This window comes from Cricetulus griseus, unplaced genomic scaffold (assembly GCF_003668045.3).
Source record: "Cricetulus griseus strain 17A/GY unplaced genomic scaffold, alternate assembly CriGri-PICRH-1.0 unplaced_scaffold_20, whole genome shotgun sequence".
Taxonomy (NCBI): Eukaryota; Metazoa; Chordata; class Mammalia; order Rodentia; family Cricetidae; genus Cricetulus; species Cricetulus griseus.
The window spans coordinates 46,192-118,280 of record NW_023276920.1 but is presented as its reverse complement, the minus strand read 5'-3'; the positions used below and the strand labels follow the sequence as shown (position 1 = coordinate 118,280).

Genomic DNA, 72,089 nt, shown 5'->3' with positions numbered 1-72,089 from the left:
TGAGACTTCCTGTGTTACTGAGCTGAGCAAAGCCTGCAGCTGTCTATAGGCATGACAGACTTTTCTGATTTGCATAAGTCCAGAACATATCTCCCTTAACTGACAGAATATCAGCTGACTGTCTATAGTCCCTGCAGGAGTCAGTCCCAGTCAGGAAACAGCATGGCCCGGAAGTCTCCTACTCAGGCACTGACAATTTTGTTTCTGTGGCTGTCAGGTAAGTTGTACAGGACAGAAATTTTATTCATCCCAGAGTATCCTATACTTCCCTACTAATCAGGGAATTCCTACTAAACATTGTTAATTGTGTTATTTTTTTGTAATTTATTTTTTACTCTCAGGTGTCAGATGTGACATTCAAGTGACACAATCTCCAATCCACCTGTCAGCATCTCTAGGAGACAAAGTGACCATCAATTGCCTGGCAAGTCAGGACATTAGCAATGAGTTAAACTGGTACCAGCAGAAATCAGGACAATCTCCTACACTGTTGATTTACAATGGAAAAAATTTGCAATCTGGTGTCCCATCAAGATTCAGTGGCCAATATTCTGGGAGAAGTTTCACTCTAAGCCTCAGCAGCATGGAACCTGAAGATGCTGGAATTTATTATTGTCTACAGCATTACAGTGCTCCTCCCACAGTGATACAAGCCATGACATAAACCACTAAGACAAGCAGAAGTTTGAGGCTATACTGTCCCAGCTGTTGCTCCTTTTGTGTTTATGTGCTGAGACTGGTTGTATATCAAGAAATAGTTTTGCTTGAAAGTGTCTGGATATCTGCATATTGATCCTTCTCTCTCTGGTCCTCTGCCAGCACTCAGTGTGCATCTACCACAAAAGAGGGAATAAACTGTCTAACCATGTGCTCCCAGGATAAGTCTGGAAATTTCAAGGAGCCACTGCTGATGCTTTAAACTCTATTTGACATATCGCAGGAGAAGCTCAATGTACCACAGGAGAGGCTCAATCCTTGTTGCATATGTTTTACAACAGGTGCTAATGGATGGAGAAAATACTCTTTGATGCCCCATGGAAGGTCTCACCATGTGATGGGAGGTTGGGGGTGTCAGGGGAGGAGGGAAGGAGAGGTAACTATGATTGGCATGTAAAACAATCTTGTTTCTAATTTTTTAAAAAAAGAGGAAAGAAAAGAAATAGATGGGAAGGAAAAATGCAAACATAAGCGACTTTCCTAGTGACTGAATCTCATGAAATGTGTAGAGAACCAAACATCTGAATGAAATCTAAACAAAGTTTTGGAAATTCATTTAAAGACTGAAAACAAAAAAGAAAATCCTCTTCGACCTCATATTTTAGGGAGGATCTCTATTGAGCAACTCTAGAGAAAACAAAAAAAAATGTAAATAATATATTTACAGAAAATAAATCTATTTTCAGAGATTATCAGATCATGAGATCTGACATAATTAAGGGTGTAATCCCTTAAGTATTTTGTTACATGAAGGCATCATGGAGAGCTGGTAAAATGTGCAAAAGTGGGCTTTAATGGAACCTCATTTTTCTACATTGGCCATTTAGTTTGGGAGATGTGCCTTATCTGACTAAGTCCTTCACTCCCTGCATCCTGTGTGTCAAGTGCTTAATAGCTTCTAACTTGTAGTTGCACCATCATAATACTCTACCTCACAGACTCCAAATTAACAGCACCCATGTGGACTGAGATATCTAAAGTGGCATTTTTGTCCATCTGGAGGATATACTTGTATAAAGTATACCTTTTTGCCCTTCTTTCCATTTTGTTCTGAAAAATGAACATCAAAACTTGGTTGTTTTTGCTCATTTGAATCATTAAGGGTGTAATTGTTCATAAAGTGGGTCATTTACAATTCTGCTACTATGTTTTGATTTCTTGTTCATTATTTGTCAGTAATTTATTAAATGTTCCTCACAGGAGGAAAGTAATATTTCTATTAACACGTCAAAAATTCAGAAGATATTCACAATGCACTGAAGGCATGTTAAGGAATGTAAGCAGAAACTTCATTTTGGTCCAAGAACTTATCAGACTTATCAAGGAAAGGGTATAATTCTGTCTCCTGGAGCCTTTAAAAGTTGATGTATAGCACTTTAAGAAAACAGAACACACTTCCTTCCCTTTCGGCTGACCGATCGCAAACTAGATGAGTGAGCCCCTGCTCTTACCCAACTCCTACCCAAAGTGTAATTCACCCAGATCTCCCCAGGCTTGTACCTGTTTTGAGTAGACAGGCCCAGGCAGGGAGGCGCTCCATGTATCTGGGTAAGGGCTACTCTTCCTTCCCTTTCCGCCGACCGATCTGCATCTAGGTGAGTGAGCCCCTGCTCTTACCCAACTCCCATCCAAAGCATAATTCACCCAGATCTCCCTGGGTGATCTTGGCATAAACACGCCCAGGAAGGGAGGAGCTCTCTGAACCTGGGAACAGGCAAATCTACCTTCCCTTTCCACCAAGTGATCCGAAACAAGGTGAGTGATCCTCTGCTCTTACCCAACCCCTTCCAAAGCCCCATCCACCCTGATCTCCCCGGGCCTGCTCGTGCTTGTGGTAGACCTGGCCAGGCAGTAAGGAACTCCCTGACTCTGGAAACACACCACTCCTCCATCCCGTCACTCCACCACACACCTGACCCGTACTGCGGTCAAACTCCTTCAAAGTGAGGAGACTACCAGGAAAGGCAAGACCAGCCAGAGCTGCACACATTGAATTCCTTGCCCATGCACACCACTAGGTAACAAGAGGAGATAGAGAGACCCCTCCTGCACTCACTGGAAGAAGACATGGGAAGAAGACAGAATAAGAACTCACTCAAAAACAGAAAGACCAATATGACACCACGAGAATCTAGGTACTCCACTCCAGCAAGATCTGAAAAGCCCTACACAGTGTATGAAGAAGAGATGGACCTCAAAAATTATCTCAGCAAGATTATAGAGACCTTAAAAGAGGAAACAAGAAAATCCCTTAAATAAAAAGAAGAAAAAGCAAACAAAAATTACACAAAATGGAGGAAAAGACAAACTAAAAAATATAAGAAATAAACAAATCTCTTAACGAATCTAAAGAAACACAAGTAAAAACAACCAAACAAGTGAAGGAAGCCCTTGAAACAGTTCAAAGCATGAAAGCTGAAATAGACACAAAAAAGAAAATGCAGAATGAGGCAATGCTGGAAATGGAAAGGCTGCATAAACGATCAGGAAAATAAGATGTGAGTATAACCAATAGAATCCAAGAAATGGTAGAGAGAATCTCAGCTATTGAAGACTCGCTTGAGGATATATATTTATCAACCAAAGAAAACCTCAAGTCCAACAAATCCCTAACACAAAATATCCAGGAAATATGGGACACCATGAAAGGACCAAACCTAAGAATAATAGGTATAGAAGAAGGTGAAGAAACACTGCTCAAAGGTAGAGAAAACATATTCAAAAAAATCATAGAAGAAAACTTCACCAAACTACAGAAGGATATGCCTATGAAAGTACAAGAAGATTACAGGACACCAAACAGACTGGACCACAAAAAGAATTACCCCCCAACACATAATAATCAAACATCAAACATACAGAAAAAAAGAGAAAATATTAAGAGCAGCAAAGGAAAAAGGCCAAGTAACATATAAAGACAAACCAATTAGAATCACACCCGACTTCTCAATGGAAATTCTGAAAGCCAGAAAGTCGTGGATAGATACCATGCAAGCCCTAAGGGAACATGATGTCAACCCAGACTACTGTAGCCAGCAAAACTTTCAATCACTATAGATGGAAAAAGAAGATATTCCACAACAAAAACAGATTTCAACAATACATATCCACAAATCCAGCACTACAGAAGGTTCTGGAAGGAAAACTTCAACCCAACGAACATAAATACACTAACAAAAACAAGGAAAATAGATAATCTAATTTTACCAAACACAAAAAGAAGCAGGAGGGCAAAATCCACACACAATGACACCACCAACAATAAATCCAAAACTGTAGGGAACATTCTCCATTACAATGATGGTGCCTGCAGGCACCAAATGTAAATTATTTCACAGGCGCTTGGTAATTTCCATTCCTTTGATCTCTGCCTATCCCGAGGAGCTGAAGCCATTCATAGGGTATGTCCCTAGCCTTTAATGGGATTCAAGCTTATGCTCTCCCACTCTCAAGATGCATTAAAGCTTTCCTGCAGAAGGATCCGAGTGTCAGAACATAACAAACAAGAACCAACGAACAATGGACATTAATATCCCTAAAGGGTCTTAACTTACCCATAAAATGTTATTGGCTAATAGAATGGATACAAAGACAGAATCCATCCTTCTGCTGTTTACAAGAAACACACCTCTACTTCAAAGACAGGAGATACCTCAGAGTAAAAGGATGGGAAAAGATTTCCCAATCAAATGGGCCCAAGAAACAAGCTGGTGTAGCAATCCTAATATCTAAAAAATTAGACTTCAAACTAAAATCAATCAAAAGATATGAAGAAGGGCATTTCATACTCATAACAGGAAAAGTCCATCAAGATGAAATCTCAATCCTGAACATCTATGCCACAAATACGAAGGCACCCACATTTGTAAAAGAAACATTACTAAAGCTCAAACCACACATAAAACCAGGCTACACTCACTTTGATACCCAAGCCACAACAAGATAAGAAAGAGAAATACAGACCGATATCTCTCATGAACATCAATGCTAAAACACTCAACTAATAATTTTTTTTAAAAAGTGAAAAAAAAAAGAAAAATGGGAATCAGTCTACCTCTAGATCCAGCAATTCCTAAAAAAAAAGAAAAGAAAAATCATGCACCATGACCAAGTATGCTTCAACCTGGGATGCAGGGTTGGTTCAACAAATGAAAATCTATCAATGTAATCTACCATATGAACAAATAGAAAAGAAAACCAAATGATCATCTTACTTCATGCTGAAAAAGCCTTCGACAAAATCCAATACTGCTTCATGAAAATGGTCTTGGAGAGGCCAGGGATAACAAGAACATACCTGAACATAATGAATACAATGAACAATAAACCAACAGCCAACATCAAACTAAATGGAGACAAACTCAACACACTTGCTCTAAAATCAGGAACAAGATGAGGCTGTCCTCTTTAACCATATACCATCAATATTGTATTTGATGTTCTAGCTAGAATAATAAGACAAAATGTAGGCCAGTGGTATATAAATTGGAAAGGAAGAAATCAAACATTCACTGTTTGCAGATGATATGATAGTTTACTTAAGAGACTGGAAAAACTCTTCAAGGGAGCTCCTACATCTGAAAATCTCCTTCAGCAAAGTGGCCAGATACAAGATTAACTCAAAAAAAATCAGTTGCCCTAAATACGTACAATGAGAGGCCTGAGAAAAAATCAGATAAAGATCACCCTTTATAATAGCCACAAACAACATAAAATATTTTGGGTAACACTAACTGCACAAGTGAAAGACCTGTATTGCAAGAACTTTGAATCTTTACAGAAAGAAATTAAAGAAGACACCAGAAAATGGAAAGATCTCCCATACTCTTGGATAGGTAGGATCAACAGAATAAAAATGGCAATCTTCCAAAAACAATCTATAGATTCAGTGCAATCTCCATCAAAATACTGGCAGTTATTCACAGACCTGGAAAATTCATAACTCAACTTTATATGCAGAAACAAATTACCCAAGATAGCCAAAACAACCCTGTAAATAGGGGCATCGCCATTCCTTACTTCAAGCTTTATTATAGAGCTATATTCCTGAAAACATTTTGGTATTGCCACAAAAATAGACAGTTAGAGCTGTAGAATCGAATTGAAAACCGTGATAGTAACCCACATACCTATGAACACCTTATTTTTCACAAAGAATATAAAGGTATACAATAAAATAAATAAAGCATCAAATAAAGCAACAAATAATGATGGAATAATCGGATGCTAATAAGTAGAAGACTGCAGATAGATCCTTGTCTATTGCCAAAAACAAACCTTAAGACCAAATGGATCAAAGACCTCAACATAAATCCAGCTACACTGAACCTATTAGAAGAAAAAGTGGAAAGTACCCAAGATAGAAATGGTACAGGAGACATCTTCCTGAACATTACACCTGTAGCACAGACTCTGAGATCAACAATTTAGAAGTGGGACCTCCTAGAAACTGTAAAGCTTCTATAAGGCAAAGGACACAGTCAGTAAGATAAAATGACAGACCACAGAATGAGAAAAGGTATTCACCAACCCCAGTCCAAAAAGGGCTGGAATACAAAATTTACAAAGAACACAAGAAGCTAGTTTCCAAAACAACAAATAATCCAAGTAAAAAGTGGGGCACAGAACTAAATAGAGAATTCTCAGTAGAGGAATGTAAAATGGTTGAAAGATGCATAAGAATGTGCTCACCATCCTTAGCCATCAGGGAAAAACAAACCAAAACAACTCTGACATACCATCTTACTCCAGTCGGAATGGCTGAAATGAAAAACACTAATGATAACTTATGCTGGATAGGATGTAGAGAAAGGGGAACACTCCTCCCCTGCTTCTGGGAGTGCCAACTCTACAAGCCACTTTGGAAATCAGTATGGTGATTCCTCAAGAAAGTGGAAATCAGTCTAAGAGAAAGATCTAGCAATTCCACTCTTAGGCATATACCCCAAAAAAGCACATTCATACAAAAAAGACATCTGTTCAATTACATTCGTAACAGCATTATTTGTAATAGCCAGAACCTGGAAGCAACCTAGATGCCCCTCAACTGAAGAATGGATAGAGAAAATGTGGTACATATTTTTGGATCTGTGGAGGTTTGCTATGTACACAAGGGAATACTACTCAGCAGAAAAACAAACAAATAAAAAAACAATGGAATCTTTAAATTCCCAGGCAAATGGAACTAGAAAAACCCATTCTGAGAGAGGTAACCCAGGTTCAAAAAGACAAGCATCAGTCTAAGAGAAAGATCTAGCAATTCCACTCTTAGGCATATACCCCAAAAAAGCACATTCATACAATAAAGACATCTGTTCATGAAGGACTCTAAGGAATACATAGACCCCAGGAATGGGAAGTGGCATGAACTCCTGAGCTAATTGGGAGCATGAGGGTAGGGGAGAGGGAGCTGCCACTATAAGACCATGAGAAGAGGAGTAGAGGAGAGGAAATGGAGGAGCAGGGATATTGAGTGGGGGAAAGAATAGAGGAGAGAGAGCAGGAGGAGATACCATATTAGAGGGAGACACTATAGATAGGTCTGAGAAGAGATCTGGAACTATGGAGATCTCCAGCAACCTACAAGGATGACACGATCTGACAATCTAGGCAAGGGAGGAGAGGATAACCTAAAGCCCTTCCGCTAAAATGAGAATGATGATTTCTCTTCATGCCATCCTAGAGCCCTCATCCTTTGGCTGATGGAAGTGAGACGGACATCGACAGAAATACACTGAGCTGAAATCTGGAATTTAGTTGAAGAGAGGGAGGAATGAAGATTGAAGTGGTCTGTATCAGGTTGGAGAAACCCACAGAAGCAGTTGGCCTGAACAAGGGAGAGCACTTCTACCCCAGATGCTACCTGGGAGGCCACTGGTGTGATCCAGCCCCCTGAACATGGATGCCAATAAGGATGCCTCTGCACTCCAGGGAGCCTCTGGAAGTGGATTAGCATTTTTCCCTGGTGTACGAAGGGACTTTGAGAGCCCATCCCATGTGAAGGTTTACACTCTGGCCATGGACACATGGGGAAGTGCCCAGGCCCAGCACAGGAAGATATGGTGGACTTTGCAGAGCCCCTGTTGAGGGCCCTACCCTGCCTGGGGAGTGGTGGGTGGATGGGATGGCGGGTAGGTTGGAGGTGGGGGAGGAGGGATGGGGGTGAGGAGAGGGAGTGGGAGAAGAGTCTATTATGTGAAACAAGCTTGTTCCCTAACTTGAATTAATTTAAAGAAAAATAAAAAGAAAACAGAACACAGCAACCTCTCTTCTAACCATTTTGTAAGTGAGCCAGAAAATTCAGACATATTTTGTGGGGAGCCACAGCCCCAAGATGGCACCTGCCTGGATCCCAGGGAGATGGAGCTTACCTGTAAACAAGCCTTATTTGGAAGCGCTTAGTGGATCTGATGTGCCTCCTCCTTCTGTGACCTATTCAGGATCACCAAGTGGCATTAGCTAATTGGGTAATGAGCTTGCTTTTAAGGGCTTGCCAGGGGGCTGGGAGTGGTAGAAGCTGATGTACCTAGTTCCTTAATAAACTGCTTGAAGAAGAGTCATGGTCGTGTTTCTCTTGCTGGTCGAGATAGATGTGACAAGGGGTGGCCCATACAGGGAACCTCTCTGCTAATTGCACTTTATTTTTACATCCCTTTCGCTTGATAGAGCTCAACAATTTCATTCTCAATTTCATGTAAATTCAAAAACCTTACAACATCGCTTTGGGATAACGCGAGCTGCTGCTCAAGATATTGTTAAAGCCAGCAAAAATTGTGTAATATATTTGCATCCACCCACTTGGGGAGTGAATCCTAAAGGATTGGCTCCACTTAAAATATGGCAAATGGATATTACTCATAGTCCCAAATTTGGCGCATTAAAAAATGTACATGTATCTGTAGATACTTGTTCAGGAGTGATACATGCTACCCCCTTAAGTGATGAAAAGGCAAAAAATGTAATTGCCCATTGTCTAGAGGCTTGGGCTGCTTGGGGTATGCCACAACAATTGAAGACTGATAATGGACCTGTGTATACTGCTGCGTCCTTCTCTGCATTTTGTAGACAAATGCACGGAGATCTGAGACATGGCCTTCCTTATAATCCACAAGGTCAAGGCATCGTTGAGCATGCTCATTGAACTTTAAAAGAATGTTTGATAAAAAAGGGGGAATAGGCCAAGGCCGTACCCCTAAAGAGAGACTATCCTTAGCCCTGTTAACTCTTAATTTTTTTCAATTGGATGTGGATGGCCGTTCAGCCACTGATTGCCATCACTGTGTTCTCCCCGTTGACAAAGGAGTTGTCAACTGGAAGGATGTCATTTCTGGCCTATGGAAGGGTCCTGACCCTGTGTTATGGGCAAGAGGGTCTGTTTGTGTTTACCCACAGGATCATCAAGAACCTCTGTGGGTTCCTAAAAGATTGACCAGACGAGTCCCTGCTCCCGAAGATGACGAGGCCCAAAGGCAGGATGATTCACCTGATGCTGATGATGGTGATGCTGATCAGCGAGATGGCAGTGGATCAGCGGTGGGGAATCCTGTCAGTGTTCCCAAAGCCCATGCCGATTAGGCATTCGGCTCAAGATTTCCCTAGATTTTTTTAGTTTGGATTTAATTTAAGCTTGGATTTACCTTATTTGCCTTTAGATAAAGATATTAGTCCAATAGAAGGTAATGTTAGTTTTAGGCTAGGTGTGAATTTATCTATAATGAAACAGGTCCTGGATATAATTGGACTTATCAAAATCCCAATCAACGTGGAGCTTCTAATCCTTTTGATCTTTGGCTGCTTTGTGGTGTTAATGGTAGCTTCACTGATCTTTCCCCTTTAGCTATGATTAATGGAGGAGGCCGGAAACACCTCCTTTCAATGGAATACATCAAGTCTGTTTGAGAGCATGGTTGAGCTGGTTGCTCCAGGAAGGAATCTGTCTTTTGTCCCCACCCCAGTGTGTGTCTGACTTCCTTTTGTGTTTGTGATAAGTGATAGCACCTCTGCTGGCCTTAATGAAGAAGTTAAATTGCATGTCTCAAGTATGCTTTTATTCCCTATGCTGGGATGGAAGTAAATTTCCTTTAGCCCTGGTAACCAGGATGCCCTGGTATGTTCCTGTTCCAGAAGAAAGTCCGAGCACCATGACCATTTTTAGACAGAAGAGAGATTATATCTAAACAGCTTTCTCAGTATCTTTTAGGTAATTGGTCTGGCGACTTTGACAAATTGATGCAGAACCTGAGGCTCTCTATTGTGAATGTGAATTCCACCTGGGTAGGTGTCTCTGTTGCCGAAGGACTGTCTGCATGGATCACTCAAGCCATGAATCATCTGAAAGAGTGGATGGGAATGGTTGCCCTGGGAGGAATGCTTATCCTAGTTAGTTTCATAGCCTTATGGTGTATCTGCAGGATGAGGGTCATACAGCAGAGAAGTAATGCCATGATTGCACAAGCCTTCGCAGCCCTGGAGGCAGGGCAGTCACCTCAGGCTTGGCTAACAGTACTAAAGAGCTGAGCAGTTATCCAGCTCAGGCTGTGAGACAAAGTACTGAACTTTGAAGTCAGAATTCTGCAGTTTCATGAAGGGCATGTCTGATTGCATATAGGTTGGTATCGTACTCCCTTCTCTGAGAAAAGATACCGGACAGGTGTGGCACCAGCTCGGCTGATAACTGGGCATGGGGTCATTACAAAGTCCCTTGATTTCAGGGATCAGACCTCTACCCTTGCATGTTGTGTTATTTTTGAATAAAGAAGGGGGAACTGTGGGGAGCCACAGTCCCAAGATGGTGCCTGGCTGAATGCCAGGGAGACTGAGCTTAGCTGTAAACAAGCCTTATTTGGAAGTTCTTAGTGGATCTGGTGTGCCTTCTCCTTCTGTGACCTATCTGGGATCACCAGGTGGTATGAGCTAATTGGGTAATGAGCTTGCTTTTAAGGGCTTGCCAGGGGGCTGGGAGAGATAGAAGCTGATGTACAAGGTTCCTGAATAAACTGCTTGAAGAAGAGTCATGGTCTTGTTTCTCTTGCTGGTCGAGATAGACGCAACAATATTTCCCAATACAAAATCAATATGCAAAAATATGCAGAGCTGTAGGGAGAGACCCTGGATACCTGTACCACTGAGCATGCCCATTTGGGCATGGTCTCAGGTACATGGAGGGGTAGGATAAAGAGAGGGGACAGGAGGTGCTCCTCTCTCTTGGGGTTCAGGCGAGGTCTTGGAGCCATCTGGTATCTTGGAGACTCAGAATGCCTGTGTCAGTATACCTTCTTAATAAACTACCAGTTAATAACCAATCCGTGCTTGATCCTGTTCCTTATTAAAGAGAATTGACATATGACAACAGGTATGAACTGAAATTAAAAAATTAATAACTATAGAATTCAGAAAAAAAGGGGAGAGGTGAAGGTTAGAGTAATGAGACTTAGAAATATATACAAGCAAAGTTTAAAATGCCTTGTTCAAGTTAGGTTTCTGTCATGTAATAAAATACTGACCAAAACCATGTTGGAGAGGACAGAATTATTTTGTTTATCTGTCTTGCTTACAATCACTTATTGAGGGACATTAGGGCTGTAAATCAAGCAGGAAACTGGAGAGAGAAACTGATGTAGAGACCATGGAGCAATGCTACTTGATGGCTGCTCCTTATAGCTCTCTGCTAACAGCTTGCTCAGTTGTATTTCCTTATATAGTCCAGGGACATCTGGCCTGTTATTCTTCTCTCTCTCTCTCTCTCTCTCTCTCTCTCTCTCTCTCTCTCTTGAGAATTTTTCTGCTTGGTGGATGCATTTGCTTTGGATCATGCAAACACAAAAATTAGCTTAGCCAACAAGTACTCCACTGTGGGATATGTCACTCACCTAATGCGTGTTTCCTGAATGAACTATGGGCAGGTACTAAGCACAGAAAAGTGCAAATAACTACCTGCTAGAAACTTCAAGGAGCTGACTGCAGAACTGAACAGTAGGATACATTTCACCTCCCCTTCAAGACCTCCAATCTTGGACATATTCTATGAAGTTTTACTCTGACTAATTTCAGATAAGTCTTGGGGAGCCTGAGTAGACTTGCAGGTAAAGCATAATGAAGGAATCTTGTCCAGGAATCAAAAAATATTAACTTTTCTCTCTGAAAATTTGGCCACTGAGAAAAGAAAACAAATAATAAACCTGTGTTTTGAAAAGTTGTCTGCCCTTTAATCAATAGCAGGTTAGGAACTAAATATTTAGTAACTAAAAAGTGGGACAGTATTGCCTAAAGAGTAAAAATAATTCTATTTTTCTATTATTATTTTGCTTCTGCATTAGCTTGAATGGAGAGCAAAAATCTGGAGTAAATGTTTGTCTGATGAAGTTCCAACAAAAAATGTATTAAATTTTTAATTTTCCAAGTAAAACCTTGGCTTCACTAATTCTAGAATTGTGATATGTGTATACAAAGACCACTCAGACAGTTCTGTCTTGGGCTTGAGGCTAAAACCCTAGAGTGAATGAAGAAGACACATAGTGTGAATGTTTAGGCTAAGAATATGCTTTGCATATATAGAAAACAAAAGGGAGCTGGATGTATACTTCTATATTTGCTAAAATGAGATGCAAATACCTAAAAAGAAACAATATGGACTATTTTATAATAGTAACAGAATGAATTTGACCAAATCATATTTCTCAGTAACTTGTCTGTGATATTGAATGACTTTCAGGAAGAGAGACAAGCTTAATTGGGATAAACTTTGATTCAGATTAACCTAGACTGGTCCTGTTTTCTTAGAGGCCCTCACAAATCATCATCCTGTTATAGAAGCAATGCCAGGGGTGTGGCAATTGACTTGGCTGGAAGTAAATGACACTTGAAAGAACACTGGTGGTACAGATTCCTCCAATGAAAGTAAATATCCTGAATTATCCAGCATCTCACAGATGAGGAATGTCTTGTGTCCCTCATCAAACAAATACAAATTTGTCAGCTAGGTCATCCCAAGTAAAGAGATTTTTGCTAGTATCTGTGTCAATGAGGAAGCATAATGTGGATCTTGAAAATGCAATAAACTCCAACATACTCAGGCCCCACTCTACTAATTTTCAATTTAAAATGAGTTCTGATCTACTGCCACTGAATGTATCTGGGACACCCTGAAGCACAATTGGAAAACTCTTGTTAGGAACAGTGGAGACTGGCCTGTGCTCTGCAATTGCCATATAATATAGGCCTTTCTATTAGTATTTAATTGCCTCTGACTAATCTTACAGGAGATGGAGACGGGCTCTCAGAAGGTGACATGCAGAGAGAGTGAAGTCTTTCATCACACTGTCACCACCAGAAGTAAAATGTGAGTGCAAAGTCATATACAATTTTATGAAAAATGTATAATTTCTTCCTTTTGAGGGAGAACTTTTATTTTGAGTTTTTCATATTTATTTATGCAACAAATATATTTTCACAAAAGCAGTAAATTAGAAGCATTTACATTAGAACAATAATGTAGATGCCACCATATGACCTATGCCATCCCATGCAATTGTGTCAGCTAAGTTATTGATCAGTAGAATGAGAAGTTAATTGAAAAAGCCTTGACTATTACATGTTCCAGAGAAAGTATCAATACTAAGATATATCTCTCAAATAAAAGTGGTAATGTTATAAAATATGATGTTGTCAGCTAAAGAAAATATTTGTCAACAAAGTTGGACTCATAGAAATGCTAAAATAAATTAGACAAGAGTTGGTCATTAGTTGGGACACCAGTACAAAATATTAGTCCTCCAAAATCTAAGTCAGAGCATCTATATCATTACTGATTGATTATTTACTTATTCTCTTTATGAATTGGTTTTATGTTACAGAGACTTTAATCTACAAGAAACAATTAAAATACATTAAACTATCTGAATTAGAAACATAAAATATAACATATATCCATACTTGAAATATTTTATATTAACTGAGGAGACATTTTGAATTGTGGGGTTTATTTGCCATCTACAAGTTTTTCTATAAAGTTTCATCTAATGTAAATGATCCAGAGCTCTTCTGTTTTAAATACAGCATCAGGAGAGGAGATCAAATTCCTGAGGGCAAAACAAACAGAGGTCTAATCTTCTAAACCTCCTGGAAAGTCTCATAATGTACTAATATTTCTTTTTAGCTTCTGTAGTTCCACTTCTGGATAACTAATCCTTCTAAACCTCCTGGAAAGTCTCATAATGTACTAGTTCTGTACTTCTGGATAACAACTGGGTTGTACTTAAAAGCTCATCCTGGAAAGGATAGTTACTACACTGGGATCACAAACACCCAGGGTAGTCACTGGCCAGCTAATAAAGGTTTTCTATGAGCTTAAACCCATGTCCCAGCAATCATCTCTGGTGGCTAACATGGTAGGTGGCTTACAACCACCTGCAACTCCAGTGCATGATATCCAGTGCCCTCTTCTGGCACCTGTGGATACTTGCACACATTTGTTCATAAACAGACAGACATGTAGGCAAGTAAATTAAAAGATAATAAATGCTTAAAATGAATTCACTTTTAAAAGATGGTCCACTCTCCAATTGGGGGTTCTTAACTTTTTAATAATAAAAATCAATTGACAGCTTACATCTAGCCTGTCTAATCCACTGCATTGTTCTAGGTGCTTGTTTGATGTCAGTACAAAACTGTTTTACTTACTACACAGGACTATTGGAATGTTATTTATGATCAAATATTCTTTTGGCAAGCAGAGTATTTTGTGATTGCAAATGACTTTAGATTGACTTAACATTCTTGTGAATAGTGTCATTGTCATTTTATAGAAAATGTATTGAATTTTAAATCCCAAAATATAGTATATACATTTTTGACAATATTGATTCCTCCACTCCATGAATACAAGATGTCTTTGCTCTATCTTTATGCTTTAGGATTTTTCATGAGGATTTTGTACCTCAGAGTTTAGGCACTTGTTGATTGATTTATCAACTTAACACAAGCTGGGCTCATCCAGGAAAGAATAGCCTAAGCTAAAGATGTGCTTCCATTACATTGGTCTAAGAGCAAGTGTGTGAGACATTTTCTTGACTGATGATTGATGTGGGTGCCATCCCTGGGCAGAAGACCCTGGAATATATAAGGAAATATAACTAAGCAAGCTATTAGCAAAGAGCTATAAGGAGCAGCCATCAAGTGGCATTGCTCCATGGTCACTACATCAGTTCCTGTCACCGGTTTCCTGCATGATTTACAGCCCTAATGTCCCTTAATAAGATTGTAAGCAAGACATGTAAACAAAATAAATCTTCCCTCTCCAAAATGGTTTAGGTCAGTATTTTATTACATGAACAGAAACCTAACTTGAACAAGGCATTTGAACCCTTTGCTTATATATATTTCTAAGTCTCATTCCTCTACACTTCACCTCTCCCTTTTTTCTGAATTCTATAGTTATTATTTTTTAATTTCTTTTTCAGTTCATACCTGTTGTCACATGACAATGCTCTGCATTAAGGAACAGAATTGAATACAGGATAGATTATTAACTTGTAGTTTATTAAGAAGGTATACTCACTAGGCACTCTGAGTCACCAGGATCTCAGATGGCTCCAAGACCTGCACTGAAGCCCAAGAGAGAGGAGCACCTTCTGTCCTCTCTCTTTATCCTACCCCTCCATGTACCTGTGACCATGCCCAAATGGGACATGATCAGTGGTACATGTATCCAGCATCTCTCCCTACAGCTCTGCATATTTTTGCATATTGATTTTGTATTGTGAAATGTGTCTGAATTCCCTGGCACACTTACAAAAATGGTCAGAGGAGAGGTTGTTCGATTCTGTTTTCTTAAAGTGCTATACGTCAACATTTACTGGCTCCAAGAGAGAAAATGATACCTTTTCCTTGATAAATCTGATAAGTTCTTGGACTAAAGATGGAGTTTCTTTTTCATTCCTTAATGTGCCATCAGTGCATTGTGAATACCTTCTGAAATTTTAATGTGTTAGTAGAAATATTATGTGTCCCCTGCCTGGAACATTTTATAAATTACTGACAAATAATGAGCAAGAAATCAAAGCACAGTAGTAGAATTGTAAACGACCCACTTTATGAACAATTATACCCTTAATGATTCAAATGAGCAAAAACAACAAAGTTTTGATGTTCATTTTCCAGAACAAAATGGAGAGAAGGGAACAACGTATATTTTATACAAGTATGTCGTCTATATGGACAAAAATGCCACTTTAAATATTTCAGTCCACATGGGTGCTGTTAAATTAGACTCCGTAAGGTAGAACATTATGATGCTGAAACCACATGGTAGAAGCTCTTAAGCACTTGACACACAGGATGGGGGAGCATACTACTTTGTCAATAAGATACATCTCCCAAACTAAATGGCTAATGTAGAAAACTGAGGTTTCCCCCATGCTCTCTCTTTTACATTTTACCAGCGCTCCATGTTGCCTTCATGTACCAAAATACTTAAGGGATTATACCCTTAATTATGTCAGATTTCTCATGATCTGATAATCTCTGAAAATAGACCTGGAGTAATTCTGAAAATGTATTGTCCATTGATGTTTATCTTTCTCTTGTCTTCTGTAGAGTTGCTCAATAGAGATCCTTCCTAAAACTGGAGGTCAAAGAGGATTTTCTATTTGTTTTCAGTCTTTAAATGAATGTCCAAAACTTTGTTTACATTTCATTCAGATATTTGTTTCAGTACACATTTCATGAGATTCAGTCACTAGGTAAATCTCTTAAGTTTGCATATTTCCTTTCCATCTCGTTCTTTTCTTTCCTCTTTTTTTGTCAGTCTCAGTTACCTCTCCCTTCCCTCCTCCCCTGCCCCATCCCTCCACCCAATGGTGAGGCATTCCATAGGGGATCAAATAGGATTTTCATCATCCATTAGCACCTATGGTAAACCATTGGCAACAAGGATTGAGCCTCTCCTGTGGTATATTGAGCCTCTCCTGTGGTATGTCACATACAGATTAAAGCACCAGCAGTGTCTGCTTGAAATTTCCAGACATCTCCAAGGAACACATGGTTAGACAGTTTATTCCCTTTGTTGTGGTAGATGCACACTGAATGCTGGCAGAGGACCAGAGAGCGAAGGATTAATATGCAGATATCCGGACACTTTCAAGCAAACTATTTCTTGATTATACAAGCAGTCTGAGCACATAAACACAAAAGGAGCATCAGCTGGGACAGCATAGCCTCCAACTTCTGCCTTCCTAATTGGTTAATGTCATGGCTTGTATCACTATGGGAGGAGTACTGTAATGCTGTAGACAAATAAGTTGCAACATCTTCAGGTTCCACACTGCTGAGGCTGAGAATGAAACTTCTCCCAGAATATTGGCCACTGAATCTTGATGGGACACCAGATTGCAAATTTTTCCATTATAAATTAAGTGTGTATGGGATTGTTCTGATTTCTGCTGGTGCCAGTTTAACTCATTGCTAATGTGCTGACTTGCCAGGCAATTGATGGTCCCATTGTCTTCTAGAGATGCTGAAAGGAGGCTTGGAGATTGTGTCACTTGAATGTCACATCTGGCAACTGACAGTAGAAAATAAAAAAAAAAAACTAATGCAATTAACAATATTTAGTAGGAATTCCCTGATTAGTAGGGAAGTATAGGATACTCTGGGATGAATAAAATTTCTGTCCTGTACAACTTACCTGACAGCAGCCACAGTAGCAAAATTGCCAGTGCCTGAGCAGGAGACTTCATGGTCATGCTGTATCCTGACTTGGACTGACTCCTGCAGGGACAATGAACAGTCAGCTGTGATTCTGTCAGTTAAGGGAGATATGCTCTGGGCGTATGCAAATCAGCAAAGACTGTCATGTCTATAGACAACTGCAGGCTTTGCTCAGCTCAGTAACACAGGAAGTCTCAGTTTATAGGAACCCTATACCGAACTGAGAGATACACCCTTGCTGCTGAGAAAGCATTCACTCCTGGGGACTGCAGGTTATAAGTAGTGTGGTGGGACTTAAGAATTTGGCCATCCTTTTTAGTGGAAGAATCCTTCTTGCTTGGTTGCTGGCTAAGGAGGAATTTGGACAGTTCCTTCTCTGCATTCCATAGCTAGCAAGTTTTCACACCAACATCTGACTCCCTGGTCTTTATTGGTAAACTAGAACAATAAAGATTTACTTAAGAACTAAGTTTGGCTGAAGAGGCAGAAGCAATTCTGGCAGGTTATAGAAGTCCCTCAAACCCTTCACCTGAGCAGTGTGCCAATGATTGTCAGCTCAAATAGCAGTAGATTGAAGTGCAACCACTGTGATTACAAACAATACTCCATTAATCTTACAGAAAATCTTTGGCCTGAATTGTCACTTCTCCTTTTATAGAAGCATAAGTTCACTCTGAAAAATAACTAATGTGCATTTAAAAATCACTGATCTTAAATATTTTAATCATTCAAAAAGATTTTCAGAGACTGTTTCTGTGTCAGTGTCTTCTGTCGCTCTCAGTCTCTCTGTCTTTGTTTCCCTCACTCTCTTGCTTTCATCTCTCTCTCTCTCTCTCTCTCTCTCTCTCTCTCTCTCTCTCTCTCTTTCACTCTCTCTGTATTGAAGAGAGCATCTCCCAGCACCCTTAGAGCTGTCTTGGTCTTATGGATCTTACAAACTTTTCTCTTTTCTTCCTTGATCTTACAGTTAGATAGGACTATTGATTGATTGGTCCACTGAGAGCTTCTCAATGAATTTAAACAAAAATATATTTTACTTGGTGCAATATTGGAGAGGATGTAGCAAGAAGCAACCAACTGTTCAGGAATCATAAGAATATTCCATCATCTGCAACAAACTGATCAGAGGCCACAAAACACATCTGACCATCTTTCATAAAATTTAAAATCTCTCATGATTTTCAAAATTATTTTATACTTTAAAGAATAAATACAGTGTTAAAAGTTGTAGGACATATTTCTTTGATGGGGGATGATGTGTGTATAAGGATAAACATTAAAAATATGGTTAGGTGATGGGCATTGTTGGCACACACCTCAGGAGGCAGAGGCAGGCAGAACTCTATGAATTCTAGGCCAGCCTGGTCTCCAGAGCAAGTGTCAGGATATGCTCCAAAGCTACACAGAGAAACCCAGTCTCAAAAAAACCAAAAATAATGGTTTAGTTAATTGCAAATCTTTATGGTCACCAATATCCATGACTACACACTAGTTCCAGGTCTTTTACTAGGTATTTATTGCCAGACATGATTTCCCTCTTGTAGATTAGGCCTTATATCCAATTAAAAAGCTTCTGGTTACCTCCAAGGTATGTGTTCCACTCTTTTACTGCACAGTTAGACACTCTGTCCTGGTCTTGTTTTAGATAATAACCATCAAATCTGAGTATGAGTATTGGTGGCTTGCCTTTCTTGACAGCTTCTATAGGACATTCAGGAACCAGTAAATCTAATATCCTAGGTGAGCCTTGCTATAATTTTATTTCAATTTCAAAACAAGTGTTTAAGCAGAAAAACTATAAATTTATGCAATGTCTATCATAAAATGTATGAATTGTGATGTATAGGAGCTAGGAATACTGTATTTCAGTTAATATAAAATTATACTATAAAAAGGAATTGATATGTGGCATAAAGTGGTTACATAATTTGAATACATAGGCAAAATCAGAATGCTTATGAGGTCTTCACACTATGGGTGGAGGGACACCATAAAGCAAGAGAATGACAGTGAAAAGGCATTTTATACTGAGAAGAAGGGACCTTAGAACACATTTTGTGGCATCCTGGAGACAAGAAGGCAGACTGGCTTCTCTTATTAGGGCACTAGATGAAGCACATACATCCTGAGTCTGATTTTAGGTCAGAAAGTTTCCTGTACACTAGTACTATGAGATCATCACTTTATGATTCTGGAAGGTATGAGGTTGTAGTCATTTATCACAGGAGACACATAAAACTGATATATGAAGTGTCCATTTCCTTTTTTGGAGGAAGGTTGTCTTACGATTTTGGAAATCTTTCCACATTATTATCATTTTAAGTCCACTGTTACAAGAGTCATATAACATTTTGTGGTGAAAAGAGTAATCTGTCCTGCACTGGAGAGATGTTTCAGTGGTTAAGAAGGATTTTTTCCTCAAGTTGACACATTAAATACTAAGTGCAAATATGATAGTGACTCACAACTGTCAATAGCTCTGGTACAAGGGGATCTAACACTCTTCTGGCTTCTGAATACACAAATCAGTCATGTGGTGCACTGATATACATACAGAAAAATGCATATAAGATAATAAGATAATTTGAAAAGTAAGGTAGTGTTTAGGACTATGTAGGAGATTGGACAAATGGACTTAGATTACCACATTTCTCAGACAGGAAACATATTTATGTAAGCTCATATAGTTTACTAACAAGGTTTTCATCTCCATGAAAGTTGGTTTACTTATGTAGAAAATGAAACTAAATTCAAGGGACTATGTCTTTGAACAGCCTGGAACTGCTACTCAAACATATAACATGAAGAAATCCATTGTATAAATTAATCCATAATATGAAACAATCCACAGTTAAAACTAATCCATAGTATGAAGTAGCCTATAGTATGAACCGATCAATTATATGTGCATCTTTTTTTAACCAGCTATAAAAGCTTTTCTAATATCCCAGTCAATCAGTGCCATAAATCTCAAGATGGAATAAAAGGACTAGAACTCAATTAGAGCAAGAGGCTATGACTAGTGTTTATCTCCACTACTCTCTTTGTATATGACGTGCTCCTTCATCCTTAGCATCACTCCAAGGGTCTGTAATATATAACATACTTTAGTCACTCAGATCCCATTAGATGATCCAATATAGAAAACTTCAATTCATATGGATACAAAAAGAAAGAAGAAGCAAGAAGATTGAAGAGGAAAGATTAGTAATATTTTAGTTACATCAAATAATTTCATGTAAACTAGTGTCATATAAAAATGCTTGACCAAAAATAAAAATAAAACACCAAAAATTATTCATTCACATCTCCATCTATATTTTTATAATTGGCTAGCATGAGCTATCTTACATCTCATCAATGTGGGTATGCTCATGAGCAACTTTTGTCATTGTATTTATACAAGGTAGAGAGGATTTGAACAGACTTAAAGCCAGATTTTCATAAAGAAAGAAGAGCCAAAAGTATTAGAATAGCCACCATCTCTTTTTGACTGAACATCTGGAAAAAAAGTGTGATAACTGGTTTGCAGGATGGATAACATACTACCATGACCTCTGAGTGGAGTATGCTTGACTGAAACAAGATCATAACACACTTTTGAATGGGCCCGAGCTAAGAGGCTTGTTCCACATCCCTATCTCTGGCCTGTATACATTGCTCATACAACAAGCATGTCTATAAGCTCTTCTGAAAGACTTTGAAGTAATGGTTTTCCAAGATTATCCCTAGCACATGAACTGACTTCTTGGAACCCATTCCCTATATGGAGGATTGGGGATTGGTCTTGCCTCAACTTAAACACCAAAATTTGTCGATTCCTCTGGGGAGGCCTTACCCTTATTGAGGATTGGACAAGAGCTGGTATGGGGAAAGTAGTGGTCAAGAGAAGGGTGGGGGGACTGGGGTTGGTATGTAAAATTAAAAATATTTTAGATAAATAAAAATTTAAAATGATTCAGCTTTTCTGTCTTCATGCTCAGCTGACCTAAAGATCGTGCATCCTCTGATGTAACACAGAATAAAAGAAGAATTTTGGGACTGTTTTTGTCTTTTCTTGGATCTTTCTTTCAATGTGTGTACATTCTCATAATTGTTATGCTCCCATGGTTGCCTTTCCCAGTATGTGTACATCACAAGCAAATATTTCTCTGCTGTTTATCTTTGAGTCCCACAGAGCCAATGAAGACCTGCCTGACAGCAATCCCTGCACACCCTGGAAAGAAAATGGGCCATACCTCCTCATCTGCACTGGATCTAACTTGTTCCATTTCAACTGACACTTCGGACAAAGCTTTGGGTACTGACTTCAATCAAGTTGAGGATTTCAAGCGAGATCTTCAATAAAGCGAATCCCATCTAACATGGACTGGATACAATCCATTCAAGACTTTCACCATACAAACATTTTCTTCCTACAGGACCCCACAAGGCTATCATCATCCCACTTCAGCAGGAAGTAACGTGGAGGATGCTACACCCCCTTTCCCCATTGTTGTCATTTAGGATAGTGTATACACCTAGTTAGGGATAGCTTCCTATTGTTTATGGTTGGGATTGTTCAGGCTTGGACACCTCTTTCAGATGACTTTATGGTTTAGTTAAAATAGATAGTTAGGTTATGACATAAGCAGATTGTTGTATCTTCTTATATTTCACCTTTATGATTGTTAATTTTGGATACTTTAGTTTAAAGGAACAACGCCCAAATTCCCAAATATTGTTTATAAATGTTTGTTTTCATTTAAATGGGCTAGGTCATAAATGATAATGACCATAGTCAATTTTTAAAGAAAAAAAAAGGGGGAATAGGATATAGGAATGAATACTTTGCATTGGTATAGATTTTCATTTATTGATACAACTTTAAGGTCAATTTTGTGATATGTATATGTCTCCTCTTGTTTAGATATTGTGTTTATACAGCTGTTTTAAAATGATATGCATAATAAAATCAGGTTATATAGATACCTATAATAGTCAGAACTTATAATTAGGTTAGTTAGGATTTCTAGATATACAGAGATATATCTGAAAGGGATAAGTATTCTTCAAATCTTTCAAAGACCTACAGAAATATGGCATTTAAACAGGTTTAGGATTTTTCTTGGCAGTGAGACACAACTGCTCCTGGCACCAATTACATCAGAAAAGAGGATGAGCATCGAAGAAACTCGTGATAGAGTTTGTTTTCAACATGGCAAGATTAGCCATTTGGGCAAGAAAATGCTCTTGCCTGGACTGTTTGTTGTTGTATAAACTGGACATGCAGGAACCACAAGAAAGTGACTGCTGAATTTGCAAAACAAGACAATACTGAAGGGTTCCTGTTGAAATGGAGAATGTGCTAGACACACTTGCCTATAGGCTGAAGATGGATGCCCCAACATTATAGAGGAACTTTGGGTGACTGTCCAGGTAGCAGATGTCTCTGACAATTCTAGAGTTTGTATATTATCCTTCAGTGGTCTTTGATAGAGTTGAAGACAGACAGTTATTGTTATAGTTTTCTTCAGTTATTATAAAAGATAAGTTATCCTTCTTTTATTTTAGATAGAAAAGGGGAGATGATGGGGAACGTACTGTGTATGTTTATCTTATTGATTGTTAAATAAAGCTCTGTTTGACCAATGGCAGCAAGTTAGACAGGACTAGGAGTCAAAGAGGATTCTGGGAAATGTAGTAGATAAGTGGTGATCCAGGCAGGAAGTAACATAGTAAGGAGACTCATAGCTAAGTGAGGAAACAGGAAGTGTCCCCTTTTTCCTCTTCCTCCTCCAGCAGCGCAATGTGATCCACCAGCAAGGAGGGATGCCAATAAGGCCTCTGATAAGATAAGTGTTATAAAATATATAGATGTATAATAATTAAGACTGAGTTAACAGATGAGAATCATATTCATTAACCAAGCAGCACTGTACCTAATATGTCTCTGTATTATTTTCTCCATTCACATGGCGGGCAGAAGTCAGGTGGCTGGAGGAGGCCACCCACGTGGCATAAGATGGCTTTTGGCAGAAAGATTTATCGTAACACCTTTATTGAGGAGTGGACAAGAGCTGGGATGGGGAAAGTAGCGGTCAAGAGAAGGGGGGGACTGGGGTTGGTATATAAAATAAAAATATTTTAGATAAATAAAAAAATTAAAATGAATCAGCTTTTCTGTCTTCATGCTCAGCTGATCTGAAGACCCTGCATCCTCTTCATGTTGCTGATTCTTATATAATGTGAGAATGTAGGTATTGGCAGGTCTTTCCAAAGGAATAGTCAGAACAGTTCTTGCTTACCATTCTTAAGTTTAACCTACTCTCTGGATGTTTCAGTCTGATCCTCCCATATATACTTGGGAATCTGCTGTACTGTTCACCAGAATCAACACATATGAGGCAGCTGAGCCTTCTGATTTGTTGGAGTTTGTATCATACTGATAGAAATAGACAGAGCATGTGTGCAGCAATAAGCAACCAAGCAATTCAGGTTCTACTCATCTGAAATTAGTCATTGACTGACTGTCACTGAATTTGTCTGTGATGCCAAGAAACTGATTGGAAAACCTAAAGCTGAACAGCTGGAGAGATTTGTCTGGATTCATCATGTGCCAATCTAAATTGTGTTTCCATTACTCTATATGAGATCCTGACTTGATCTCAGATATGGAAATACTTTCTGCAGGGCCAGCTGGCTGAGTGTGCACAGTTTGGGTTATCATGATATTATCACTGAATCCTTATAGTATAATAAGCTAAAATTGATGTTTAGTATACCAACAGACAAAATATTTATAATTATTTACTCTTATTATTTTTATTATCATATTAAAAGCTTGGGTTCATATAATCACATACTAGAATGTGCTTACCAAAAGTCAAGGCCATGACTAATTATTCTTTCTATAAAGCAAGAATAAGGGTCAACCATTTTTTAAGATTTTATAGATGTTTTATGATATTTTTGTGTTCAATGAACATTCTTGCTGAATGCATTCACAGTAAAAATATTCAATTAAAGAAAAAATACAGACACTTAAAATCATAAAGCACACTGCAGAAATAACCTGTACTCTAATCTTCTATCCATGGCAGATCTACAACCAGAACACAAATCATTGTTCATTCTGGCATCTCTCTAAGCCACATATCTACACTCATCGACCCATACTGGAGCACAATATCTGCCATCTTACACATTGACTCATCATGGATGAGCAGTGGTAGATTAAGAGACCACTTTATGCTAGTCATATGTCTTAGTTGGGGTTTCTATTTCTGAAAAAAAATAATCAAAAAGCAAGTTTAGGAAGTAAAGGGTTTATTTGGTTTATACCTCAACTATGCTGTTCATCACCAAAGAAAGTCAGGACAGGAATTCAAACAGGGCAGGATTCTGGAGGGAAGAGTTGATGGCACAGAGGGTCATCATCTTATTTTACTGGAGTTCTCATTCTGCTTTCTTATAGAACCCAGGACCACAAGCTCCAAGATTGCATCACTTCCCATGGCCTAGGCCCTCCCCCATTGGTCACTATTGGAGAAAATTCCTTATAGCTGGATCTCATGGAGGCATTTCCTGAACTGAGGCTCCTTCTCTCTGATGACTCTAACTTGTGTAAAGTTGATACACAAAACCAGCCAGTTCAGCATCCACCTTGGAACCCATTAGCCATTTGTCTCTGACTCCAGTCTGTGATAGATTGTTCCCAGTAAAACTGACTCAGTGACTCCCACACAAAAAATGTGCACCCATGAACATTACCACTTATGATATCACATGTTTGATCTTGTAAGTGGATTCTAACTTTGTGTTTTCACATTGGAAGGAATAATCTGGAGTCGGTAATATTGGAATTAGAAAGGTCTGATTAGAGAATGTTTGAGAAGAGGACATGAGAGGAGAAAAGAGTAGAATGTATGTGATGAGAAATTAGGGTGTAAGAATAGTAAGGGTCAAGAAATTTAATTAGAATAGGGAAGGTTCAAGGGTGCCACCTACCTTCTCTTCTAGGAGGTTCAGTGTGGCTAAATTTATGTTGAGGTCTTTGATCCATTTGGATTTAAGTGTAGTACATGGTGATAGATATGGATCAATCTAAAACCTTTGACAAGTCCGAATCCAGCTATGCCAGCACCATTTGTTAAAGATGTTCTCTTTGTTCCATCATATAATTTTGGATTGTTTGTCAAAAATCAGGTGTTCATAGATGTGTGGGTTAATATCAGGTTTTTCAACTCTATTCCATTGGTCTACCTGTCTGTTTTTGTGCCAATACCAAGTTGTTCTCAGGGCTATAGCTCTGTAATAGAGCTTGAAGTCAGGGATGGTGATGCCTCCAGAAGTTCCTCTATTATACAGGATTGTTTTGGCTATCCTGGGTTTTTTGTTTTTCTGTATAATGTTGAGTACTGTTATTTCAAATTTTGTGAAGAATTGTACTGTGATTTTGATCGGGATTGCATTGAATCTGTATATTGCTTTTGGCAAGATTGACATTTTTACTAAGTTGAAGCTACCTGTCAAAGAGCATGGGAGATCTTTCCATTCTCTAGTATCTTCTTTAATTTCTTTGTCTAGAGACTCAAAAGTCTTGGAGTACAGGTATTTCACTTTTATGGTTAGTGTTACCTGGAGGTGTTTTATGTTGTTTGTGGCAATTGTAAAGGGTGATGTTTCTCTGATTTCTTTCTCCATCAATGTGCCATCGGTAAATAGTAGGGATACAGATTTTTTAAATTATTATTTTTAACTGCCACTTTGCTGAAGGTGTTTATCAGTTCACTGGTAGAGTCTTTTGGGTCACTAATCTGGACTATCATATCATCTGCAAATAGTGAAAATGTGACTTCTTCCTTTCCAAAATGTATTACCTTGATCTCCTTTTGTTGTCTTATTGCTCTAGCTAGAACTTCAAGGACAATACTGAAAAGGTATGGAGAGAGTGGACAGCCTTGTCTTGTCCTCTATTTTAGAGGAATGGGATTGAGTTTCTCTCCATTTAATTTGATGTTGGCTGTTGGCTCGCTGTATATTGCTTTTATTATGTTGAGGTATATTCCTGCTATCCCTGATTTCTCCAAGACCTTTATCATGAAGGCATGATGGATTTTGACAAAGGCTCTTTTTTTGGTATCTACTGAGAAGATCATGTGGGTATTTTCCCTCAGTGTGTTTATATGGTGGATTATGTTGATGGATTTTGGTATGTCGAATCATCTTTGTATCTCTGGAATAAAGTCTACTTGATCCTGGTAGATGATTTATCTGATGTGTTCTTGTATTCTATTTACCAGTAGTTTATTGAGAATTTTTGCATCAATGTTCATGAGGGATATTGGTCTGTAGTTCTCTTTATTAGTTGTGTCTTTGTGTGGCTTGGCTATCAATGTTATTGTAGTCTCATGAAAAGAGTTTGTCCATTTCCCTTCTGCTTCTATTGTGTGGAAATATGAGGAGTATTGGTATTAGCTCTACATTGAATTTGTGGTAGAATTCTGCACTGAATCCATCTGGCCCCTGGCTTTTTTTGGTTGGGAGACTTTTGATGACTGCTTGTATTTCCTTGGAGGTTATAGGTCTGTTTAATTTGCCAAACTGTTCTTGATTCAATTTTGGTAAATGAAATTTTGTCCAGAAAATTGTCCATTTCCTTTAAATTTTCAAATTTTGTGAAGTACAGGTTTTTAAAGTATGACTGGACCATTCTATGGATTTCCTCATTGTCAGTTGTTATGTCCCCTTTTCATTCCTGATTTTGTTAATTTGCATGATCTCTCTCTGCCTTTTGGTTAGTTTGGATAAAGGTTTGTCTGTCTTGTTGATTTTCTCAAAGAACCAACAGTTTGTTACATTCATTCTTTGAATTCTTTTCTTTGTTTCGACTTTTATTGATTTCTGCCCTCAGTTTATTTTCTGGCATCTACTCCTCTGGGGTGAATTTGCTTCCATTTGTTCTAGAGCTTTCAGCTGTGATGTCAACTCTCTAGTGTGACTCCTTTCTAATTTCTTCAGGTGAGAACTTAGAGCTATGAATTTTCCACTGTTAGATGTGGTGTTAGTGAATATCTTTTCCCAATCCATGGGCTGTCATTTTGTCTTGGTGACTGCGTCCTTTTCCTTACGGAATCTTCTCAATTTCAAGAGGTCCCATTTATTAATTTTTTATCTCATTGTCTGTACTACTGGTTCTATGTTCAGAAGTGGTCTCCTGTACCAATTCGTTCAAGGATATTTCCTACTTACTATTCTAATAAATTCAGGGTGGCAGAGATTAAGTTGAAGTCTTTGATTCATTTGGACTTATGTTTTCTGCATGGCAATAGACATGGGTCTAACTTCAGTCTTTTACATGCCAGTATCCAGTTATGCCAGCACCATTTCTTGAAGATGCTTTTTTTTCACTGTTTAGCTTTAGCTTCTTTGTAAAAAATAAGGTGTTCATAGGTGTGCAGGTTACTATCAGGGTTTTCAACTCTATTCTATTGGTCTACCTGTCTATTTTTATGCCAATACCAAGCTGTTTACAGGACCATAGCTCTATAATAGAGCTTGAAATCAGGGATGGTGATGCCTCTGGGAGTTCTTTGATTGTACTGGGCTGTTTTGGCTCTCCTGGGTCTTTTGTTTTTCCATAAAGTTGAGAATTGTTTTTCCAAGGTCTGTGAAGAATTGTTCTGGGATTTTCATGGGGATTACATTGAATCTGTAGATTGGTTTTGGAAAGGTGTCTATTTTTAATATGTTGATCCTACCTATCCAAATACATGGGATATCTTTCTGATATCTTTTTTAATTTCTGTCTTTGAAGACTCAAAATTCTTATGATACAGGTCTTTTACATATTAGTTGGCCCAAGGTATTTTATGTTGTTTGTGCCAATTGTAAAGGGTTATGTTTCTCTGATTGCTTTCTCAGTACATTGATCATCCATATATATTAGGGCTACTTATTTTTTTTTAGTTAATTTTGTATCCTGCCTCGTTACTAAAGATGTTTATCACCTTAGGAGTTCCATGGAGGACATGTTTCTTTTCTCTGAGAGAATTCCAGCTGTCTGTACATGAGACCAATGTGTTCTTTCTGGGCCTGTAGTAAGACAGCATGATGGTACAGGGTATGTAAAGTAGAGTACTTTTGTTAAAAAATGAAACAAGTAGAGAGATCAAGAGTGTTGGTGAGATATTAAATGCCAAATAAATGATAGGTAGAGGGAATTAGCTTATTCTTCAGGGGCACACTGTAATTACTTTCTCCTATTAACTAGATGCAATGTCTTAGTTTCTTTCAATTCCTAGTGGCACAATCAACTAGGGATGGGGTTTTGAAAATATTTGGGAGAACACTTTAAGATCAAACTATAACATTACTTCTCTGGCCTCAAATGTTCATGTTTGCCTTGAAACGCAAAAATCTGCTGAGATAATTTATGACTGTCAACTCTTACTGCTTCTGCATTTTGTAAAAGTAAAGTAAAAAACCACCTGTAAAATTCGAGACAAAATATTAGGTATAAGATTAAATAAAATTCTGTGAAAATAGAAGCTGGCTCTTTTGTTAAATGGCTGTAATCATGACATTGCTGAAACCTACTGAGGACAATGTGTGAATTTGTCTTGTGCTACATATGGAGATCATGCCTAAAAAATGAAAGAAAGAAAGAAAGAAAGAGGAGAAAGCAGAAAGCAAGCTATCTACTTCCACTTCCAACAGGCAATGGAAAAGAGTGAACATTTCCATTTCTGAAAAGCATATAAGAAATAAGAATGGATTAAAAGACTTGGTACATTCATGAAATGTAGGACAACTCACCTAGAAAAACAATGAAATCTTGAAATTCACAGGCAAATGGATGGAACTGGAGGAAATCTACCTGAGTAAAGTAACCAAGACACGAAAGACAAACATGGTGTATACTCACTTATAAGTAGATATCAGACATAGAAAAAGGGATAACCAGCCTACAATTCACAATCCCAGAGAAGCTAGGCAACAAGGAGTACCCTAAGAGAAACATACATGCAACCCCCAAGAAGGGGAAAGGGACAAGATTTCCTGAGTAAATTGGGAGGGAGAGGGAGGTAAGAGAAAGAAGAGGGGACAGAGCAGGGAGGAGAACATAAGGGATCAGGAAGGTCAAGTTTGGGAAGAACAGAGAAGGAGTGCAAGACAAGAGATACCTTTATAGAGGGAGTCTTTATGGGATTAATGAGAAATCTGGCACTAGGGAAATGTCCAGGGATCCACAAGTTTGACACCAACTGAGAATACAAGCAATAGTGGAAAGGCTACCTTAAATTGCCTTCCCCTATAATAAGGTTGATGATTACCTTAAATGCCATCAAAGAGCCTTTACCCAGGAACTAATGGAAACAGAAGCAATGATTCACACCTAAGCACTGAGGCAAACTCCTAGAATCCAGTGTTAGAGGGGGAGGAGTGATGAGCAAAGGGGTCAAGACCATGCTGTGGAAACCCACAGAAACCATTTTCATGAGCAAGTGGGATGCATGGAACCCACTCTGAAAGGTGGGGAACCAGAATAAGACCAAACCAGGCTCCAGAACTTGGGTTTCAGGTGGGGAGCCTGGGCAATATAAGGGACCTCTGGCCAGAGAACCAGTATTTATCTCTAGTGCACAAATGGCCTTTGGGAGCCCATTCCCTATGGAGGGATACTCTCTCAGAATAGAAACATGAAGAGTCTAAGTCTTGCCCAAATGATGTGACAGACTTTGATGATTCCCTCATGATAGATCCAACCCTCCCCGAAGAATGTATGGGGGTGGGATGGAGGTATGGTAGGAAGAATGGGAGGAGTAGAGGGAAAGGGAACTGGGATTGGTATGTAAAATCAAAGTGGTTTTCGTTTAAATAAAAATTTTAAAAATTGCAAAAAAGAGTATAAGCAAGCAAGATATTTTGCTCAGTAATTTCTTTTGCAAGCAGGCTGCATATTGTAGTTACAAAAAGAATCAATTATGTTATTATTTATTATTACTATTATTATTATTATTATTATTATATCTCAAGAGATGATCTTACAAGAAATCTTAAAGGAATCACAAACCTATATTTTTATGTATGAAAAGGTGAGCTCTACTTTATTTTTATTTAAATTAGAAACAAGCTTCTTTTACATGTCAAACTCAGTTCCTTCCCCTTCCCCTCCTCCACTGCCCCCACCATCACCCCCCAGCACCAACCCATTTCTGCTCCCCAGGGAGGGTGAGGCCTTCCTTGGGGGAATCTTCAAAGTCTGTTATATGATTTGGAGCAGGGCCTAGACGCTCCCTAGTGTATCTATGCTGTGAGAGTATACATCTGTGAGGAGAGGTCTCCCAAATTCACTTGTATACTAGTGGTAAATACTGATACACTACCAGTGGCCCCATAGATTGTCCAGACCTCCATTTCAGGGGGTCCAGAATAGTCCTATATTGGTTTCCCAGTTATCAGTCTTGGGTCCATGAGCAACGCTATGTTCAGGTCAGCTGTTTCTTTGGGTTTCTCCAGTCTGGTCTTGGCCCCTTTGCTCATCACTACTATCTCCTTGTTCCTCGATTCCATAATTTAGCTCAGTGTTTAGCTATGAGGGTTGGTGTCTGGTTCCATCAGCTAGTGGATGAAGGCACTAGGATGGTATATTAGGTAGTCATCAATCTCTTTATTGGAGAAGTGCTTTTAAAGTAGCCTCTTGACTATTGCTTAGATTATTAGTTGGGATGGATCTTACAGATCTCTGGATATTTCCCTAGTGCCAGAATTCTCTTTAAAATTATAATGGCTCCCTCTATGCTGGTATGCATTTTCTTGCTCTCCTCCCTTCCTCCCCTGACTAGATCTTCCTGCTCCCAAATGTCCTCCTCTCCCATTCTCTCCTCCTCTTCTCTTTCTTTTAACTCCCTCTATCCTCTGCCTCATGATCCCCATTAGCTTAGAGATGTTGTCCCTTTGCCCTTCTCCAGGGAAATATGTGTGTCTTTCTTAGGGTCCTCCTTCTTCCCTAGCTTCTCTGGCATTGTAGGCTGCTACACCTTTGCTCTAAATCTGAAATCTGGATATGAGTAAGTACATACCATTTTTGTCTTTTTGAAACTGGGTGGTTTCTTCTAGTTCGATTCATTTACCTGCAAATTTCAAGATTCAATTTTTTTCTGCTGAGTAGTACTCCATTGTGTAAATGTACCACATTTTCTCCATCCATTCCTCAGTTGAGGCGCATCTGTTTTTTGAAAATTTAGGCTTATATCTACCACCCTAGGTTGTTGACAACCTTGGACAAAAAAGCTTCTTTTTGCAACACACAAATGCAGAGATAGAAAATTGTTCAATGTGCTGACAATAAGTGAGTTCTAGGCTCTAAATGTCTTTATCACCACCACTCCTCCACTACATACACAACACCAAGGCCGGGGAACATCCTTATTGGAAACAGTACTACCTGACACATCTATTTTCATAACTGGAATGTCAGAAAGGTTTCAGAATAAGTAAAATAGTTCCGGGTAAGATAAAGATTTTTTTTTCTATGTAAAAACCTTCAATAGTGAATGTCTACCATATGACAAAGGATGAAGAAAAATTCCATAGTGATGGGGCTTCATGGATACTGTAGGGGAGTTGGTCCGTAGGAAGTGATGAAAGGGCTAAATTTTGTCAGTAACTAGCTATCAGGACCACTAATTATAGTTAACTTTTACTTACTCCTATAAGCCAGAAAATTAAAAGGTTGAAAGAGTATAAACAGTGTGTTTCAAAGTGCATGAAGACAGATCATTAAGATACTGAAGAGGAAACAACTGTCATCTCTCCCATGCTTGCTCAACATCTGAGTGAACAATCAAGATACTCAACTTGAATGTCTTAATTTCATCTCAATTGCAACTATCTTTTGGCAAAGATCAGTGTGAGTTTCTTTTTGTGTCCATAATAGACAGTGTCATTTCATAAGCATATTTACTTGCTTTGGTAAAAATGTATTGCAATTTTTAAAAAGAAAAAAAAACAGTTGATAGCTAATGTAACTTTTCATGAATAATTATGATAAACATCAGTAAGGAGATGCCATCAACTCAATATAAAACTCAATCAATATTGTATGAATAAGTACACAAAACCATGAAAGAAAGCCATCTTCTCTTAACACCCTTAATAGGATAATGAGTCTGACAAATGGGAATTGTGGGTCAAGAGGGAAATTTTCAAAGAGCAAGTTTTCATCTGAGACAGATTGGGGAGGAAACATTGTACAACCTTGCTGAGCAATGGAAAATGTTGAGTTTTAGTGGCAGCTTGTCCTAGCAAACTTTATATGGAGGTCACCACATAGAATGAGAGGATCTATCCAGCTATTAACCTCATTTAATCTCAAAGCCATGGTCACTAGTTAGTCATGGGCTTCCACAAGTTGTAAGAGTCTCTTATCAAGCAACTGAAAATTCTTATTTCAGCATGCTTAGACCTAGAATCCTGTCTGGCTCCCTGGACTTTCACAAAGAGTCTGTTCCCTTGTTTTTAGAGCTTGCTAAGACCAGAAAGTCATCTGATTTTAAAAGGTGTCTTCTGTATCTGTGGTAACTATATGAATTTCTCATGAGATACTCCACCACAAGGACCTTTTAAAACTCTATTGGCAAAAAGCCCAGAAAGAAAACAAAATAGAAATCTATAGAAAGAAGAAATAGATTTAGCTCCAAAATTTATCTATTTACTTTGAAAGATCACAGGGTAAAGTTCCAAATAAGATATGAAACAGTGATCTGCATTTTGCTCCAAGTTTGTCTGTATGGGATAACCAGACTCCTGAATATTGCTTAGGTCATGACCCTGTATAAATCCACAAGAAATATAAAAGCATAATGTTTTCTGGTGTGTCATTTTAGCAGGTTGAGTTCGCTTTTCTTCAGGGTTATAGAATGCTGTGTGAAATACCATGGATTCCATGACAGTGGTGAGGTACACCCTTTTAGTCTCCAGGATGTTGACACTCAGAATGGAATCTGCCACAATTCCTCTACCACGGACCACAAGAGGATTCCACATAAAGATTGTACAGAACATCTTATGAGGATTTTGGTGCCTGATTCAGTTATGCTTGTACCAGTTTCTGCTTGTGCTTTGATTGGCCTGAACATGATGGCAGCACTGTCCCCAGGAACCATAGGAAGAGAGGAGAGACCAGGTAGATGAGGTCTATATAGTTGCACTGCTTCAGGCAAAAACCAAATATGAAATGAACAGAATATGACTGTGTTAAGGTTCACTATTGCCAACCTATAAAAAGGAAAAAAGGCTTCATTTTCATTCCAAAACCTAGACACATTTGAATCCCACTTAAAGGAATTCAAAATCAAATCATAAAAATATATAACTTCATAGAAATTGTTGATGTGATAATGGAAAATGGTAAACACTGTAGCTGTGTAGAAATTATAAATATTGCATTATAATTGGGCGTGGAAATGATATAAGGCCCATAGGAAGAATGGGACATAATTCCTACCATCTAGCTGACCAATTCCCCTCCCTGAGCATGTATTCAGGAAAAATGAAGTGTGAATGTTTACACACTATGTTTCACATCAACCTTATTCAGAACAGGCAAAGAAGGAAAATTTCTCTGTGTGAATCCATAGATGAACAGAAAAAGAAATCTGAGAATAAACCACACAGTGAATTATTGGAATATAACTATAAAGTAATATCTTGTTTAATAATAAGAATAAATTCTGTCTAATGCACCACGAGACAATTTAATCATTGTGCAAATACCACAAAGGAAATATTGCTAACCCTAGATTATGAAGCTCTCTACCTATCCACACCTTTGTTACATGCCATTGTTCCTAGTCAAGGAACATATACACAAAAGAGATATATTGGCTATTGAACTCAGAAATAGCACAAGCATAGGTAATTACACATTTAATCATGTGTAAACAATCAATTGATAGAGCAAAATTACAGTGTGAGAGGTAAAAATATAGTACACCTATACAGTGTACGTGTTCTAAATAGACATTTTAGGCTAAAAGTTACTCTGAAGAAATCAGTGAACAACAGAAGACTGAAAGTGAATGTTACTACCACAATCACTTCAGAGTCAAAATCATGTATGATGCATCACCTGTCCCTGAGTTTAAAATTTACAATAGGAAATTTCCTACAACACCGGGATTCTCCAGTGCAAATACACATAATCTTATATCTGGTGCATCATGCGTCACTGATTCACCTGCTTCAGCAACAAATGTGAGTCACAGACTGAGTGTGTGAACAACTGACCCCCATGTGTGCATTTCATCTTTACTACCTTCAACCAAACTCCTCAAACTCTTCATTTTTTCATGAGATTGAACCAGTTTTGTATTACCTTTGATTCACTGCAATTTTTTCAATAAGCCAGGTGATTTGCTCCTGTCCAAATTGGCATTTTTTCCTTTTTCTCAATTCCAAATTTGGAATGCACAGAAGACATTCTATTTCAGCAAATTGTGACTGATACTGTCCTAAACCTTTTGACAATAGACTTTTGCTTTGGAGCAAGTTTAATAATGTTGTTCATGTCTGGAAATGTGAAAACCAAGGATAGACACAATTTTCTCCCTTTGATGAGGTAAGGACAGAAGAATCCAGTGTTGTGCCTCTCCCATACTGGAGAAGGAAGAAAATCAGAGATAGTGGTAGTGAGAAGAGTAGAGTGCAGAGGAATTAGAAATTTTCTTTTTTGATTTTTAAAGAAAACTTTAACAAGAACATAGGGAAGTTTTAGAAATATTTAATAACTATTTGTAGAATAAATTTTATTTTCTAATATATGACTGTAACATTACATTGGAAAAAATGATTTTTTCCTTTGGTAGGAGATCAATGAAAATAGCTTCCTCTTTAGGGATGGGATTTTGTGTTCACCTCCCCTTCTCCCCAAGAGGATTTTGTCTGATTTGAACTTGTGCAGGATTGGGTGAGTATTACAATCTGTGATGTCATGAGTATCAGCCCCATTGTGCCTGGATAAGGATATTTCCTTGGGGTTATCCTCTACCTGTGGCTCTTATAGTCTTTCATCATCAAGAGGGAAGTTTTTCAGTAAAGTTATTCTGCTGCAAGTATACAAAATACTGATCAGACTAATCCACTACTAAGAATACAGTAAAATGACAATTATAATAAAATATATGGTAAGATGGGATTTTGGCAGCTGGCAAGAAAACAGATGCAGCAAAATCATCCATACCCAAGTCTGATAATGAGTATGACACCTGGAATCCATGTGAAGCATGGTGTCTCTTTGATGACTTATGGCTTCATGAAAATTTGAGAAGTCTTTATCCCCTAATTTAGGTTTGGCCAGCTTGAACAAAGTGAGGGATGCTGATAGACCCACAAGCTTGGGAAAAACATATCTTGATCCAGTCTTGAACTTGAAGGATATTTGGGCATACTGCTGGGAGAAAAAAAGCTCCCAGGTCATTAGGCATTTGCAAACAATCACAACAGGCATATGTGAAAGAGCCCAAAAGTTTACCATCTTTATGCTCGGGAAGTTTGTTATCTTTATTGTCTACTTGCTGCCCTTCTTTCTAGCTTTCAGCTTATAAGGGATCTGTGTGAGTCCTACTCCTTAATAAACATATATTAGAATATTGTATGTGCCAATAAAAAAATCCTTTTAAGAGGCTTCATTGTAGACTCTCAGTCCTGTATTCTTCTTCTTTTTTCTTTTTTAAATCTCCCTGGAATTTTTCTTTGTGGCATGAATCCAAATAGATGCTATGACCCAGATGCATCATGAGTACTGAACTGTATTTTACCAAATATATGGAAGTCTTTGCTTCTGGGGCTGAGAAAGACGGGGAATTTTCATAGCCACTTATTCCAAAGACACTCAGTGCACTTCAAATCCAAATTTTTTCTGAATAATGATGACAGCAGTTAGAGTAAACAAGAATAGCAGCTGAGGTGCCCAGGATCACATTTTTGCATTGCTCAGTGGTTTATGCTATGACTTGTTCCACTGTGGGTGGGTAACTGCTGTGCTGTAGACAGTAATAAGTTCCAATATCCTCTGGCTCCAAACTGCTGATTGTGAGGGTTAAATCTGTCCCATAACCACTGCCACTGAACCTCGATGGGACTCCATCTCCCAAACTGTTTGCACCATAGATCAGGAGCTTTGGAGATTGCCCTGGCTTTTGTTGATACCAGGCTAATGCACTGCCAATGCTCTTACTGGCTTGACTCTTGATGGTGACTGTTTCTTTTAGTGATACAGCCTGAGATGGAGACTGGGTCATCTGGATATCACATCTGGAACCTGGAATTATGGGGGAAAACACAATAAAAACTATACAACACTGCCTTTAAGGTCACTTCGTAGAATACCCTGACATCCAGGCAACACTGATCACATTGAGACAAGCACTGCTGTGCTCCATACCTGGGATCCAGAGCAGCAGCAGCCCGAGGAGATGATAAGGAGCCCTCATTTCTGTGCTGTTCTCTGAATAGGACTGACTCCTGCACAGGGTTTGACCTTACTATTAAAAAGTCCTCTGAATAGGAGACTGTTTTCTGGTTACATGCAAATCAGCAGAGTCTAGATAACAATATCACAGCTGCAAAGCTGTCTCAACTCAAGGAACTAACCATGCACCAACCTCAGTACCCAATATTCTTGGAAGATCAGGGTACCTTGCTATTTTTCTGGAGAATGTATTTTTCTCTTTCTAAGATTCAGAGGACAGACTGACTCTACTTTCTTAATAGTAGATTATATTGTATTTATAAATGATCAATATAATATATTTACTGCTAGTTTTATAAGTCTCTCCATGTTTCACAAAGGCAATTCCAGAAACTTAAAGATGTTTTAGAAGACACTTCCTTGGTCATGTGCATTTTCTTAAGACTAGAACAAGTTCTTTGGCCTGTTTCCCAGAATTTTGTACTGTGGTCACCTCATTATACCATTAATCAATTGTGAGAAATATGGAAGAATGAAAATATATACACATATATGTATGTATATATAATATATAATAAGTTATTTATTAGATAAAAATACTCTTACATTTTGAAAACAGATAAAAGTATGTGAATAAATAATACATGTAACACTCTACTAATTATAATCTTCCCAGTAGGGACCAGACATAAAAATATATGCCACTGTCAACTAATTGTCTTCTAATAAAAGGTGTCTCTCCTCATTTGTTTAATGTTCTTTCCTACTGCTTTCATTTAAGAGATTCATCTTCAGGGGTTTCTGTCTTTAGACCTGAAAAAAGTATAAGCTACTTTCTAGCTCTGTGGCCACAATGATTGTCCTGTCCTAAAGGCTCATGAGCTCTTGAGATGCTGTTTATGACTCTTCCTACAAACCACAATACCTTCTCTTCAGAATCGGATGTGTTCTCAGCAAAAGTTCAGCTGTGTAAGAATATATGCTGTTCAACAAAGCAGCACATCTATTTCTGGTACACACCTTACTGTTCCTAATAAAAATCAATTATTAATGCATAGTTAAATTGTGAAGTCCCCAACAGTTCACAATGAGAACACAATGATATAAAGCAGAAGGAGTCCTGAGTTGTTAACATGGGCATGGCCATGTTGAAGACTCCAAGGCATTGGTCATATGAAACATTGACAAAGCCAGTTTCTGATATGGGCCAAGTTCAAGAGGGGTAGCCAAGGTCTCCTTAGAAGTCCAAATATGAGTGTTTATGAATAAATGATAAGTAAAATAAAATGACTTCCTCCACATGGATATTTATACTCTGATGCTACTGGTCAACAGAGACCACATACAAAAAGCAACTAACTCCTCAAGCTGAGCTGTGCCTAATAAACATGTTGAGGTTCTGGGTTGTGGAGCTTGCAGAATCCACATAATACCAGATTTGCTGTACAAATCTGTGTTTCTGTCCTTCATTCCTTTTCTGACCCAAGTCAGGTTTCCAGGAACCAAGCTATGCTAGTCAACCAGATGAAGACAGAGTAATGGAACAAAGATTGTACATAAGATCTCTACTACTGTCATTTCCATTAATACCATAGTAATGTGACATCAAGGGTTACTAATGGAATATCTACTTTTTACTAAAAGAAATAATGATTGCAGAATGAAGAAATTAGTATGCATTTTAGAAATAATCCTGGGTAGTCATGAGTCATTTTCCTGGAAAGGGAAATAAAAAACCATATAGGACTCTGGATTTAAATTTAACGTTTTGGATTGTAGAATAACAATGCTGTCCTAGAACATGTTATTTGTATATCCTAAAAATATAATATGTATCATTTTCCCCTCAGACCTAAATAGGCAGTTTTGAAACTAAGCCTGTATTGTGATGCACAGGAATCCTTGGTTCAGTCATGGTCCCCTGAGAGTCAGCTGTCCAAAAGAGGATTTGATACTGAAGTCATTTACTTAATGGAACGACAATGATTTGAAACTGGAAATCAAGTCAGAGTGTTACTAGTAAACATATCCTCAACTCATGAGTTCAAAGTTGTCTATTGTGTGCACAGGACAAAGTAGTCAAGCAGGGTTGCTTGCCTTGCATTCTGCATTTTATGTCTGTGATAAACCATCTCCTATATAAATGAGTCTACTTTGGTATATTTTAATTTCAGTGTTTTAAATTTCTTCATAGTAGCTCTGTTAAAAGCAACATATTTTATATTGAGGAAGTATTGTGTATCTCATGAAGAAAATGTACTAAGAAATCCCTTGTAAAATAGTAATAAAATATATTACTATTTTAGCTGAATGGACAATAGTTATCATCATTCTTTTTATGACTTTCATCTAAAAATATTGTATGTATGCTCATATGTATCTTACCTCTGCATGTAGGGCATATCAACTTCATGTTTATCTGAGTGATATGAAAGAAGTAACCATTTGCAATTAAAGGTAAGGCTAAGAGGCCTTAATTATTTCAAATCTCAAATATATTTGTGAATGTCATGAAAAATTATTTTCACACAAAGAAAGTATAATTAGATATAATTTTAATATGTGTTTAAGTATAATCTGAAGAAAGAATATATCTATTTGAAACCATGGTACTTCCATGATCCATTTTTGTTCATGGTGTGTCTTAATAAATTAAATGGGGGGCTAGAAAGATGAGTCAGTTTTGAAGAGCACACACTGCTCTTCAGAGGACCCTGGTATAATTCCCAGAACCCACATGGCAGCTCATAACTGTAACTCCAAGTTGTAACACCCTCACACAGACATACATGCAGATAAAACACCAATGCACATAAAATAAAAATAAATAAGTTTTAAAATGAAAAAGATGAAGTGGGGATGTTTCCTATCTCATGACAAAAATGTAACCACTTAAAACAGTGCACATTCAATAAAGACTCACTGACAATCAGAACAAACCATACCTTACATTTCACTAAATATATTTCTAAAACAAAAGAGAATTCCAAAGAGAAAGACTTCAAGAAAGCTAAATCCAAGCTACTCTTTGTATGACCATTGTTCAGGTTCACACTGTGCTCTTGTTTGTTTTCCCCATCCTCAGAGAACCTTCACCCTTGATATCCATATACAACATATACATATACTAGATATCCACATACACTGGGGTCACATGTTCCTGGTCACACATAGTGTTCAGTCCTCATGCCCTATCAAGAATGTAAGTTTAATATGTTATGATGAATCTTTGTTTCCAAAAGTATGTACTAGACCAAATTTGGCCTTTGAATAATAATTTGCCAATTACATGACTGTTGTCTTGCTTGTTTGCTCCATACATGGAACATTTCCATTTTCATAGAATATATAGTATTTTATCCCTAATAAATCATTACAAACCTAAAATTTATGATCCACTGGGCTAAATGTTAGTAAAGGCCCTTCCTAGCAAGCTTGATGACCTCAGTTTGATCTAGAAATCAACCTAGTGGATGTAGAGTTCAAATTTCTTAGACATGTAATGATATTCATGTGTCTGCATGTGATGATATATTGTTTATGATCTAATAAAGCCACTGAAGATCAGAATGCAGAGCCAGTCACACTAAATAGTCCTAGAAACTGGGCAGGGGTGGCACATAACTTTAATATCAGGACTCAGAAGAGAGAGGCAGATGGATTTCTGTGAGTTCATGGACACCCAGGGATTGTCCTTGAATCAATCTAAAGATTGTCCAGTGAATCAGTCTAAAGAAAAACAGAGGTCACACCTTTAATCTGAACACTAGAGAGGTATGTAAGGGGGATCACAGAGTCTCATGCTGTATCCAGTGTTCAGTCTTGGGGCAATTAGTCGCCAGCCACTTTAAAGATAGGATTCTCCAGCCTTGGTAGAGGTAAAAGCTCTCTGGTGGCATGGCTGCTTTGCTTCTCTGAACTTTAGCTTGAACCTCAATATCTGTCTCTGGGTTTTTATTACCCATGTTACAGATACATGTACCCTTAGACACAAATAAATAAAGCAGTAGACATACTAAATTTTCCTTAAATCTAGAACATAAAGGCTATTTGTGCTACATTCACAAAATCTTTAAAGATGTCCTTTTAATTTCAATAGTCATCAAAATGAAATATTTTATAGCATTCTGAAGACAAGAATCATAGGGAAATGCTAAGAGGTACCAAAGCTGTGTGCCATGATTAACATGACATTATCTCAATTACATGTCTCTTCTTGAATATCTCCATGACTATTCTAAATGTGACATGTTGACATGTGTTCATATTCAATGCTAAGTGACGGTCAATTATGGGCAGTGCCTGACTGACTCTGATTTAGTAACATAAACACCATCTCAAAGCAAGAATTTTCTCTTCCTATTGTCTCCATGCATGCGATATTTACCAATAAGGTTAAATGTTTATTTGTTGTAAATTATTTGATTTATATACAGGGACCAAAATAATGTGGAATGCCATTATTTTAGAGTAAAATCTCACAGCAATAATATCAATAAAGAAAGAATAACTTAAGTAAAAGAAATTTTCTGGAAAATATCCACCCCCCTGCCACTGGATTCTCATGTGAACTATGCATTGATATTTTACCTTGGTCCCCACTACCATCTCAACTTTCTGTGCTATTAAGGATTGACATAAATAATGCAGTACCTGGGACATCTCATGTGTATATAAACCTGAAGTCAGGACAATGCTTTCCCTTGACAAATGTTGATATTCAGGAAAACATTTTGGGAGAGGCTTTTTGGCTCATCTGGAAACAATGAATTACCAGGATCACCAGAGAAGTGGATGAGATCTTGGAAATGTTCTTGCTTGCTAAATTAATAAACAATCAAAGATTATAATCAATAATCTCTTCTAGCATTATAAAAAGGACTGACCATTCTGATCCAGACACTAAATAGAAAGACATGTGTTCAGGGGGACCTCTGCTGGAGATTGGGCTCATTTTCGAAGCTTTCCAGAAATCGATGCTGTTTTATTTTTATTCAGAGTTCACAACCATTTTCCATGGTATTTCTTATAACTATTAACAATATTTTCTCTAACCTCTTATCTTTTTATAATTTCTCCAGCATTATGTATAAAATGAACCTTAGAAGCCTGAGGGTAAGCAACTACAATCATGAAGAATACATGTATTATTCCTCCATCCATTTGTGCACCTAAGCATACTCATGTGACCAAGTGTGCATATATTGTAAATTTCTGTCATCTTGACACAAACATAGATATATCTTTTAAGTAAGAACTTTTAAGGAATTATCTCCAACAGATTGGTCTGTAAGAAACTTGTTTCTTCGTTAGTGATTGATGTGGGAGGCTTGCTCCATTGTAGGAAGAGAAACTACTGGAAAGGTAGTCTTAGTTTCTAGTACATTTTCTCTGCTTCCTGCCTTAAGGTGTCTATATTTAGTACCTGTCCTGACTTAATTCAATGATAGAATAAACCATAAGCTGAAAGAACTCCAAGTAAATGAAACAGGTTTTGAGATTTCCATGAAATGGCAAAGATGTGACTTGAACAAATAGAAGAGGGCGAGAGGACACTTAGGGTGAAGGGGCGAATGGGGAGTAGGGGAAGCTGAGTGCTCCTCTGTATGTGGAATGTCCCTGTATTCCAACAGTAGCCTCCAAATAACAATATTAATTATAAATGCTCAGTTGATAAGGCAGGCTTTAATAACTAGATCTTACAGTGAAAATTAACCCATTAATATTCATCTATGAGTTTCCCTGAGACTCATGGGATTTACCTCTCTGGCATATCTTGCTCATCCTCCTCATCCCAAATATTACCAGAGCTGAATCTCCACTATCAGCTGATGCCACCCCTCTGACTCATTCATCCTAGTTTTTCAGTGGCATATGCACAAATGGGCCACAGTTAAGTATGAAAACCTGAATAGCCCCACTTTTCTGGTACGATTTGTCTCTTTTAAATACATCCCTGACCACTAAATTTATAAAAGGTTTTGATTACACATTTCAGAAAATAAGATTCTCCCAGTAGACATTTGTGGAGACAATGTCTAAACTGGAAATCTCCTTTGGGTTCTTCCTCAAAGCTTAGGGAATCAGAAGGAAGAGAGGAAGGAAAGATTGTAAAAGTTGAAGTGGATAGCATAAAGCAGGAATACTAAGCCCACTGAATCAACTAAGCCAGGCTTCTGTGGGCTCACAGAGTGAAGCAGCAAGAATGGAGCCATGTCCACAATGAAGTTAGACAAGCATGTGGTAATATTTTGTTTGTGCTCTAACAAAAACAGCTTGCCTGTCTATCAGAGTGCTGGACTTGACAGTAGATAACCATAGAGTCTAGGCAGTGGCAGCACACAGTTTTAATCCCTGAACAAAGGATGAGGAAACAGGAAGTGATGTGGCTAGACAGACAGAGGAATCTAAGGAGGACATAGACAGCAGCTCCCCTTCCTTTCAGGCTGAGGAGTTGTCAGGTAAGAAGTAACTGTGTCTTGCTCCTTTGTCTCTGTGATCTTTCAGCCTTTACTTTGATATCTGACTCTGGGTATTTATTACTAATACCAATTAGAATTTGTGCTACATCTGTCATCCAACTTTGTTGTATGAATTCACAAAAAAGCCACTTGCCTGAGCCTTTGTAGCCATGGGCACACAAAAGAGTGGAATTCAGGGGCTGCCAACAGAGTCACCACCTCACCGAAACCTCTGATTGAGTTTGGAATTTCTTTGCTGCAGCCTCTCTGTAGCAAACTCCACAGACTTGTGGACTCCAAATGCTGCAGGAGTTAGGCACTGTATCACATTCCCTGGTGTAAACAGCTGGATCTTTGGCCCTTCTCTCTTTGGGATGTGGTTTTACCCTGGAGGCTATTCTCAGGCTGCTGACAAACTAGATATCTACCTTGAAACCTGCTTGGGCATCTACTGTTCTATACAGCAGTGTTCAGCTTCACATGTCATCTGAATCATCATTCTCAGCAGATTTGGGGACACAATTAGGAATTCATAAAGGGAGGAATTAGTTAAAAGACATATATTCTCCCCCAGGTTAAAAAATGGGCATTCAGTCTGAAAGTTAGTTTCAAGCCATGTTGTGGAGAGCATAGCAGTCTGAGTGAATCTGAGTAATAATGAAGTCAGAAGCAATCTGAGGATCACCACTTTGGTCTGAGAATACGTACAGGTAAGAGGTAGTATCCAGATACTTTGCTTTTGTGATCTTCAGCTTAAACTTTGAACCACAATATCAGTCTCTGGACCTTTTCTTTTTTGTGCTACAACAGATCATGAGGATACTAATTGCATAGGAAGAAGTCAAACCATTTCAAGTCACAGATAATAGTATATATAAGTGACATAAAATAATTCTATCCAGGAACATCTACCGCTAATAAATACATTGAGTAATTAATTGGCAGAAAAGTAAAACACAAAAATCAGTTTATAAATATGATAAACAGAATGAGAAAGAAATCAAAGAAACAGCACCAGTTTCAATAGCACAATAACAAATTATCTTGGAGTAACTAACGAAACAAGTGAAATACCTGTACAACAAGAACTTTAAGTCTATAAAGAAAGTAATTGGTGCTCGATTCAGCAGCACAAATACTAAAAATGGAATGATACAGAGAATATCAGCATGGTCCATATGCATGGATGACATGGAAATTTGTGAAGCATTCCATTTTTCAGACGCTAAAAGAGGAAATTAGAAAATCATTTAAAGATATAGAATGAAAAAAAAATTAAATACATGAAATAGAGGAAAATACACCCCAGAAACTTCAAAAAATAAACAAATCTCATGAAGAATCTAAAGAAAAGCAAGAAAAAACAAACAAGTAAAGGAAACAATTAAAACAGTTCAAGGCATGAAAGCTGAAATAGACACAATAAAGAAAACACAGAATGAGGTGATGCTGGAAATTGAATATCTGGAAAAAGGATAAGGAACTATTACAGATGTAAGAATAACCAATAGAATACAAGAGACAGAAGAGAGAGTCTCAGGTGTTGAAGACTCACTAGAGGAAATAGAGTCATCAACTGAAGAATACCTCAAGTCCAACAAATCCCTAACACAAAATATTCAGGAAATATGATACACAGTGAAAAGGCCAAACCTAAGAATAATAGGTATAGAAGAAGGTGAAGTAATATAGCTCAAAGGTACAGAAAACATATTCAACAAAATCATAGAAGAAATCTTCCCCAACCTAAAGAGCTTTTTTGCCTATGAAAGTAGAAGAAGCCAACAGAGCAACAAATAAAGTGGACCAAAAAAAGATGTCCCCTCACCACATAATAATCAAAACACCAAATTTACAGAATAAAGAAAAATATTAATAGCAGCAAAACCAAAAAAAACAAGTAATATATAAAGGTATACCTATCCAAAATGCACCCGATTTCTCAATGGAAACTTTGAAAGCCAGAAGGTCCCAGATAGATATTCTACAAATGCTAAGGGAACATGGATGTCAGGCCAGACTACTATACCCAGGAAAGTTTTCAATTACTATAGATAGAGAAACAAGATATTCCATGACAAAACCAGATTTAAACAATATATATCCACAAATAAACACCAACAGAAAGTACTGGAAGAAAAACTCCAACCCGACTAAGATAACCACACTCACAAAAACATAGGCAATTGATAATCACACATTACCAAACACCAAAACTAACAAGAATCAACAATCAATGGTCACATATATCTTTCAATGTCAATGTATACAACTTGCCTATAAAACGACACAAGCTAAGAGAATGGATACAAAAGAAACATTCTGTTCTGATATAGAACAACAGATCACTAGCCTACATTCCACACTGTTAGAGGAGCTAGGAAACAAGGAGGACCCCAAGAGAAGATGGCATGGTCTTTTGAAGAAGGGCATGGGGACAAGAACTCCTGACCAAATTGGAGCCTGGGGGAAGGGAGAGAAAGGAAAATCTTCATCCAGTTGTTGTTTGATGCAGAAACAGACATCCATAGCTAAGCACTGCACCGTACTACTGGAATTCAGTTGTGGAGAGGGAGGAGGGCTGAGCAAAGGAGCCAAGATGGGGATGGAGAAACCTGCAAAAACAGAGGACCTGACCTACTGATAGACTAGAGACCCTAGTCATAAAGCTGGAGAAACAGCATTGGACCAAACCAAACCCTCTGATTGTGGGTACCAGCTAGGAGTCTAGGACAATCTATGGCTCGACTAACAGCAGAGCCAGTCTTTATCCATAGAGCGCAAATGGATTTTGGGAACCCATTCCCTATGAAGGTATACTATTGCATCCCAAATACAGCAAGGAGGGCATAGGCCCTTCCCTATATATATGACAGACATTGAAGGTCCTTGGTAGAGGGCCTCACTAACCTAGGGTGGAGTGGGGGGTTGGATGGGGTAGGTTGGGTGGGAAACATGGAAGGAGGGGAGGGCGAGGTAATGGGGTATGGGTATGTAAATATGTGTAATTAAAAATAAAAATGAAATAAAATAAAATAGCTCATGCCTTCCTATAGCCTTTATCCAGCAGCTGATGGAAAGTAGAAGCAGACACTCACAAATAAACACTGAACTGAATTGGAATCAAGTTGCAGAGAAGGAAGAGTGATGAGTAAAGGATTCAAGACCAAGGCTGGTGAAACCCAGAAAAACAGCTGACCTCAACAAGGGAGAGCTCTTGGTCCCCAGACTGATAGCTTGTAAACCAGCATGGGACTGATCCAGGCCCCATGGATGTGGATGTCAGTGAGGAGGCCTTGAAATCTATGGGGACCCTTGAAGTAGATCAGTTCTTATCATTAGCATAGGAATAGAATTTGGGATCCCATTACTCAAAGAGGGATACTGCCTTAGCCTAGACACCCGGGTGGGGGGGAGAATCTGGGCCCTATTGCAAAGAATATGACAGACTCTGAAAATCCCTATGGAAGGCCTCACACTCCCTGGGGAGCAGAAAGCATATGGGATAGTTAAGATGTTAGTGGGAGAAGAGGGGTTAGGGAGGACGAGGGAATGGGGATTGACATGTAAAACAATCTTGTTTCTAATTTAAATAAAAAATAGAGAAAAAATAAAATAGCTCATGCCCTACTAGGTAGCTTGTAAATACATTCTATTAAGATGAACACAGAACAAACTATAAAAAAAACTTTACACACTTTTAGTGGGAGACTTTAACACCCCACTCTCACCACTACACAGGACTACCAGACAGAAACTTAACAAAGAAAAAATGAACAGAAATTATGACCCAATTGAGATTAACAGACATCTATAGCACATTCCATCCAAACACAAGAGACTATACCTACTTCTCAGTGCCACATGGAACCTTACCTAAAATTAACCATTTACTTGTCAAAATAACAAGTCTCAACAGGAACAAAATATTGGAATAACCCCTGTGTCTTATCAGACCACCATGCTTTAAATTTAGAATTAAAAAAACAACATAAATTGTATAAAACCTACCAACTCATGGAAATTGAACAACGTGCAATTGCACCATTCCAATGCATCAATGTAACATTGAGTTGGTTCTTTGAGAAAATCAGCAAGATAGACAAATCTCTACCCAAGCTAACCAAAAGGCAGAGAGAGAGCATGCTAATTAACAAAATCAAAATGAAAAGGGGGACATAATGGACACTGAGGAAATCCAGAGAATCTTCTGGTCATACTTTGAAAAACTGTACTCCACAAAATTTGAAAATCTAAAAGAAATGGACAATTTTTTGGATAGATATCATCTACCAAGATTAAATCAAGAACAGATAAGAAATTTAAATAGACCTAAAATCCCTAAAGAAATAGAAGCAGTCATCAAAAGTCTCCCAACCCCCCCCCAAAAAAATCCCAACGCCAGATGATTGCAGTGGATAGTTATATGAGAAATTCAAAGAAAAACTAATACTAGTGCTTCTCAAATTGTTCAACACAATAGAAGCAGAAGGGATATTGCCAAACTATTTTTATGAGGCTACAATTACCTTAGTACACAAGCCACATTATTACACAACTAATTAAGACAACTACAGAAAAACATCTCTCATGAATATTGATGCAAAAATACTCTTGGATGGCAAATGGAATCCAAGAACACATCAGAGAAATCATCCACTATGATCAAGTAGGCTTCATCCCAGGGATCCCTGTATGGTTCCACAAATGAAAATCCATAGATATAATCCACCACATAAATGAACTGAAAAAGAAAAACACCATGATCATCTCACAAGATCCTGAAAACACCTTTGACATAATCCAAAATCCCTTCATGATAAAGGAATTGGAGAGATCAGGAAAAACAGGAACATACCTAAACATGATAAAAGCAATATACAGCAAGCCAACAATCAACATCAAACTAAATGGAAAGAAACTCAACATGATCTATTTAAAATCTTGCACAAGACAAGACTGTTCAGTCTCTCCATAGCCCTTCAATATTGTACTTGAAGTTCTAGCTAGAGCAATAAGACTACAATGAGAGATTAAGGGGATACAAACTAAAAAGGAAGAATTCAAATTATCGCTGTTTGCAGATGATATGATAGTTTACGTAAGTGACCTGAAGAACTCTACTAGGGAACTCATACAGCTAATAAACACCTTCAGCAAAGTGGCAGGATACAAGATTAACTAAAAAAATCAGTAGCCCTATTATATACATATGATAAGAGGTCTGAGAAAGAAATCAGAGAAACATCAACCTTTACAATAGCCATAAACAAATAAAAATATCTTGGGGTAATGCTAACCATAAAAGTGAAAGACCTGCATCATAAGAATTTTGAGTGTTTAAAGAAAGAAATTAAAGAAGATACCAGAAAATGGAACGATCTCGCATGTTCTTGGTTAGGTAGGATCAACAGAGTTACAGTGTCCTCAGGAATAGAAACTTGCTTCCACCTTTGTGAAGCAAGCAAGGGCAACAACATCAGTTGAGAAAAGTTCATTCAATCTATATATGTACATTCATACACAGCCTTATATGAGTTACTGGGTTGGAATCTTCTGTTTTGTTTGCTGATTGATAGTTTATAGCATAAATCCTCATATATTTTTTAGACAAATTTTCTGTCATGTTATCGCTTTCCCTCCCATTCCCCAGTAAGAGCTGCTCTTCTCTATTTCCAAATCAGATTACTTGCACCCTGGTATCTCCCTCTCTATTGTTCCACAGAACAACCCTAACCTTGTACCCCTTTTGTATTCCTTGTTTTTGTAGTAGTATATGACATGAGCTCAACTCTGCAGATTTGGATCTAGGAGCCTATGATGAGACAGAAGATCATGAAACAATTTGTATTTCTGGGGCTAAGTTAATACACTCAATATAATATTTTCTAGTCCATATACTGAAAAGTTCAGGGTTTTGTTTTTCTTTACAATAAAACAGCATTCTTTAGTATATCTGTACCACACTTTCTCTATCTATTTCTCACTTGTGGAATATTGAAGTTTTATTTTGCTTAATATCTCTTCAGAATAAAGCAGCAATGAGCCTGACTGAGCAAGTGTAGATGAAGTAGGACATTAAGGTCTTTGACCATATGCCAAGAAGTTTTACAGGTAGAACATTTTAAAGGTGTTTGAGAATTCTCCACATTGACTTTCATAATGGCAGCACAATTTGAAATGCTACAAATGGTGAAAGAGTGTTAGCTTTCCCATAAACTCTGCCAAGATTTTGTTGTGGATTTGCTATTATTGGTAATGATGGTCGTTGGCAATTTCACTATGGAAAGTTTAAGTCTCAAAGTTTCTTTCGTCTACATTTCAAAATTTCTAGGGATAATGAACAATTTTTGTGATACTTGTGTGCCATGTTTCTTCATTAGAGAGTTCTCTGTTCAGGTCCTTACCTAAATTTTATGGGGCCATTTGCTTTTTTCGATAGACAGATTTTTCTTCTTTGGGTGGGGTAAGGACAGGAGGATCCAGTACTACGCGTCCTCTGTACTGGAGAAAGAAGAAAATCAGAGATTGTAGAAGTGAGAAGGGTAGAGAGGAGAGGAAATTAGAAATTTTCTTGGGGGACTTTTAAAGAAAACTTTAATAAAAACATGGGGATGTTTTAGAAGTAATTAATAAATGTTGAATAAATTATATTTTTCTAAAATATGACTATGACATTACATTGGAGATTATAACTTTACATTGAAAAAATGATTTTTTCTTTGGCAGCAGATATCAATGCAATTAGCTGACTGCTTAAGGATTGGACTTTGGGCCCACCTCCCTTTCTCCCCAAGAAGATTTTGTCTGTTTTGCACTTGAGCAGTTTTGTGTGACTATCACAATCTGAGATGTCATATATGTATCAGCCCCATTGTGACTTGATAATGCTGTTTCCTTGGAGTCACCCACCATCTGTGGTTCTTACATTCTTTCTACATCATGAGGGAAGTTTTATTAGCAAAGATTTTATGCTGCAAGTATGATGTGTTCAAAATACTCAACTACAAAATTACAATAATATGACACTAATAATAAAATATGTGTTAATGTAATTTGGTTGCTAGAGAGAAAACTTAGGCAACAAAGTCAAACATATCCAAGTCTGATAATGAATGTGACCCCTGGAATCCAAATAAAGCATGGTGACTCTTTGATGGCTGGTGGCTTTATAAAATTTGCGAGGTCTCCATTCCCAAAACTAGAATTGGTAAACTTGAACAAAGATGGGGATATTGATAGGCCCAAAACCTTGGGAAAACATATCTTGATACAGTCTTGAACTTGAAGTATAGTTGAGGGTCTTCTGGAAGAAGAAAAAAACCCTTCACCAGATCTTTCGGCCTTTGCATCCAATCAGAACCAGGCATATGAGAAAGGGGACAATAGTTTACCATCCTTATGCTCATAAAGTTTGTCATCTTTATTGTCTATTGCTGCTACTCTATCTATCTCTCTGCCTATCAGGGATCTGTGTGAGTCATAATTTCTCACATACATATATAATAAAATCCTGTTAGGAGGCTTCACTGTATACTCTAAGTCCTCTACTCTTCTTCTTTTTCTTTTTAAAACCTCCCTTGAATTTTTCGTTATGGCATAAATCCAAATACCTGTTATGATCCACGTGCATCATTAGTACAGAAATACAGTTTTGCTAAATCAGGAGTAATCCAATACTTCTGTCATTCAGAAAGAGGGGGATCTTCCATAGCCACTTATACCACAGACACTCAGTGATCTTCAAAGACAGCTTTATCTAAATAATGAAATCAGTGGGAGAGTCACCAAGGATAGCACCTGAGGTAGTCCAGGCTCACTCTTCTTCTTTGCTCAATGATTTATGCTATGACTTGTTCCACTGTGTATGGGTTATTAGTGTGCTGTAAACAGTAATAAGTTCCAATATCTTCTGACTCCAAACCATTGATGTTGTGGGTAAAATCCGTTCCAGACCCACTGCCACTGAATCTCCATGTGTTCCCAGGATACAAACTGGATGCAGCATAGATCAGGGGCTTAGGATATTGCCCTGTTTTTTGCTGATACAAACTTAATGCTCTGCCAATGTTCTGACTTGCTTGACACTTGATGGTGATAGTTTCTATTAGTGATACAGTCTGAGATGGAGACTGGGTCATCGGGTTTCACATCTGGAACCTGTAATTGATGGGGGAACACAATAAAAACTATACAAACTGCCTTTAAGTCCCTTCATAGAATTCCCTGACAGCCAGGTAGCACTGACCACACTGAGATAAGCACTGCTGTCCTCCATACCTGGGATCCAAAGCAGCAGCAGCCCCAGGAGTTGAGGAGGAGCCCTCAAGTCTGTGCTGTGTTTCTGAATAGGACTGACTCCTGCATAGGGTGTGACCAGCCTTTAAAGAAGTCCTCAGAACAATGGTATGTTCTGTAAGATCAAAACACCAGTGTCTAGATGATGTGCATACAGCTGCAGGGCTCTCTCTCCTCAGGAACTGATCTTGTACCAACCTCTGGGCCTAACCAAGGCACTGTGTTATTTTTCTGCAAAAAATGTTTCTCTCTAGGACTCAGAGGACAGAAAGACTCTGCTTTCCTAATAGCAAATTGTCTTTCCTTTATAAATGGTAAGTAGCATGAATTTCTTTCTGGCCTCATACTTTTGTCCATCTTTCACAACGGCAATTCCAGAAACTTGAATATGTTTCAAAAGTCACCTTCATTTGGTCATGTGTATATTCTTGAGATTAGGAAAATTTTTTGGCGTGTTTCACAGAATTTTATGCTCTGGTTACCCTATGATACCATCAATCCATGGGGGGGATATCCAAGAATACATACATACGTGTGTGTGTGTGTGTGTGTGTGTGTGTGTGTGTGTGTATGTGTGTAGAGAGAGAGATAAAGTTAGTTGTTGATAAGATTAAAATACTTTTATTTTTTTAAAAAGATGAAAATATGTGAATAAATAATATATGTATTACAGTACTATCTATAATCTTCCTAGTAGGGACTGGAAGTAAGAGCACTGTCACCTTATTGTCTTCTAATAAATGGTGATGGTCCTTTTTTATTGTACTTTCCTACTCCTTTCCTATAAGAGAATCAGAAACAGGGGTTTCTGTCTTTAGACCTAAAAATGTATAAGCTACTGTCTAGGTCTGTGGCCATGATTAATGCCCTCTCCTAATGATGCATGAGACCTTGTGAGGCTGTTTATGACTCTTCCTGCTAACCACAGCATCTTCTCTTGAGAAAATGATGTGCTCTCAGCAAGAGTTCATCTATGCAAAAAGACATGATGTTCAACAAAGCAGAACATCTCTTTGTGGTTCACACCTTACTGTTCCTAAATAAAAACCAATTATCAATGCATAGTTAAGGTGTTACACATTCCAATAGTTCACAATGATAAAACATGATGATACAAAGCAGATAGAGCCCTGAGTTAATGAAGTCCTGAGTGTCTGCACATTGTTAACATGGGCATTGACATGTTGAGGCCTCAAAGACTTTTGTCTTATGAAATATTAGCAAAGCCAAACTCAAGAAGTGACCAAGTATGTATATCCCTGAACAATTAATTAGTGTAGAATATGACTTTCTACACCTTGATATTTATCTGATGTTACGTAGGTCTACAGAGACTGTCTATTGAGAGCCTAATGCTATGCTGTGCCTAATAAACATGTTGAGGTTCTGGGTTTTGGAGGCTGCAGAATCCCACCTGATCCCAACTTTACTGCACATTTATCTGAGTTTCTGTGCTTTCTTCATTCCTTTTTGGGCCCAAGACAGGATCACAAGACCAAAGCTGTGTGGGGCAAGCAGATAAAGAGAGAGTATTGGAACATAGATAGTATGTAAGACATCCTCTCTATGGGATGGATATTATTATGGCATGGAAAGAAAAACAGATCATGGGATGTGCTTCACAAAAATGGATTGACAAAAGTGTCCCTACATGCCAGTAAAGCATATGGGGAAACTCTCCACTCTGTAGTAGAGGATTGAAAATTATAGGAGGAGGAACAGGTCATTCAGACAGGACTAAATACCCCTGTTCACCATATAAGAATAAGAAAATTAGTGTCAAGAGCTGAGAAAACCTGTCCTGAGGCGAAATAATATCTAGACAAAACATGGTAGGAAGTCTTGGGGCACATTAACAATGGCCAGTGGAAAAATCAGTTATTGCTTTGAGGACCCCCCAAATAACTTACCTCTACTTCCATTTCTATTAATATCATACAACCTGCTAGGGTGACATCAATGGTTATTAATGGATTATCTAATTTTTCATAAAAATAAAATCATTATTGAAGTATAAAGAAATAACCATGCATTTTAGAACAATTCCTGGGTAGTCATGAATCAATTTCGGGGGAAGGGAAACATAGACAAGCATAGTGAGTTCTGGAATTAAAATTAACAGTTACTAAAAGTTTGGATTCCAGAAAAATAATACTGTGCTATTTGTGTATCCTCTAAAAGATAATGTATATCATTTTCCACCAGGACTTGAAGAGGCACTTTTGAAACTAATCCTGTATTGTGATGAACAGGAATCTTTGGTTCAGATATGGTCCACTCAGAGTCATCTGTCCAAAAGGGCATTTGATACTGAAGCCATTTATTGAATAGAAGGACAATGATTTGAAACTGGAAATCAAGTCAGAATATTCCTAGTACCCACATGTCAAGTTATGAGTTCAAACATTTTATATTGTGTGCACAGCATAGAGTAGGCAATCAGTTGCCATGCACTCTGTTTTTCTTTTGTGTCAGCAATAAACTCAATACCATCTCCTATATAAATAAGTCTAATTTGATGCCTTTTAATTTCATTTTTTAGTTATGTTATTTATTTTTTAAACATTTTTATTATTTCAAATAGCTCTGTCAAAAAACAATATACTTTCTATTAAGGAAGTACTATATATCTCACAAAGAAAGTGTACTAAGAAATCCCTTGCCATAGCCAGACGTTGGTGGTGCATGCCTTTAATCACAGCACTCGGGAGGCAGAGGCAGGTGGATCTCTGTGAGTTCGAGACCAGCCTGATCTACAAGAGCTAGTACCAGAACAGCCTCCACAGCCACAAAAAAACAAACAAAAAAAAAAACAAAGAAAAATCCCTTGTCATATAAAACATATTGCAATGTCAGCAGACTGGACAAAAGTTATTCTCATCTTTTCTATAACTTTTATCTAAAAATGTTTGTGTGTATGCTCAAATGTGTCTCATCTCTGTACTTGGTGCATATCAAATTCATGTTTATGTGAGTGATATGGCAGAGACAACCATTTCTAACTAAAGGTCAGGCTAAGATGTCTTAGTTATTTCAAATCTCAAATATTTCTGTGAATATTCAGAAAACAATTATCACACATAGAAATAAAAATTAGATAAAATTTCCCTTGGCATTATGTATTCCGTAATCTAAAAATCTATTTATCATTGTTCTTCCATAGTACTTTTTTGTTTATGTTGTGGTATAAGAAATGCAATGGGGGGTAGAGAGATTGCTCAGTGGTTAAGAACACTGATCGTTCTTCAGAGAACCCAGGTTAATTCCCAGTAACCACATGGCAGCTCATGCCTGTCTTTAACTCCAAGATCTGATACTCTCACACAGACATACATGCAGACAAAACACCAATGCACATTAAATAAAAATGAATAATTTTTAAAAGAAAAAAATTAAGTGGGGATGTTTCTGATCTCATGTAGAAAATACACTATTTTTTGACTAAATACACATTCTTTGTATTTTTTAAAGGATCATGAATGTTTGAATATTTTTGCAGAATTTTTATTTGAATTAGAAAAAAATATTGTTTTACATGTCAATCCCAGTTCCATCTCCCCCTCCTCCCCTCCCACCTCCAACTAAAACCCTACCTATCACATATCCTTTCTGCTACCCAGGCAGGGTAGGACTTCCATAAGGGGTCATCAGAGTCTATCATATCCTTTGGGATAGGGCCTAGGTCCACCCCCATGTGTCTTGTCTCAGGGAGTATCCCATTGTGTGGGTTGGGCTCCCAAAGTCCACACCTATGCTAGGGATAAGTACTGATCTACTACAGGAGGTCCCATAGATTTCTGAGGCCTCCTCACTGACACCCAGATTCATGAGGTCTGGATCAGTCCCATGCTGTTTTCCAAGTTATCAGTCTGGGGAATGAGAGCTCCACATTGTTCAGGTCAGCTATTTCTTTGGGTTTTTCCAGCCTGGTCTGGTCCCTTTTGCTCATCACTCCTCCTTCTCTGCAACTGGATTCCATTTCAGTTCAGTGATTAGATGTGGGTGTCTGTTTCTACTTCCACTAGTTGCTGGATGAAGGCTATAGGAGGGCATAAGTCAGTCATCCATCTCATTATCAGGGGAGGGCAGTAAAGGTAGCATCTCCTCTGTTGCTTAGATTGTTGTTGGTGTCATTTTGTAGATCTCCAGGCATCTCCCTAGTGCCTAATTTCTCTATAAACATAAAACATCTCCCTCTATAATGGTATCTCCTTTCTTGTTTTCTTTCATTCTTTCCCCAACTTGTACAGCCACTTTGGAAATCAGAGTGGTGACTCCTCAGGAAAATGGGAATCAGTCTACAACAAGATCCAGCAATTACACTCTTAGGCATACACCCAAAAGAACCACATCCATACAACAAGGACATCTGTTCAACCATGTTCCTCACAGCATTATTTGTAATAACCAGAACCTGAAAACAACCTAGATGAACCTCAACTGAAGAACTGATAGAGAAAATGTGGTACATTCACACAATGGAGTACTACTCAGTGGGAAAAGAAAAACAATGAAATCTTGAAATTCCTAGACAAATGGATAAAACTAGAAGAAACCATGCTGAGCCATGTAACCCAGTCACAGAAAGACAAACTTGGTATGTGGATTTTAGATATAGTAATGGATTGCCAGCCTACAATTCAAACTGCCAGAGAAGCTAATAAACAAGAATGACCCTAAGAGAGACATGCATGGTCCCCTGGAGAAGGGGAAAGGGTCAAGATCTTCTGAGGAAACTGGGAGCATGGGAGGAGGGGGCAGGGAACTATGAGAATGAGAAGGTGAAAAGAGGAGCGGTGACAAGGACATGAGGGAGCAGACAGATTGAGTCAGGGGAAAAATAGAAGAAAACAAGAAAGGAGATTCAATAATTGAGGGAGACATTTTAGGTTTACAGACACTCTCTCAAATCAGTACACATTCAATAAAGACTCACTGAAATCAACGCAAACCTTACCTTACATTTTACTAAATATATTACTGAAACAAAATATTCCAAAGGGAAAGACTTCACGAAAGCTAAATCCAAGTTACTCTTTGTATGACTATACCCCAGTTTCATACTCTACATTGTTGTTTCTCACTATACGCAGAGAACCTTCAGCATTGATGTCCATATGTATCATATAGATATCATAGATATGCATATATCCCCGGGTCACATGCCCCTTGTGTAAGACCCCCGGAAACTCAGGCCTCCAGGATCTTTTCCTAGGACTGCGGCCACCCCAATCACCATGTGGAGGCAGAAACTTGATGGAAACAGCAAGAGGCTTTAATGAAAAGTGGACGTTTATACAAATGGGCTCTCTCAACATGTAGGCTAGAGGGCAGCCCTGTCCCCAAGGCGCAGGTGTTTTTAAAGGCAAAAACCATAAGCTTAGGGAGGGGCCTTGACTCTCTGACTGATGAATTCATGACCAGTGTCATGGGTTCCTAGGAGGCCCTTTATCTTGTGGGGATGCCTGGGAATCAGATGGCCTCCTGACACAACCAGTTGTAAAACCTGCAGACCTCAGGGTGTGTAAACTAATGGTAGCTATCTCTTTGTTTCATAGGGATGCTTAATTGTTAATTATTGACAGATTGGCCTTTGGGTCAATCTGTTTCCTTCTAGAGCCCCTCGGGGAGGGTGGCATCTGGGAATTCTTGGTACCCAGTTATCTTATGGCCTTGTAAGCTGGTAAATTCCAGGCACAAAGTCATATTAGTAGCCTTGGTCAGTTTCTGGGCTATATTTCTTTGCTAATTTTTAAGTCTTTCATTCCCTCCTTTTTCTTTTGCAAGGTTTTAATCGTAAAACCTCAGGGGACCTCAATGTTCAGTATGGCTTGATACTGTTGAGTGAGGATGAGGGCCTGATGGCAAACAAAATAAATCTTAAAATCTTGAGCTTGTGACTGAACAGTTGGTAACCACCGATCTATCAGCTTATCAAAATTGTATTAAATATTTAGCTCTGTATTTTTATATTTTTTAACTATCTTTATAGCATGAAGACTTATATGTCTTTATTTTCTCAGATCATTGTTTAGGAGCTATATCAAGGCTGACTGATGTTGCCAAGCTGACAAAGTTATAGCTAGTCTAATTATTAATACTACCAGAGATCTGAGAAGGATAAATTCTGTGTAACTTTTGAATCTATTAAAAAATGACAGGTTCCAGTCCTGTTAGCCATACCCAAGTCTCAATAGTGTTGGGGGCAAAAGTAAATCTTTGCCAGGTCCATAAAGTGAGAGTTTTTTCTCTCTGTGGAAGAGAGACATGGAAAAAACTGACCTTATTTTGTCTAGCCTGTCCACAGTCTGAGCCTAGTCCTGCCTGGCAGCAGGTATAGAATCTGAGCATCATGCTCACTGGTCACTGTTGTCACAATCCATGGAGCCCCATAATCTTCTTTAGAGCCCTTGGGTCACTGTCAAGTTCTGGAATTCTCTGTCTGAGATTATAAGCTTTTTAGATAGCACTTTAAATGCCATATTCTGCAGATCTCTGTAATATTAGAAGTCTGCCTAGGTAAATCTCACACCTCTGTTTTCAGTTACTTGTATTTCTTAACATCTTACAACAGGTTAGTAGCTTTTATAAAACTAAGACTTTATATTGTCAGCTTTATCTTTAAAAATGTAATGCTTTAATCTCTATTAGAAAATTTTTCTGTTGTTATCAATGTAAACATCTGATATACAGGTGGTTCTAGGCTACCCATATAAAGGAGTTTTGTTTTTAAACCTCCAAAGAATTGAGACCCATGGGCTTAGAAGTTATTTTAAGCCCTTTGTTAAACTTAGGTCATTGTCTTACTGTACCATAAGAAATAAACAGCTCATTTTTTTTGTTAGCATATGGAACTTATGGCTATGATCTTAAATTTTAACTCTTTGATTTAAGCACAAACATTAACAATATATCATAAGCATAAATATCTTATAAACTTATAAATTTGAAAAATTAAAAATCTTTTAATGTCTTCTTGTAATAATATAAAAAATAAAGCACCCTTGATGCGTTTAAAGCCATTATCACCTGGGTGATTATTAAATTTAGGTTGTCAATTCCCAGTGTTAGTAGTTTTAACTTTTTTAACTAGTTTTAATTTTTGACAGATTTAACCATAAAACAGTTTTAATACCATCTTTACTAGAAAGACATCTGAATTCCTGTTAACCCAAATTTATTGACTAGATCTCAGAGATATTCTGAGTTATGTCCATAAATGATTGGCTGCTGTTAGCATTAGATAGCAAATATTTAAACCACTTTTGTTTTATCTTTATGCTTGTAAGAAAATTTACTTTTATACCAAAAAACACAGATAGAACCTTTTAACAAGTATATATAATTTTCTTTCGGGACATAAACAAAACTTAATCAGAATTAACCTGATATGGTGAAAAAATTTTTAACCTATATTACCAATATAAATTTATTATTTGTAGATATGAGAACCCATAGCAAACAGTTTACATTCTTCTCTGACACTTTTATGACTTTCTTTGACCCTATTTAATTTTTTATTACCTTACTCTTTTTCTCTGATTCCCTCAGACATCCCTATCTTAGACAAAACTCTGTTTTTCTGTTTGTCTCTTTATTTTCTCCTCTTATCAGTGACTCTTTCTCACGGGTGCCTGGATGAAGTGAATCCTTTGTCTTTTTATTTTATTTTAAATCCTGAGTGTACCTTTCACTGAACCTCTCTGTACCTTCTTAACTGATTGTTCCGTTTATTACTTATGTTGGCCTACCAGCTCTGCTTTTCTCAATTTTTTTTAAATGATGACAAGAACCTATGTGTATTTTTCCTGTGAAAGCAAAAGAATCATTTTTTTACTAAAAGCCTAAAGATAAAGCAGAGTAAATGCACACACAATACTACTGCAAACAATAAGTTAGTCAAAAACAAACAATAATAAGCACTCACTGGTCCTTAATTTCCCTCAATAGTAATGTTCTTAACCTGCTTATAAAAAGAAACAGGCCAACAGAATGGATACAAAGACAGAATCCATCCTTCTACTGCATACAAGAAACACTCTTCAACTTTCAATTCCAGCATTACCTCAGAGTAAAGGGTTGGGATAAGATGTTCCAATCAAATGGACTCAAAAAGCAAACTGGAGTAGATATCCTAGTATCTAACAACTTAAACTTCAAACTAAAATGAATCAAAGGGGTGATGTAAGGGAAGCTGTAGCCATACCTACTTAGGGGCTGGCTACAGGTGTGTCTGACAACACCTGCTAGGGTGTTGTCAGAGTGACATAGAGAGAGATGCAGTCAGATGGCTGGGTAATTTCAGTTTTCACTTTTCGGCTTGCTGTACAGACTACTGCCACTCCAGCTGCCTAGGTCGATCTGTAAGTAAGGCTTTTCGCTATTAAATACCCTTATATTTCTACCTGACTCCTTATTGGTAATTTCCAACTATATCTGGTTGTCAGGAGGATATTGGAAACCTACACCCCATTTGAGACAGGCTGTGGGTTACACCAGGCCTGTGGCCTACGCCGGGAAAGCTGCCTCTCTCTACAGGCTCCTGGCTCCCACCCGACCCACTGCCGCTGAGCTTCTCAGAACCATTCACCCAGCTTGGAGACTCACACACAGACCTCCTATGATTTTTACCACCGTGTGCTCGGGACCTGCTCAGACTGCAGCATACCTGCTCCTGAAGGCCTTCAGCCTTTGAACTGAGTAGGCCTCTGTAGTAGGTCTCCACTTTCACCAGGATCCATGGAATGGCCTTAAAACCTGCACTGTAATTTAGTGGTTGCAGCCACAAGGACGTATACTCTCTAAGACAAGCACAGCCGCTTCTGTGACCTATTTCCACAGCTGCCACCAACCGCTGCCAAACGCTGCAGACTAACTGAATGCCTGTGCCACCCGCTGGTCAAAGATAATTACTGCATCTGGAATAGAAATCAGGTAAAATTATGGCAGAATATTTATCATTTGCTAAAATTGGTAATATTTTTTGCTTATTATGTGAATTCAAAGTTTGAGGAGGATACTAATTTGCCAATTACTGGCCTATATGCCATAAAGGCAGTTAACCTGCTGGTACAAATAATATTACTAGCTGGAGGGCTCAGGATCAGGGACAGAGATAACCTCACCACCCTTGCCAGAGGGCTCAGGATCAGGGACAGAGATAACCTCACCACCTGCGTGCAGGAAATAACAGCTTTATGCAATGAGGTTTTGGAGAACAGATGAGGTCAGACCCCAATTGTGCAGCAATTGGAACAGAAATTGGATGATAAGCTTGGCTCTGTGTCCAATACGCTAAAGACAGAGCTGTCTGTTACCCAAGATGAGATGCAACATACTTATGATAAGATACACAGAGAGAGATCCTCCATGTCTGAGGCCTTAGAGGTTAGGCTGTCAGAAGACTGTGACGAGCTAAAGAATATATGTGGCCAACTAGAAACTCAGGCAATGCTACCCAGAAACTAGATGCAAAGGTGCAAAATACCCAGGATAGGGTTGAAAATTGGGTAATACCATTCAATCAATTATTGAAGCATCCAAGGGAGCAGATCACAAATTTGAGTCTAGATTTGAATATTTGGAAGATAATTTACAGTACAGGGCTGACAGAATACATAGGTCCATATGGTCGATTGCTGAGGACTCAAAATCAGCAAATAATGACCTCAAATCTAGACTCCAAAGCCTAGAAGGCAGTTTCCATGCTATCCAGATGCTGCCTAAGCATGATTGTATGAAACAACTAGAAAAACGTGTAGAGGAGCAGTTAGAGCAATTTACAGATTCACTAACATGCTTGGAATCTTTTATGACTAAGGAGATTGAAACTTTTGATAAGGATATCATTACTAGGCTTAAAGATCATTGGGGTGCCTCAGAAACAGAATCACTCCATTCCCAGGCACGTACTCCACCCAGGTATCATGACTATTCTTCTAAGACTGTTACTCGTACACCATTAGTGTACCCAGATACCATGGTAAAAAAGCCAGCTTCTAAGAAACACCCTCATGGATGGATGGCTTATGAATGGCAACCTACACAGCTGAAGGATCTTAAGAATATTAAAGAATCAGTTGTCTCATATGGTCTCCATAGCCCATATATAAAACAGCTATTACATTCATGGCCAACCTTCAACAGGGTGACACCCACAGATTGGGAATGATTGGTAGCAGCTGTACTTGAGGATTCATGCCAAATCCAGTGGAAGGCATTGGTGAGGGAAGAGGAGAAGCTCCTTGAGTGTTAGGACATGAACGAAGGTTTTGAAGCCCCTCTAGATAAAATTCTTGGTCAGGGTATTTGTGATAACCCAGAAGCTCAGGATGAATATGATGATGATATACTGTCCCTGTGTAGGAAAGCAGCATTAAATGCCTGGGATAAAGTTCTTGAGCCAGGAAAACACCTAGAAGCTTATACCAGAATAGCACAGGGATCTATAGAACAGTTCCAGGACTTCTTACAAAGGTTAACTAGGGCAGTCGAATTACAGGTAACAGATCCGGAAACAAAACAGTCAATTACATATACAATATCTTATGAAAATGCAAACCCAGTATGCAAAAGAATACTTTTGCCTTTAAAGATCTGATCAGCTCTGCTTAGAAGAATGGGTTTTGTATGCAGCCAACATTGATTATAATGTGCAAGATCCTGGAGCTTGGGTGGGAGAAGCCATTTCGAAAGGTTTAAAAAGGCAACAGGAAATTAAAAGTTCTAGAGCTGAGGATGCAAGGGCTTGGGAAGGAGAAGCACCTTACAGAGGTCAACATAGGTACCAAGAGGCTAGACTTTACTATTACTATGAAACCGTAACCTTGGGTAGGAAGAGCCTTCCCCTGTAGACCATGAAGGTGCCAGCAACCTAGATGTTTCAACTGTGGTAAAATGGGACATACTAAGAGAAATTGTAGACAAATGAATTCTTACAATGCCTCATATAGAAGGCCACTGCCTTCTGGATTATGTAGAAGATGTGCTAAGGACAGACACCCGACCAATGGATGTAGATCAACCAGGGACATGCAAAGAAATCCGATAAGGCCGGGAAAAACTGAAGGGGGACACAAGAAGGCCCCCAATATGAGAAAAGTTGGGTCATTTCAAGTAGCAGTGGGAGACAATCTCTCACAGGACAAATAGATAGTTCTTTGCCTATTTTGAAAAATGATACTGTCTAGATGGTAGTTTGAATAGTGATGAAGAATCAAGTGTGAATGGACAAAATAAGAAATGCATATTTTGGCAAGCTTCTATTAATGACAAAAGGCCTCAGTTGAAAGTGAAAATTAATAATAAAATTATTTCTGGCTTAGTAGTAGACACTGGGGCGGATGTAACTATTATTACCCAAAAGGCTTGATCTCAGAAATGGCCTCTAAGAGAGGCAAATGTACAATTTTTAGGAATTGGGACTCTATGTAGAGTTCATCAGAGTGGTCTGCATTGGACTGGAAGGACAGAAAGGGATACTGAATCCATACGTGGCAGATATAGCTATAAATCTCTGGGGTCATGATCTCTTACAGCAATGGAATACTCAAATTAATATTCCTCCAATGTCAGATACAAATTAGGCACAATCTTTAGATAGTAGATGAGATCTGGTAAGACGCTATGGAAAATGGTTACCAACCATCCATGCTGTACAGAAACTATGTACAAATGATGGACCTTCAGAGGAGCCAAAGGCCTGGCCATTGAAGTGGCTTACAGATGAACCAGTTTGGGTAGGACAATGGCTTATGACCAATCAGAAGCTAAAGGCTTTAGAAAAGTTAGTACAGGAACAGCTGGATGCCGGACATATAGAAGAATCTACCAGTCCTTGGAATTCTGTATTTGCTATCAAAAGAATTCAGATAAGTGGAGAATGCTGACCGACCTGGGAGCTATAAATAAGGTAATTTAACCAATGGGCTCTCTGCAACCTGAAATGCCATTACCTCCCTTAATACCTAAAGGATGGCCTATCATAGTCATTGATCTGAAAGACTGTTTTTTCATAATACCATTACAGGAAAATGATAGAGAAAAATTTGCATTTACTGTACGAACACTTAATAATTCACAGGCAGTTAGGAGCTCTTACTGACTGTAGGGAAAGCTGTAGCCATGCCTTCTTAGGGGCTGGCTACAGGTGTGCCTGACCAGGCTTGTGAAGGCGTGGTCAGAGTGACGTAGTGGGACTGCGTTTTCGGTTTCAGTTTCTCTTTGCTGCTTGCTATACAGACCTCTACCACGCCAGCTGGCTAGGTTGCTCTGTAAGTAAGGCTTTTCCCTATTAAATACCCTTATATTTCTACCTGACGCCGTATTGGTAATTTCCCACTATAACTGACTTTTGGGGAACAATTAGCAACAACTATTCCAAAACTGACAGAACTAAATTCATAAAAAAGACAGTCTGGATTCTTCCATGTATTGTAAGACAAACTCCCATTTCTGGAGTTCTTATCTTCCACACTGATGCCAATAAATCAGGTAAGGCAGGTTATAAAGCAGGTGAGGTAAGTAAAGTAGTTCAAAGCCTTATACATCTGTACAGAAGGCAGAATTATATGCCATTCTCATGGTTCTTATGGATTTTGCAGAACCTCTTAATATAGTTATTGATTCTCAATATGCAGAGAGAGTCATGTTACACATTGAGACTGCAGAATTCATTCCTGATAATACAGAATTAACTTCTCTGTTTTTACATATAGAGGAAACAATCAGAAACAGAAGTTATCCTATATACATTACACATATCAGATCCCATATGGGTCTGATAGGCCCACTAGCAGAAGGCAATGATGAGATTGATTGTTTATTAATTGACATTGTGCTAGAAGCCTCAGAATTTCATAAGAAACATGTAAATAGCAAAGATTTGAAAAAGGACTTCTCCATCACTTGGCAACAAGCCAAGGAGATAATGCGAAACTGTCCTACTTGTTCCTTTTATAAGCAAACTCTATTGCCAGCAGGCTGTAATCCTCAGGGTATTCAGAGAATTGAGGTTTGGCAGATGGATGTCTTTAAGTTTGTAGAATTTTTTTAATTTGAAATATGTACATTATCCTATAGACACATTCTCAGGGTACCAATGAGCTACTGCTCTCAACACTGAAAAAGCTGATTCTGTTTATACACACGTGCTAGAGGTGATGGTATACCATCACAAATAAAAAATTGACAATGCTCCAGCAAATGTCTCCACAAAATTAGAACAATTGTTCAAATATTATAACATAAAGCATGTTACCGGTATACCACACAATGCTACAGGACAAGCAGTGGTTGAGAGATCTAATAAAACACTAAAGGAGATGCTCAACAAACAAGCTTAGAAGACTAATCCCCCAAACATAGGTTGCATAATGCTTTATTAACACTAATCTTTCTTAATGCCAATGAAAAATGACAAACAGCTGCAGAAAGACACTGGACTACGGAGAAAACTACTGAGTTGAATCAGACGGTATACTTCTAAGATGTACTAACCCCTTTATGGAAACCAGGACATGTGTTACGTTGGGGTAGGGGTTTTGCATTGGTTTCCACAGGAGAATAAAAACTTTGGATACCATCAAAGTTGATCAAGGTTCGAGTTGAAAAGGAAAAACCTCTCGACGAGGAGAAATGACAGGTATTCTACTAATGTATAATGCGTAAACTAAATAGAAACATCCCAAAGGAAAGGGAAGTGTTTTGCTTTTATCTTAACAGGAAAACTCATCTCCAGAAGGCAAAGGACACACCATTGGTATATACTTAAGAAAAGAAGGTAGCTATAACCATCAAACAAAAGGAACGTGCCATACGGTAAACTTACAACTGTCTCTTTTTCTAGTCCCTATTCAATTAAATCAATGCTGGATTTAGAAGTGGATTTGGCTTTCCTGCTCTAAAATCCAACCATGTTGTTTAATTAAACTTTAGAGTTTCTGAATGTATCAAGAAGCCAATTGATGTATTACAGAATAAAGAAGAATTTGGGGATTGTCTTTGTCTTCTCTTGGATCTTTCTTTCAAGTTGTGCACCCTCTCATAATTGTTATTCTCCCATGGTTGCCTTTCCCAGTATGTGTACATCACAAGCAAACATTTCTTTGCTACCTGTATATTTTTGAGTCCCACACAGTCAATGAAGACTTGCCTGACAGCAATCCCTGGACACCCCAGAAAGAAATGGGCCACACCTCCTCGACTGCACTGGATCCAACTTGCCTCATTTCAACTGACACTCTGACCAGAGCTTCAGGTATTGACTTCAATCAAGTTGAGGATTTCAAGCGAGATCTTCAAGCAAACAAATCTCATCTAACATGGACTGGATACAATCCATTCAAGACTTTCACCATACTAACATTTTCTTCCTACAGGACCCCACAAGGCTATTCTCTTCCCAATTCAGCAGTTAGTAACTTGGAGGATGCTACGCCCCCTTTCCCCATCGTTGTCATTTAGGATACTGAATATACCTAGCTAGGCATAGCTTCCTATTGTTTATGGTTGGATTGTAAGGAGGTGTTCAGGTTTGAACACCTCTTTAAGACGACTTTAGGGTTTAGTTAAAATAGGTAGTTAGTATGTGACATAAGCAGATTGTTGTATCTTCTTATATTTCACACTTATCATTGCTAATTTTGGATAGTTTACACTGTTAAGTTTTAATCCTCTTTTAGACTAAAAGGGGAATTGTAGGGGAAGCTGTAGCCATGCCACTTAGTGGCTGGTTACAGGTGTGTTTGACCACACATGCCAAGGCATGGTCAGGGTGTCATAGAGAGAGAGGCAGTAAGGTGGCTGGGCACTTTCAGTTTCCCCCATTTGGCTTGCTGTACAGACTGCTGCCATGCCAGCTGGCTAGGTCGATCTGTAAGTAAGGCTTTCCCCTACTAAATACCCTTATATTTCTACCTTACTCCATATTGGTAATTTCCCAATATAGGGTGAAGAAAGTCATTTCATATTGATCACAAGAAAAATCCATCAGAAAGATGTCACAATTCTTAACATCGATGCCCCAAATACAAACAACATTTGTAAAAGAAATATTATTAAAACTCAAATCACAAATAGGATTTCACACAGTTATAGTGGGAGACTTCAACAACCCACTCTCACCACTGGACAGGACCACTAGACAGAAACTTAACAAAGAGATAAAAGAAATAAGAGAAGTCATGAATGAACTGGGATTAACAGACATCTATAGAACATTCTATCTAAACACAAAACAATATACCTTCTTTTAAGCACCACATGGAACATTCTCTAAAATTTACCCAATACACTGAAATATAGCAAACCTCAAAAGGTACAAAAAATGAGAATAACACCCTGTGTCTTATCAGACCACCATTCCTTAAAGTTAGAATTCAACAACAACAACATAAATTGCAGAAAACTACCAACTCATGGAAATTGAACAATGTGCAATTGCACCATTCCTCGGTCAAGGAAAAACATATAAAGACATTAAAAACTTCCTAGAATTCAATTAAAATGAAGACACAACATACCCAAACTTATTGGGCACTTTGAAAGCAGTACTAAGAGGAAATTTCATAGCTCTAAGTGCTCACATTTAGAAACTAGAGAATAGTCACACCAGAGAATTGACAGCACAACTTAAAGCTGTAGAACAAATAGAAGTAAATTAAGCACAGAGGAGAAGCCACCAAGAAATAATCAAACTGAGAGCAGAAATCAATAAAGTTCAAATAAATAAAAAATTCAAAGAGTCAATGTAACCAAGTGTTGGTTCTTTGAGAAAATCAATAGCATAGAAAAACCTTTAACCGAACTAATGAAAAGGCAGATAGAGAACATGGAAATAACAAAATCAGAAATTAAAGGGGACCAAAAAAAACAGACAATGAGGAAATCCAGAGAATCTTCAGATCATACTTGGAAAACCTGTACTAGAAAAAATTGGAAAATTTAAAGGAAGTGGACAATTTTCTGGACAGATATCACTTACAAAAGTTGAATCAAGAACAGATAAGCAACATAAAATGACCTATAACCCTATTGGAATAGAAGAAGTCATCACAAGTCTCCCATGCAAAAAAGGCCAGGGCAAATGGCTTCAGTGCAGAATTCTACCAGAAATTCAAAGAAGTGCTAAAACCAATACTCCTCAAATTGTTCCATACAAGTAGAAGGTTCATTGCCAAACTCTTTATGAGACTACAATTACCTTGGTACCTAAGCCACAGAAAATCACAACCAAAAAAGAGAACTACAGACCAACATCCCTCATGAATTTTGATGCAAAAATACTCAATAAAATACTCAAAAACAGAATCCAAGAACATATTGGAAAAATCATCCGCCCTTTCCGATGACTGATTGCAATGAGGTGAGTTACCCCCTGCTCTTACCCAACTCCCTTCCAAGGCGTAATTCACCCAGATCTCCCCGGGCTTGTGCCTGTTTGGAGTAGACAATCCCAGATATGGAGGAGCTCCCTGAATCTGGGAACAGGCCACTCTACTTTCCCTTTCCACCAACCAATCTGCAACTAGAAGAGGGATCCACTCCTCCTACCCAAATCCCTTCCAAAGCCCCATTCACCCGATCCAGGTGCTCCGCTTGGGTAGACCTGGCCAGGCATTGAGGAATTCCCTGAGGCTGGAAACACCCCACTCTTACTTCCTATCCCTCCCACACCTGACCCCTATGGAGGCCTAACTCCTTCAGAATGAAGAGACTTCCAGGAGTGGCAAGATCCTCCAGAGCTGTGCACATTGAATCCCTGCCCCCCCACACTACTGGGTAACAAGAGAAGATAGAGAGACCCCTCCTGGACTCAAAGGAAAAAAGATATGGGAAGAAGACAGAAAAAGAACTCGCTCAACAACAGAAAGACAAATATGACACCACCAGAATCTAGGGACTCCACTCCAGCAATATCTGAAGAGCCCAACACAGGGCATGAAGAAGAGATGGACCTCAAAAATTATATCAACATGATGATAGAGACCTTTAAAGAGGAAACAAGAAAATCCCTTAAAAAACAGAAGAAAAAGCAAGCAAAAAATTACACGAAATGGAGGAAAAGACAAACCAAAAAATTCAAGAAATAAACAAATCTCTTAAAGAATCTGAGGAAACCCAAGAAAAAACAACCAAACAAGTGAAGGAAGCACTTGACACAGTTCAAAGCATGAAAGCTAAAGTAGACACAATAAAGAAAACACAGAATGAGCTGATGCTGGAAATGTAAAAAGACTGGAAAAACTAAAGATGTGAGGATAACTAATAGAATCCAAGAGACGGAGAAGAGAATCTCATCTATTAAAGACTTGCTAGAGGATATACATGCATCAACCAAAGAAAACCTCAAGTCCAACAAATTCCTAACACAAAATATCCAGGATATGGGACAACGTGAAAAGACCAAACCTAAGAATAATAGGTATAGAAGAAGGTGAAGAAACACTGCTCAAAGGTACAGAAAACATATTCAACAAAATCATAGAAGAAAACTTCCCCAACCTACAGAAAGATATGCCTATGAAAGTACAAGAAGCTTACAGGACTCCAAACAGACTGGACAACAAAAAGAAGTTCCCCCCATCACATAGTAATCAAAACAACAAACATACAGAATAAAGAGAAAATATTAATAGCAGCAAAGGAAAAAGGACAAGTATCATATAAAGGCAAACCAATAAGAATCACACCCGACTTCTCGATGGAAACTCTAAAAGCCAGAAGGTCTTGGATAGATACCCTACAAGCACTAAGGGAGCATGGATGTCAACCCAGACTACTGTACCAAGCAAAACTTTCAATCACTATAAATGGTGAAAACAAGATATTCCATGACAAAAACAGATTTAAACAATACATATCCACAAATCCATCAATACAGAAGGTTCTGGAAGGAAAGCTCCAACCTAACAAACATAACTACCCTCACAAAAACACAGGCAATAGATAATCTAATTTAACAAACACAAAAAGTAGGAGCAGAAAATCCACACTCAATGACACCACCAACAATAAGTCCAAAACAAACAAGAACCAACAAACAATGGACATTAATATCCCTAAATGTCAATGGTCTTAACTTACCCATAAAATGATATAGGCTAACAGAATGGATGTGAAGACAGAATCCATCATTCTGCTGTTTACAAGAAACACACCTCAACTTCAAAGACACGCGATATCTCAGAGTAAAAGGATTGGAAAATATTTTCCAATCAAATGGGCTCAGGAAACAAACTGGTGTAGCAATCCTAACATCTAACAAATTAGACTTTAAACTAAAATCAATCAAAAGAGATGAATACGGGCATTTCATACTCATAACAGGAAAAGTCCATCGAGATGAAATCTCAATCCTGAACATCTATGCCCCAAATATGAAGGCACCCACATTTGTAAAACAAACATTACATAAAGCACACATAAAACCACGCACACATATAATAGGAGACTTCAATACCCCCCTTACACCACTAGACAGGACCACCAGACAGAAAGTTAACAAAGAAACAAAGGATCTGAAAGAACTTATGACCCAACTGGGGTTAATGGATATCTATATATTATTCCATCCAAACCCAAAAGAATATACCTTTTTTCTCAGTACCACAGGGCACCTCCTCTGAAATTGACCACATAGTAGGCAGCAAAGCAAACCTCCACAGTTACAAAAGAATTGAAATAACCACCTGTATCTTATCAGATCACCATGCATTAAAGCTAGAATTCAACAACAATACAAATGGCAGACAACCTACATACTCATGGAAAATGAATAACACCCAATTTCACCATTCCTGGGTTGAGGAAGAAATAAAAAAAAGAAATTAAAGACTTCCTAGACTTTAATGAGAATGCAGACACAACATACCCAAACTTATGGGACACTCTGAAAGCAGTCCTAAGAGGGAAGTTCATAGCACTAAGTGACCACATGAAGAAATTGGAGAAAGTCACATTAGAGAATTGACAGAACAACTGAAAACTTTAGAGCAAAAAGAAGGAAACTCACCAAGGAGTCGCAGACGCCAGGAAATAATCAACATGAAAGTTGAAATCAATAAAGTATAAACTAGGAAAACATGACATAGAATCAATGAAACAAAGAGTTGGTTCTTTGAGAAGATCAACAAGACAGACAAACCTCTAGCAAAACTAACCAAAAGGCAGCAAGAGAGCATGCTAATTAACAAAATCAGAATCGAAAATGGGGATATAACAACGGACACTGAGGAAATCCAGAGAATCTTCAGATCATACTTTGAAAACCTGTACTCCACAAAATTCAAAAATCTAAAGGAAATGGACAGTTTTCTGGATAAATATCACTTAACAAACTTAAACCAAGATCAGATAAACAGTTTAAATCGACCCATAACCCCTAATGAAATAGAAGCAGTCATCAAAAGCCTCCCAAACAAAAAAAGCCCAGGGCCAAATGGCTTCACTGCAGAATTCTACCAGAAATTCAAACAAGAGCTGATACCAGTACTTCTCAAACTGTTCTGCACAATAGAAGCATATGGGATATTGCCAAACTTTTTCTACCAGGCTACACTCACTTTGATACCCAAGCCACAAAAAGATAAGAAAGAGAAATACAGACCGATATCTCTCATGAACATCAATGATAAATACTCAATAAAATATTGAAGAACCAAATCGAAGAACATATCAGAAAAATCATCCTCCAAGATCAAGTAGGATTCATTCCAGGGACACAAGGATGGTTCAACATTCCAAAATCCATTAATGTAATCCACCATATAAACAAACTGAAAAGAAAAACCACATGATCATCTCCCTAGATGCTGAAAAAGCCATTGACAAAATCCAACATTCCTTCATGATAAAGATCTTGGAGACAACAGGAATAATAGGAACATATCTAAACATGATAAACGCAATATACACCAAACAAATAGCCAACATCAAACTAAACTCAAATCGTTTCCTCTAAATCAGGAACAAGGCAAGGCTGTCCACTCTCTCCATACCTCTTCAATGTTGTACTTGAAGTTCTAGCTAGAGCAATAAGACAAGAAAAGGGGATCAAAGGGAAACAAATTGAAAAGGAAGAAGTCAAAATTTCACTATTTGCAGATGACATGATAGTCAATATTAGTGACCCAAAAAACTCTACCAGGAATCTCCTACAGCAGATAAACACCTTCAGCAAGGTAACAGGATGCAAAATTAACTAAAAAAAATCTGTAGCCTTACTGTATACAGATGATAAACCCAATGAGAAAGAAATCATGGAAACATCACCTTTTACAATATCTGCAAGCAAAATAAAATATCTGGGGGTAACACTAACCAAAAAAGTGAAAGACCTGTACAATAAGGACTTTGATACTTTAAAGAAAGAAATTAAAGAAGATAGTAGAAAATGGAAAGATCTCCCATGCTCGTGGATAGGTAGAATTAACATAGTAAAAATGGCAATCCTA

The 72,089-nt window shown here is 38.1% G+C and overlaps 1 long non-coding RNA gene, 1 other non-coding gene, 1 pseudogene and 1 gene segment (V, D, J or C); 3 read left to right on the top strand and 1 right to left on the bottom strand.

The window, feature by feature from the left end:
- Nucleotides 1–162: 162 nt before the first annotated feature.
- On the top strand, nucleotides 163–664 carry LOC113838313. The segment is given in 2 exon segments: nucleotides 163–217; nucleotides 342–664. Coding segments are annotated over 2 exon segments (378 nt in total).
- A 30,662-nt stretch (nucleotides 665–31,326) lies between these two features.
- Nucleotides 31,327–39,037, top strand: LOC118239798. 2 transcript variants are annotated; one of them, XR_004772639.1, is made up of 4 exons: nucleotides 31,327–32,317; nucleotides 33,294–33,592; nucleotides 35,274–35,374; nucleotides 36,678–39,037. It is a non-coding gene; the product is annotated as an uncharacterized LOC118239798 (long non-coding RNA). The 2 variants fall into 2 exon arrangements; XR_004772638.1 differs by having other exon boundaries at nucleotides 31,327–33,592.
- A 5,415-nt stretch (nucleotides 39,038–44,452) lies between these two features.
- Nucleotides 44,453–44,559, top strand: LOC113832133. The gene has a single exon (XR_003488649.1). It is a non-coding gene; the product is annotated as a U6 spliceosomal RNA (small nuclear RNA).
- Nucleotides 44,560–51,179: 6,620 nt separating this feature from the next.
- LOC100774949 lies at nucleotides 51,180–51,719 on the bottom strand (annotated as a pseudogene).
- Nucleotides 51,720–72,089: the final 20,370 nt, after the last annotated feature.